The sequence below is a fragment of the Cibotium barometz genome, chromosome 10, assembly GCF_041138505.1.
Source record: "Cibotium barometz isolate CiBa-2024 chromosome 10, ASM4113850v1, whole genome shotgun sequence".
Classification (NCBI taxonomy): Eukaryota; Viridiplantae; Streptophyta; class Polypodiopsida; order Cyatheales; family Cibotiaceae; genus Cibotium; species Cibotium barometz.
Window position 1 is genome coordinate 42142097 of NC_141055.1, and position 51147 is coordinate 42193243.

Sequence of the window (51147 nt, forward strand, 5' to 3'; positions counted from 1 at the left end):
TAGAGCTGGTTTCATCACCTTTCTCCACATATCCAGCGTTTCGTTCTGTTGGTTAGAACCTTCACATGTTGGGGAAGGCTTCCACATGAGCATGCATAAATCAAGCTAAATATGAGAATGCCTTTTTGGGTGTATTTGATGGTCAAACTACAAAAATAGGCACAAATGAAGCTAAATATGCATAGTCTCATCCGCTCCTCAAGCTGGGTAAGTATCATGGATGTAATCAGTACTATGAAAAAACCATCCTTTAGTGTATTTTTCACGGATCAATTTTGGAACAACTATTTGAAATTTTCGCTTGCTCTGCGAAGTTGAGAAGGAAGATTTTGAGAGATTGAGTTAGAGAACTGATACATTTGCAAAAATTTAAAGGAAAAACCAGCAGAGGTATTTGACAAGGAAGATTTTGGGAATTTTAGTTAGGAAACAGATGGATTTGCAAAAATTTGACTGGCAAAGGTAAATTATTTTCTCCTAATACTGGTCGTAACCAAACGTGAATCAACCCACTAGCGCGAAGTCTGAAACCAGCTTAGAATAGGAACCCCAGCTCTCCGTACCTGTGCCTTGGCCTCAGGCTTGGCTTTGAGAGCATGAAGGCGATGCTTGCTCCTCCTGTCTCCACTCTGTTTCAGGGTTCATCTGCCGGAAAATGCATTGGTATTAGATTCTGTGGGAAGCTTTCCCACTCTCTGCCCCTTCCTAGACGTCCCATCACAAGATGTCTCTGCACTTTGGTCGCCCACAACCTCCCCCTTGTGACCGAAGGTCCGACCAGCCACTTGGTAGAGCAAGAGTTTTCTGAGCTCAACATTAGCCATGTATCTGGCAAGGTAAGGTAAGTGTTCGTGGGTCTTCAGTGCTGGATAAGGTAATGCATGAATAAATTTGTTGATTGTTTTAATGCGATGCTTGGCAGGTGGGAGGAATCAGGACAAGGCAGCATGTCAACCCTTTAAAGGCACCATTAATGGTAGTGTACATCTTAGCCTTGGTTTTGTGTTCTTTTGGTTATTGAAGCCATCACAGATGTTCCCTCGCCCTCAATGCATCCTCAAGCCAGATTTCCCCTCTGTATCTGGGGGCAGCAAGGATGGGTGCAGGCATACAAATATGAAAACCTTTTAAGACGTGCACGAGGGTGGGGTTAGGGGGATGGGTGAGCATGGGTGTAGCACATTCGTGCATGCGTCACCACACACCAAACTGCTTCCCTCCCATATCAGGATATGCTAGCCATTACACACATCAGCTCCACCTTTGCGCCGGCAGGGGCATCCACTCTCTCCCTATTTGAGGATATAGCTAGGATGGACAGTCGTGTTAGCCCTTACCCCATACATTCATTGGTGGCTAGAATGGGTGTGTCCATGTGCTTTAGCTTGCATTTGCTTGAAACCGGTTGGGTTACGGGGACATGGACCCTAACACATATCCACTTGTGTTAGGCCCATCATACATCACTTTCCCGGGTTCCATTGTTCATAAGTAAGGGCAGCAAGGATGGCCATGTGAGAGGTTGGGAAGTGTGTAACTGTCCTTGGACTGCATGTGTTTGAAGCTTGTGGGAGTGTTGGCATGGGTTAGCCTGTTACACACCTCTCGCTACTCCTGAGATTGGAGAGGTGAAGATTGTTGGCCTTAGCTCGAAATGGAAGGCCTTTTGTTAAAGTCTCTCGAGCGGCCCTTTCTTAGTGGACTTGTGGTCTTAGCAAACTATAGACTGAGTCTGCCTTGCATCTCCGGAGGTTCGACAGAAACTCAGTACGAAGGGCTTTGTGTGAATATATGCTCGTGTGTGTGTGTGCGTGCGTGTGTGTGTGTGTGTGTGTGTGTGTGGAGTGCACTGTGCGTGTGTGAGAGCATTTCTTGATACAGAGTTCTACACCCACTATTGGGCACTGATGACGTTAGTGGGGATGTCATAGTATCTAGTCCATACTATGCATAATGGAGTTGATAGTTATATAGTCTTGTGGGTTGACTTCCATGAGTATATAACATGCACGTTCTTAAAAGGTGAGTTTGGGCATGTTCCTGGATTCATCTGGGTATATATACTAATTTGTAAGCAAATTTTGTGACTTGCTGGACAGGTGCCAGTATCCCCGCCCAAATGGGAGGATATCTTTCCAGACCCATCACTGCCCATTATGGTGGACATTGGATGTGGTATGTGTCCAAATTTGAAAATCATGAAATTATACACATGCTGTCCGCCCCTTTTCTAACCAGGTTTTGTCTCAATTATGCTCTTCTTCCAGGGAGTGGCAGGTTTCTTATGATGCTGGCTAAGAGAAACACAAAGTTCTGCAATTATTTGGGCCTAGAGATTCGTCATCAGGCAAGGTGGCTTGTTTGAAACAAAGTCAATTTTACATGGAATTGTTGAAATGAAGCTCAATGTCTACTGATATTAGTGCCCACTGCCTCTGTATGCAGCTAGTTTCTCGTGCAAAGCTGTGGACAAATGAGCTCAAGCTCAAAAACCTGTAAGTCAGATTGCGGCTATCTCTGTGATGCATTTACTCTTTTCTTCAGGCTGGATATATTTACTCTGTGCTATCTCTGTGACGCATTTACTCTTTTCCTCAGGCTGGATACACTTGAATTGAATCCTCCCTCCCCCTCCCTTCCTTCCCCTCCTGGGTTGGGGCTTGAGCAGGCAATGTTGCCTGTCTGAGACGTATGGACAGTCACAATGGCTTCCCCTGCCCCCAAAGGGTTATAGTGTAACCAGCCTAACAAGGGTAATGAAGTTGATACAATTGTAAAGATTTTGGGCTTCAAGGTATTTATTTACTTGTATCTTGCACTCTGCCTACATGGGAGGTGTTAGGGGGACAGGATGGGGATAGTCAGTGCCTCATTTCTCTTTTGGCTTATCCATAGACCGACGATGAGAGAGTACCAGATCCCAGCTGAAACTGTTTTCTTGACAGCGACTACTTCCAGAAGCCAGGTCATCATTGATGACACGAACGCCGTGTTCCAAGAATTTATGCGTGTCAGTGTGTGCAAAGGGGAACAAATGCAGGCACGTGCAGCTTCTATAGAGGCCTTGGAGAAACGGATATCTCTTCAAGAAGTCTTGACACTCATCCCCCCCCCCCTCCCCGCCTCTCCTTCGCTAGTCATCACTGAGAACCCTTCCCAAAACCAGGAGGTAGAGCTTCGAGCACAGCGATAGTCCGCATTGCCGCACCTGATGACCAATGAGACAACACGTTGGGAAGAGCAAACAAAATCTGCCTCTATAGTATCTAAATAACTGAAAACATCCAGCACAGGATACCCAGCAGCCATGGAGCTATCCTCAGAACCTCTGCTGATACGATCGGACACCTAACCTTCCTCAGCCTGAATCAGCTGACCCACCAAAATGTCCTCTTGGGACAGTTCTGACTTTCAACAACCCTGATTTCAAATCCTAACACTTTAGCTGACCTCCTCTGATCATCTGTTGACCTAAACTGACCTTAGTTGACTCTCAGCAGATCTGTTGCTGACTGTTATCTGATTCAGCTAACTGCTGCTGCTGACCTCTATCAGATTCTTGTCCTCCAGACTCACAAATTTTCCACCAAGACCACCAACCCTCAAATCCCTTGGTCCAGAACCGTGTTGATCATGTCAGCTGACCTCTGCTGACTGACTGTTGACTCAGTTGATTCAGCTGACTTCACCTCTGTGTCCTCTGAGACATGCAAATCCCTAAACACCCTCGACTCCACAATGATTTATCACTACAATCCTTATCCTCACCTCAACTGACCTCCAACTAACTTGGTTAGACTTCCTTCAGGTTACAAAACTATTTGACTAACTCTGACAAATCTCTGACGGTCAGATTTGACTCCAAGTGACTCCCTCTCAACTCAAAAGGTCTAATTCTACCTTACTACATCCTCAGCTGACTGATCTTGATACTCAACTAATCCTGTCTGACACTGCTGACTCTCAACTGACACCTACTGAGTCAACCCTGGCCCAATAGACTTCAAATCTTCACTCACAATTGATTTTTCTCAACAATTTCAATCAATTAAAACATGTACATCACAACTAAAACACCATAGCACAAAACTCTATCATCCACTTACAAAGGATTCAAACCCCAAGCACTCTGTCTACTGCATATAGATAGAACCAAACCAGTCTCAACAACCCTGAGACCTTGGGCTCAAACAAGAGAAAGAAACATGAAAACTTAGAGAACCTCCACAGCTTCAGGCCTGCTTGATGGACTTTGTAGCTACCTTTGCAAATTTTCTTCTTCCAACAGAAACTGCAGATGAGCAAAGTTTGCAAACAGATATCCTAGGCTTGGCTCTGCAACCTTCAGTTGATTCTCTGACTCACATGCACTTCCTCTGCTTTGGTCTTGCCCTTACTTACTCACAGTGCTTACCCTTCTCAATGGGTGTCTCCTTGTTCTTCTCTTTTCTCCCTCCTTTCTGGCATTTTGCGCATCCCTCTCTTAGCAATCATCTCTTGTCTGTTCACTATGTCAGGGCCTTTGTTGTGGGTGTGCCCGCCTGTGTTTGGTGTCTTTCCATTTTTCCTCACTCTCCGTATTTTTTCCCATTTATTTGGAGCTGTGTTTGGGTTGTCGGCTGAGTTTGTGCTACTTGTGTGATTTGGTGCTGCCCGACTGTACCATATTGCTGGCGGACTACTGAACTGCTGGCCGATTGGGTATTTCTACAAGTCGTGGGCACCAAGGCAGCAGTCGATTGACTTTGGGTTGGCCGACTAGCAGCTAGGGGCCATATAAAATGCCCCCTTGCCCTCACACTTATTCATTGTGTATTCCGGGATTCTATTGGTGTATATAGCAGAGTTACACAAGCTTCTCTCTCTCTCTTTCATATGTGTATTGCTCTCTATAGTAGTTGTCTTCATTTCTACTGTGCATTCTGACATGGTATTAGAGCCCCAGGTGGCTTGAAGCTTGGAGACAGTGGGACGTCAAGGGTTTGCTGATCGTGGTGCTGATTGGAGATTGTTTGGGCTGTACGGGACTTGGAGATCGGGTAGAAGGCGGCTATCACCGTTGGACAGTCACCTTGCATTCTATGTTGGGGTAAAGGCATTATGCCCACCCTTGTAGTGTGTACAAGCCCATAAGTTTTATAGTACATAGTACACTTAGTACTTTTAATGTACTAAGTGCACTATGTGTACTAGAGCAAATATACATGTGTGATAGGGGAGTCACACACTCATACTATGAGTTGACTTATCCCCACATGTCTCTCTCTCTCTCCCTTCCTCTTCTTCTCTGTGTATGTCTCCCACATGAAACCCTAACTCTCTACAGCTGAGCTTCTTAGCTCATTCAACTGGTATCAAAGCCACAGACTCTCGCAAAGAGGTCGAGACCTTCGTCAGTAATTTAATTGTAGCCCTTAATCTTCAGCTTGCAGAGGTGGACACAGTGGCGACCAACGAGGAAAAGAGCCTTGTCGCTAATGCTGGTGGTCTTTCGGTCCCCACGGAGAGCAAGCTTGGTGATGCGATCGAAGCGGGTGAAAATTGAGGGCAGATAGGAGATGATCTCGGCGTGAGCGAGAAGGGAGAGGCGTTGGCGCCCCTGGGCCTCCACCGAGTGCCAACGCTTGCAAACCAGCGAGCACTGGTTGCGGTCAGTGGCCCCCATCTTCTGAAACACAGAGGCGATGCACTCATCTGGAAGCCAGGTAGTGTAGTCCGCAACTGCCAGTTGCCGCCGTTGCTGCACCACCTGCACAAGTACCCATCTTGCTCAACCCCTTCCTCCTCATCCTCATCGTAGTCACGGGCGGACGCGCAGGCAACGCTGGACGCGCCTTGACCCATGGGAAGACCTACGACAGAAACAGGCCACAAACCCAACGATAGAAGGCATCTCGCTTTTTACAGCATCAGCTCCTTCACGAGTCAGCAAATTGAGCAGGTAGTGTACAGGTCCAAATGGCTCAGATTTTGAGCAAAATTAGCAAAATTGGGTGACATTGGTCACATTCCGAGTCAATTTGCAGGAAATTGGGCGTCAAAATTTGGGGCTTTTGATGTAATTGTGCCATTGGGCATTCATACATGTTGTATGATGTGAGCAATCTCACATTTGGGGCAAAATTGCAGGAAATTGGAGTGCAAATCAAAGAGCTTTTGTGCCAATTGCGTTGATTTGCATGCAAGCACTGGCATTTGATGCTTTGGGCAATGTGTTGATGCCTGTCAAGCACTCAATGTGTCAGTAAATCAAGGGGCTTTTATGTATTGGATGTATATGTGGCCAGGGGGAAGCATTGTGAAGACTCTGGATGCCTTCATGTGCGTTAATGTACCATGTATGATCAGAAATTGATCTTGAATCAAGGGGCTTTTCAAGATTTTATGCTTGTTGAGCTCGGCAAAGCAGTAGGGAAGACTTTTATGCCTTGAACCCTCAGAAATCCACTTGCAGTCAAGGGGCTTTTGCTCAATTTCAGTCCGGGACTGTTGTATGCAGTGGTGAGGATTGTCAAGGTCTGATTTTCACTCATTTGGATAGCCAGGAGAACATTTATTGCTGTTGTACTTGTTGGTACAGATTTGGTACAACTTTGTACAAGTTTTGGCATGGCTGTACATTGATTTGAGTGAAGAAAAGGCTCATTTTCAGCTGTTGTACTTGCCGGTACAGATTTGGTACATCATTGGTGAGCACTTAGTACTCTTGTACAATACTTTGGAAGGGGAACAGAGCACATCTAAGGTGCTGTCCTAAATCTGTAGCAACCAGATTTTGGTGATTTTATCACATTCAGTGGGAGTAGAGTTGCATTCGTGCTTCCGCAGTGGGAGATAAACTTTGGGAGAACAACTGTGAGCACTTTGTGTGCTTTGGTGCAGTGTTTGCACATCTTGCAGGGAGTCGGGCATTGACAAAGGTTGCATATTGGTATGGCAACCACAGGTGAGAGCTCTTCATTGCTTCACATCAAGAAGCTTGAAGGCTCACATAATTATGACATTTGGCAAACCCAGTGCTATAATGTGTTACTCCAAAAGAAGCAGCACAAGCCCATCAAAGAAAGGGGTGTAATGCCCGCTTCTCTTACTGCTGAAGAATGGGAAGATATGGATGAGTTGGCAAGATCCACCATCATGTTGTCTGTGTCAGACACTTTACTTTTCAGCATACGTGTGAAGAGAAGACAGCTTGGGGAATGTGGCAAAGATTGCAGGACTTGTATGCCCAGCAAAGTGCCTCAAGCAAAGTGTATTGGCTGAAGAAACTCATAGGTCTTCAAATGAAGGAAGGGGCGTCTATGACAGCCCATCTAAATGAGTTTAATGGTATTGTCAGCCAGGTCATCAATCAAAAGTTGGCAATGGACGATGAGTTCAAAGCCACCTTTCTCTTATGCACTTTGCCAGAGAGTTGGGACACATTCAGGACAGCCACTAGCAATTCAAATGCTATGCTGTCATATGCAGATGTGGAGGGTGCTCTTCTTCAAGAAGAGATGAACAGGAAGAACAATTCTGTTGGAAAGTCCAATGCAATGAATGCACGTGGGAGATCCCAGCAAAGGGGTAAAAGCCAAGAACGGGGAAGGAGCAAGTCCTGCTCCAAAAAGGACTTGGAATGCCATTATTGTGGCAAGAAGGGACATATCAAAAAGCAATGCTACAAATGGAAGAATGATCAAAAGGAAAAGGGCAAAGGCAAAGACAAAGACAAAGATGAAGCCAAAGGGCAAAAGTGGAGTCAAGATTGAAGAAGTCAATGTGTCACATGCAGGTGACAGTGAGGATGAAGTCCTATTCACCTCTTCACTTGATGCCCATTCACTTCTTGCAGGAGATGGTCATGGTATGCACTCGTGGATCATTGATTCAGGTGCCTCCTTTCATGTCACAGGTTGCAGAGACTTGTTTGTCAGGTATACTGCTGGCAATGAAGGAGTAGTTTATTTGGGTGACAACCATGCATGCAAGATTCTTGGCAGAGGTGATGTGAGGCTTGTGTTTTCAGATGGGTCACAGCTTATGCTCCATGATGTCAGGCATGTGCCTGAGATCAAGAAGAACCTGCTTTCTACTGGACAGCTTGATGATGCTGATTATGTTACCACATTTGGTCGTGGAAAGTGGAAGATTAGTAAGGGCTCACTGGTTGTTGCCAGAGGCTCTAAGGTGGACACTCTTTACTTCATGCATGCAGGTGTTTGTCACCATGCTAATGTAAATGCAACCGAGCGGCCGGAAATCTCTATGTGGCATAGCCGGTTGGGACACATGAGTGTCAAGGGAATGGAGCAATTGTCTCGTTTTGGTTACTTGCCTTCTCTAAAGTTTTCAAGTTTTCAGTTTTGTGAGCATTGTATATATGGCAGGCAACTCCAGTGTCCCCACAAGAAAGCTCTTGGACAGAAAGATGCTCAGTTAGAGCTTGTGCATACAGATGTATGTGAGATGCCTCAGCTTTCTTTGGGAGGGGCAAAATAGTTTGTGTCATTTATTGATGATGCCACACGTAAGGTGTGGGTTTATCCTCTTCGTTTGAAGAGTGATACATTCTCAGTGTTTGAGAAGTTTGTTGCTCTTGTTGAGAATCAAACTGGCAAAACACTGAAGGCTTTGGGTTCCGACAATGGTGGAGAGTATATGTCCAAACAGTTTCAGGACTTTTGTGATGCTAAAGGCATCAAGAGGGAGCTCTCTACTCCTTATGATCCTCCACAAAACGGGATAGCAGAGAGGATGAACAGGACCATTCAGGAGAAGGTCCGTTCTATGTTGTCACATGCTGCAGTACCTCATGGTTTTTGGGCTGAAGCTGTTATGACAGCCGTTCACCTTATAAAGAGGTCACCTAACATGAGGCTTGGTGGGAAAGTGCCAGAGGAAGTATGGACAGGGAAGCCTCCGTCATACAAGCACTTGAGAGTGTTTGGTTGCGTTGCGTACGTGCACATACGCAGGGAAATACGCACCAAACTTGATCCTAAGTGTCACAAATGCATATTCCTAGGATATGGTGACAGAGGTGAAATGGGGTATAGACTTTGGGATCCAGTGAATAGAAAGATTATACGCAGCAATGATGTCATTTTTGATGAAACATGCATGTATAAGGAGCCTGGCAGAGTCATCTTTGATGATGATGGACATCATGGACAACAACCAAGGGCTGTAAATCAGCCATTACAGCATCAAAACCAGCCCTTAAATGGTGCTGAAAATGGTCCAAATGGACAGCCAGAGATGGCAGAAGATTTCCCTATGGATATCCCACAGTTAGAGGAGATACCGGGCATGATTTTTCAACCTTATGGAATGGAACAGGAGCCACCAATAGGTGATATGCAGGCTGGACAGCAACCTGCAAATGATGGTCATTGGGTACGGAGGTCCACAAGACCCTCCAGACCCCTTGACAAGTTTGTTCCAGGGGTTGACTACTTGATGCTCACTGATTGTGGGGAGCCCTCTTGTTATAAGGAGGCTTTACAGAGAGCAGACAAGGCTCTTTGGGAGCGTGCTATGAAGTCAGAGATGGATTCTTTGCACAAAAATGGAACATGGAAGTTGGTGCATTTGCCTACAGGCAAGAAGGTTTTGCCATGCAAGTGGGTTTACAGGCTCAAAGTTGCACCTGATGCAAAGCCAAGATACAAAGCTAGGTTAGTGGCTAAGGGCTTCAAGCAGGAATATGGTGTAGACTTTGATGAGATCTTCTCTCCAGTGGTCAAAATGACCACACGTAGAGCTGTATTAGCTTTGGTTGCTCATGATGATCTGGATTTGATTCAGATGGATGTGAAGACTGCTTTTCTTCACGGTGATCTCCATGAGGAGATATATATGCAACAGCCAGAGGGTTATGCAGTGAATGGAAAGGAGAAGCTTGTATGCAAGCTGAAAAAGAGTCTTTACGGGCTCAAACAGGCACCAAGGGAATGGTATTATAAATTTGATACATTCATGAAATCTCAGGATTTCAGGAGAAGTGACATAGATCACTGCTTATACACCAAGAAAGCTTTCGATGGCAGTCTATTGATCCTCATCTTGTAGGTTGATGATATGTTGATTGCCAGGAAATCTCGTAAAGAGATGGATGCATTGAAGAAGAGGCTGCATCAGACCTTTGATATGAAGGATTTGGGTGATGCAAATCACATTTTGGGTATGCGGATACTTCGGGACAGAAATCAGCATGTGTTGTATTTGTCTCAGAAGGAATACATTGGCAAATTTTTGCAGAGGTTCAATATGGATGGGGGGAAGAAGACTAGTACTCCTTTGCCTCCATATGTGAAACTCAGTGCTATGGACAGCCCACAGTCGGATAGTGACAGGGCTGATATGGCCAAGATTCCGTATGCTTCAGCTTGTGGCAGTCTCATGTATGCCATGGTTGCTACCAGGCCGGACATTGCATTTGCAGTGGGAGTGGTTTCTAGATACATGGCCAACCCTGGCAAAAAGCATTGGGAAGCAGTGAAAGGTGTCATGAGATACCTGAAGGGTACACAGTATATGTGCATCTGCTTTGGCAAACAGGATGCATTAGTGCATGGTTACACGGATTCGGATTATGCCGGTCATCCAGATAACCGGAAGTCTAGTACCGGTTATGTGTTTACATTCACAGGAGATGCTGTGTCATGGATATCCAGGATGCAGAAGTGCACTGCCTTATCTACTACTACAGAGGCCGAGTGTATTGCAGCCACAGAGGCTTGCAAGGAGGCATTATGGCTATCTCGGTTAGTGGTTGATTTGGGTTATACAGGGGATATTCCATTGTTGCATTGTGACAGTCAGAGTGCCATCCAGTTGTCAAAGAACCCTGTCTTTCATGCAAAGACGAAGCATGTGGTTGTGAAGTATCACTTCATCAGAGAGGTGATAGAGAACAAGCAAATTCAGCTTGTCAAGATTCATACGGATGACAACCCGGCTGATCTGTTGACAAAGAGTTTGCCTCCAGAGCGGTTTGCTCATTGCAGACACTTGATGGGCATTGGATGAGGCCAGTTTCAGCCTTGATATGGCCTTGTATATTATCATGTACATTGCTGAGTTTTTTCATTTAAGGGCACTTTGCCTTTAAGTGGGAGGTTGTTGTGGTAAAGGCATTATGCCCACCCTTGTAGTGTGTACAAGCCCATAAGTTTTATAGTACATAGTACACTTAGTACTCTTAATGTACTAACTGCACTATGTGTACTAGAGCAAATATACATGTGTGATAGGGGAGTCACACACTCATACTATGAGTTGACTTATCCCCACATGTCTCTCTCTCTCTCCCTTCCTCTTCTTCTCTGTGTATGTCTCCCACATGAAACCCTAACTCTCTACAGCTGAGCTTCTTAGCTCATTCATTCTATTTGCAGTCTCTTCTTCTTTTTTCCCACCCACCCTCCCTTCACAAGACCTTGTGAACCCTTGAGATGGCAGATTTCCTTGAGATGGCTGAGAAGCATGTGAAGATCTCGACACTCTCCACGTTCCTAGTGTTGGGGTAAAGGCGTTATGCCCACCCTTATAGTGTGTACAAGCCCATAAGTTATAGTACATAGTACACTTAGTACTTTTAATGTACTAAGTGCACTATGTGTACTAGTGCAATATACATGTGTGATAGGGGAGTCACACACTTTCTTCTATTGATGAGTTGACTTATCCCCACAACTCTCTCTCTCTCTCTCTCTCTCTCTCTCCCTTGTTCTTCTCTGTGTATGTCTCCCACATGACCTAACTCTAATCCTCCCACACAACTGGTATCAGAGCTTAGTGATCCCTCCCTCTTCCCTCTTCTCCTTGATAGCTGAACGAGCTGCTTGCTTTGCTGCTGTCATACTACAGCTGTGGCAGAGAGCGCTGAGCAGCTTGCATTAGGGTCACAGCAGCCAGGCGGACAAGGAGTCAGGCGCAGCCAATCAAGCGAAGAAGCAGGCTGCGAACCAGAGCCAGGCGTCCAATGAAGGCGAACATACAAGCTGGCTGCTGGGCGTGGAGCTGGTGAAGCGGGAGACTAGGCAGTCGTAGGCCTTTGTCCATACTCAGGCGTAGCCAGGCGCCTACTCGCCTACAGCAACCGAGTAAGATACGCAGGCGCTAGGCTAACACAGCTTGAGCGATTAAGATACGCAGGCGCTAAGCGTGTAGCACTACACGGCGTTAGACAAGTAAAGCGTTGGTGACGTTGCCATACATATCGTCTCTGCCTACTACTGGTTCGAAGAAGAGGGTTGCCGTACCTGCAAGAAGGCTTGCTGCTGCGCAGTTTAGCGAGGAAGCTTCTCTGAAGCAATTGGTCCAGGGAAACGACGTGCGGCTGCAAAAAGTGTTGCTTAAAGCTCTGCTAATTGAGACTCTTGAGGCTCTGCAGAAGAGGGGAAACCAGGAGTTCGTCAGCCAGCAGTTCAAGAAGCTCACGAGTAGCAATGGAGAAGCCCTCCGTCATCCGTACAGCAACAAACACATCAGCTTGATTGGAGCATCCATCTAATTCTGCAGCAGCATCAGCAAACCCCCCTTTCCTGCAAATCAGAGAAAAATCAAAAAATTACAAGGTATTTTCCTCAAATTTTTTTTGGGATTTGCAATTGACAAAGTACAATCAACAATTGAGCAGATACAGGTGTCGAATTGCTCAATTTTTGAGCAAAATTGGCAAAATTGGGTGACATTGGTCACAATCAGGATCAATTTGCAGGAAATTGGTCACAATCAGGATCAATTTGCAGGAAATTGGTCACAATCAGGATCAATTTGCAGGAAATTGAATGTCGAAATTTGGGGCTTTTGATGTAATTGTGCAATTAAGCACTCATACATGCTGTATGATGCGAAAAATCGCACATTTGGGCAAAATTGCAGCAAATTGCAGTGCAAATCAAGGGGCTTTTGTGCCAATTTGGTTGATTTGCATGCAGGCAATCGCATTTGATGCTGTGGATAATGTGTTGATGCCTTACAAGCACTCAATGTGCCTGTAAATCAAGGGGCTTTCATGTATTTGATGTATATGTGGCCAGGGGGAAGCATCGTGAACACTGTGGATGCCTTCATGTGCGTCAATGTACCATGTATGATCAGAAATTGATCTTAAATCAAGGGGCTTTTCAAGTTTGTATGCTTGTTGAGCTTGGCAAAGCAGCAGGCAAGACATTTATGCCTTGAATCCTCAAAAATCAGCTTGCAGTCAAGGGGCTTTTGCCCAATTTCTGTTCGGGACTGTTGTATGCAGTGTACAGGACTGTAAAAGTCTGATTTTCACTCATTTGGACAGCCAGAAGAGCATTTATTGCTACTGTACCTGCTGGTACAGATTTGGCACAGCTTTGTGCATGTTTTGGCATGGCTGTACACTGTTTTGAGTGACCAAAAGGTTCAATTTCAGCTGCTGTACTTGTCGGTACAGGTTTGGTAGATCATTGGTGAGCACTTGGTACTGCTGTACAGTACTTTGGAAGGGCAACAGAGCACATTTAAGGTGCTGTCCAAAATCTGTAGCAACCAGATTTTGGTGATTTCATCACATAAAGTGGGAGAAAAGTTGCATTCTTGCTTCCGCAGTGGGAGATAAACTTTGGGAGAAAAACTGTGAGCACTTTGTGTGCTTTTGGTGCAGTGTTTGCACATTTTTGCAGGGAGTCAGGCATTTACAGGTTGCATTTTGCTATGGCAACCACAGGTGAGAGCTCTTCATTGCTTCACATCAAGAAGCTTGAAGGCTCACATAACTATGATATTTGGCAAACCCAGTGCTACAATGTGTTGCTCCAGAAAAAGTAGCACAAGCCTATAAAAGAAAGGGGTGTGATGCCCGCTTCTCTTACTGCTGAAGAGTGGGAAGGTATGGATGAGCTGGCAAGATCTACTATCATGTTGTTTGTGTCAGACTCATTACTTTTCAGCATTCGTGAAGAGAAGACAGCTTGGGGAATGTGGCAGAGATTGCAGGACTTGTATGCCCAACAAAGTGCCTCAAGCAAAGTGTATTGGTTGAAGAAACTCAAAGGTCTTCAAATGAAGGAAGGGGCGTCTATGACAGCCCATCTAAATGAGTTTAATGGTATTGTCAGCCAGGTCATTAATCAAAAGTTGGCAATGGACGATGAGTTCAAAGCCACTTTTCTGTTATGCACTTTGCCAGAGAGTTGGGACACATTTAGGACAGCCACTAGCAATTCGAATGCTATGCTGTCATATGCAGATGTTGAGGGTGCTCTTCTTCAAGAAGAGATGAACATGAAAAACAACTCTGTTGGAAAGTCCAATGCAATGAATGCACGTGGGAGATCCCAGCAAAGGGGGAAAAGCCAAGAAAGGGGAAGGAGCAAGTCTCGCTCCAAAAAGGATTTGGAATGCCATTATTGTGGCAAGAAGGGACACACTAAAAAGCAATGCTACAAATGGAAAAATGATCAAAAAGAAAAGGGAAAAGGCAAAGACAAAGAGAAAGATGAAGCCAAAGATGTAAAGCCAAAGGGCAAAAGTGGAGTCAAGATTGAAGAAATCAATGTGTCACATGCAGGTGGCAGTGAGGATGAGGTCCTCTTTACGTCTTCACTTGATGCCCATTCACTTCTTACAGGTGGTCATGGTATGCACTCATGGATCATTGATTCAGGTGCCTCCTTTCATGTCACAGGTTGCAGAGACTTGTTTGTCAGGTATACTCCTGGCAATGAAGGAGTGGTTTATTTGGGTGATAACCATGCATGCAAGATTCTTGGCAGAGGTGATGTGAGGCTTGTGTTTTCAGATGGCTCACAGCTTATGCTCCATGATGTCAGGCATGTGCCTGAGATCAAGAAGAATCTGCTTTCTACTGGACAGCTTGATGATGCTGATTATGTTACCACATTTGGTCGTTGAAAGTGGAAGATTAGTAAGGGCTCACTGGTTGTTGCCAGAAGCTCTAAGGTGGACACTCTTTATTTCATGCATGCAGGTGTTTGTCACCATGCTAATGTAAATGCAACCGAGCGGCCGGAAATCTCTATGTGGCATAGCCGGTTGGGACACATGAGTGTCAAGGGAATGGAGCAATTGTCTCGTTTTGGTTACTTGCCTTCTCTAAAGTTTTCAAGTTTTCAGTTTTGTGAGCATTGTATATATGGCAGGCAACTCCAGTGTCCCCACAAGAAAGCTCTTGGACAGAAAGATGCTCAGTTAGAGCTTGTGCATACAGATGTATGTGAGATGCCTCAGCTTTCTTTGGGAGGGGCAAAATAGTTTGTGTCATTTATTGATGATGCCACACGTAAGGTGTGGGTTTATCCTCTTCGTTTGAAGAGTGATACATTCTCAGTGTTTGAGAAGTTTGTTGCTCTTGTTGAGAATCAAACTGGCAAAACACTGAAGGCTTTGGGTTCCGACAATGGTGGAGAGTATATGTCCAAACAGTTTCAGGACTTTTGTGATGCTAAAGGCATCAAGAGGGAGCTCTCTACTCCTTATGATCCTCCACAAAACGGGATAGCAGAGAGGATGAACAGGACCATTCAGGAGAAGGTCCGTTCTATGTTGTCACATGCTGCAGTACCTCATGGTTTTTGGGCTGAAGCTGTTATGACAGCCGTTCACCTTATAAAGAGGTCACCTAACATGAGGCTTGGTGGGAAAGTGCCAGAGGAAGTATGGACAGGGAAGCCTCCGTCATACAAGCACTTGAGAGTGTTTGGTTGCGTTGCGTACGTGCACATACGCAGGGAAATGCGCACCAAACTTGATCCTAAGTCTCACAAATGCATATTCCTAGGATATGGTGACAGAGGTGAAATGGGGTATAGACTTTGGGATCCCATGAATAGAAAGATCATACGCAGCAATGATGTCATTTTTGATGAAACATGCATGTATAAGGAGCCTGCAAGGCAACAAGAGCTTGGCAGAGTCATCTTTGATGATGATGGACATCATGGACAACAACAAAGGGCTGTAAATCAGCCATTACAACAGGAAAACCAGCCCTTAAATGGTGCTGAAAATGGTCCAAATGGACAGCCAGAGATGGCAGAAGATATCCCTATGGATATACCACAGTTAGAGGATATACCGGGCATGATTTTTCAGCCTTATGGCATGGAACAGGAGCCACCAATGGGTGATATGCAGGCTGGACAGCAACCTGCAAATGATGGTCATTGGGTACGAAGGTCCACAAGACCCTCCAGAGCCCCTGACAGGTTTGTTCCAGGGGTTGACTATTTGATGCTCACTGACTGTGGGGAGCCCTCATGTTATAAGGAGGCTTTACAGAGGGAGACAAGGCTCTATGGGAGCGTGCCATGAAGTCAGAGATGGATTCTCTGCATAAAAATGGAACTTGGAAGTTGGTGCATTTACCTGCAGGCAAGAAGGTTTTGCCATGCAACTGGGTATACAGGCTCAAAGTTGCACCAGATGCAAAGCCAAGATACAAAGCGAGGTTAGTGGCTAAGGGCTTCAAGCAGGAATATGGTGTGGACTTTGATGAAATCTTCTCTCCAGTGGGCAAAATGACCACACTTAGAGCTGTGTTAGCTTTGGTTGCACATGATGATCTGGACTTGATTCAGATGGATGTGAAGACTGCTTTTCTTTACGGTGATCTCCATGAGGAGATATATATGCAGCAGCCAGAGGGTTATGCAGTGAGTGGAAAGGAGAAGCTTGTATGCAAGCTGAAAAAGAGTCTTTATGGGCTCAAACAGGCACCAAGAGAATGGTATCATAAATTTGATACATTCATGAAATCACAGAAATTCAGGAGAAGTGACATAGATCACTGCTTATACACCAAGAAAGCTTTGGATGGCAGTCTATTGATCCTCATCTTGTATGTTGATGATATGTTGATTGCCGGGAAATCTCGTAAAGAGATGGATGCCTTGAAGCAGAGGCTGCATCAAACCTTTGATATGAAGGATTTGGGTGATGCAAATCACATTTTGGGTATGCGGATACTTCGGGACAGAAATCAGCATGTGTTGTATTTGTCTCAGAAGGAATACATTGGCAAAGTGTTGCAGAGGTTCAATATGGACGGGGGGAAGAAAGCTAGTACTCCTTTGCCTCCATATGTGAAACTCAGTGCTATGGACAGCCCACAGTCAGATAGAGACAGGGCTGATATGGCCAAGATTCCGTATGCTTCAGCTTGTGGCAGTCTCATGTATGCCATGGTTGCTACTAGGCCGGACATTGCGTTTGCAGTGGGAGTGGTTTCTAGATACATGGCCAACCCTGGCAAGAAGCATTGGGATGCAGTGAAAGGTGTCATGAGATACCTGAAGGGCACACAGGATATGTGCATTTGCTTTGGCAAACAGGATGCATTAGTGCATGGTTACACGGATTCGGATTATGCCGGTCATCCAGATAACCGGAAGTCTACTACCGGTTATGTATTTACATTCACAGGAGGTGTTGTGTCATGGATATCCAGGATGCAGAAGTGCACAGCCTTATCTACTACAGAGGCCGAGTATATTGCAGCCACAGAGGCTTGCAAGGAGGCATTATGGCTATCTCGGTTAGTGGTTGATTTGGGTTATACAGGGGATATACCATTGTTGCATTGTGACAGTCAGAGTGCCATCCAGTTGGCAAAGAACCCTGTCTTTCATGCAAAGACGAAGCATGTGGATGTGAAGTATCACTTCATCAGAGAGGTGATAGAGAACAAGGAAATTGAGCTTGTTAAAATTCATACGGATGACAACCCGGCTGATCTGTTGACAAAGAGTTTGCCTCCGGAGCGGTTTGCTCATTGCAGACACTTGGATGAGGCCAGTTTCAGCCTTGATATGGCCTTGTATATTATCATGTACATGCTGATTTTTTTCTTTTCCTTTACTTAAGGGCACTTTGCCTTTAAGTGAGAGGTTGTTGGGGTAAAGGCGTTATGCCCACCCTTATAGTGTGTACAAGCCCATAAGTTATAGTACATAGTACACTTAGTACTTTTAATGTACTAAGTGCACTATGTGTACTAGTGCAATATACATGTGTGATAGGGGAGTCACACACTCATGCTATAGATGAGTTGACTTATCCCCTCAACTCTCTCTCTCTCTCTCCCTTGTTCTTCTCTGTGTATGTCTCCCACATGACCTAACTCTAATCCTCCCACACACCTAGTGGACCGCCAGTTGGACGGGAACAACTACGGCATATAGAAGGTAATGATGGAATTTGTTTTGGAGTCCTATGACTTGGCTGATTTCATTGTTGTTGGGGTTCCGCGGCTGGAGTTGGATGAAGGGGAGTTACCCTCTATTCGGAAGGAACGGGAGGCACAAGCAGAGATATGGGATTATGTTAATGCCCGAGTCCGTTCTTTCATCTTCCTCAATTGCACACCACAGGTGATCAATCACATAAAGCATATGACGCTGGATAGAGGGATTTAGCAGCATTTGGCTTCTCTCTACAACAGGGTATCACCCATGAAGAGAATCTCCTTGGAAGTTCAGATGCGAGTGATGAATCCTGCAAAGTTGTCGACGATGCGGGAGCACATCAACAAGCTTCAGGCTCTTCAGCAAGAAGTTCTCCAGGCAGGGAAAGAGATATCACAGAGGATATGGCTATAACATTGTTGTCACATTTGCCCTCTCAGTACTCAGTCTTTTACTCCTCTTTGATCACCAGTGGCAGGCTCAACACCATCACATGGAGCTTGTGCCCATGGTCTTGGACCAGGAAGAGCGATTCTCGAACCCTCCACACGGCGGAGGTTCTGAGGCCTTGACTGGCCAAAAGTCGAAAGGCTGTAACAACAACAACAAGGGCAAAGGCAAGTCTTCTGAGGAGAAGCCCGATTCAGACCGAGAGAAATTGAAGGCCGAGAGGACCTGTAATGATTGTGGCGAGAAAGGCCACTTTGGAGGAAGTGTCCCAAGCGGACTGGGAAGAGTGTTGATTCTTCAGTTTCAGCTGTAAAGACTCTAGCCTTTGTGCACTTGGAGATGTTGGACACCGATGCTTCATCTTCTTTAAGCGAGGAGGCAGTTGGCTTCATTGCCAAGGATACTCGGGAATGGATTCTTGATAGTGGTGCTTCCAGGTACATGACTCCTTACCATGACTTTTTTCTGGATCTGAAACGGTAGTCAGGTCGCATTTTCATTGGCGATAATTCCACCATACCGATTCACAGTGAGGGCTGGATGGAGATCATTTCCGATGGTAGAGGGAGGAAGCATTCCTCTCGGGTTCTTTACGTCCCCGCACTTGGTTTTCATCTTTTGTCAGTGCATGAGGTTTGCAAGACTTGCTTCCGGGTGGAGTTTGAGGAGCATTCTGTTGCTTTACGGCACCACAAGATTGGCTAGGTTGTTTGGGAAGGCGGCGTGGAGAATGCTATATACAAACTCTCCGCACTCTCCTCTTTGACAGGCTTTCAGATTGGTGATTTGTGGCACTTTCGGTTTGGCCACTTGAATGTGGATGTGTTGCGGCGAGCTTTTCGGGACCAAATGGTGGTTGGCTTGCCAGATGCTGGCAGCAGGTAAGGACGCTATAGTTCTTGCATTCGTGTTAAGCAGCACAGGGCTTCTTTTCCGAAGTAAGCTTCCAGGCGGGCTTCGAAACCTTTGGAGTTGGTACACATTGACTTGTGTGGGCCTATGCAGACAGCATCCTTGGGAGGTTCATTGTACTTTATGCTACTTTGATTGTAGCAGATTCACATGGGTTTATTTTCTTTCACAGAAGGACCAAGATTTTGCTCGGTTCAAGGAGTGGCATGTGATGGTGGAGAAATAGTTTGGCTTGTAGATAAAGACTCTTCGGGCTGACAAAGGAGAATAATTTTCTTCCAGTGCATTCGTGCGGAACATGGCATCAAGCGGGAGCTGGCCAATACAGGTTCGCCATTAGAGAATGGAGTAGTTGAGCGTAAGAACAGGATTGTGGTGGAGATGGCGAGGGCGATGCTGGAGCATCGTTATCTTCCTCGTCCACTTTGGGAAGAGGCTGTGGCTACGGCTGTCCATATACTCAACTGTTCTCCGACGACTTCAGTACCGAACGTGACTCCCTTTAAGGCATATTTTGGCAGGAAACCAGATGACTCCCATTTCCGTGTGTTTGGGAGTGATGCATATGTTCACATTCCAAAGAAGAAGAGGGGGAAGCTATCCTCGGCTGAGGAGCAGTTTCATGGAGCAGCAAGAGGCAGCCAACTATTGCCTTGTCGTCTACAGAGGCAAAGTATTAGGCTGCTTGTGGTATTGCTTGCGAGGTTGTGTGGCTGCGGAGATTGCTTGGTGAGATTGGGTTTCCACAAAAGGAGCCCATGGTCATCTAGTGCAATAACCAGAGCTGTATCGCTATTGCTCTGAACCCGGTCTTCCATGCCCGGACCAAGCACATAGAGATACAATATCACTTTGTTTGTGAGAAGATCTTGGTTGGTGACATCTTGCTTCTTTATTGTTCGACGGAGGACAATGCAGCGGACCTCTTCATGAAGTCAATACCTCAGGCCATGCTCCGACGGCACTCCATGCTCCAGCTCACTGGGGTTGGTTCCACATCCAAGAGCTGAGAGGGGGTGTTAGCAGTCATCTCCTGTCTCTGTACACACGGTTGGGGTAAAGGCATTATGCCCACCCTTGTAGTGTGTACAAGCCCATAAGTTATAGTACATAGTACACTTAGTACTTTTAATGTACTAAGTGCACTATGTGTACTAGTGCAGTATACATGTGTGATAGGGGAGTCACACACTCAATGCTTGAGTTGACTTATCCCCACAACTGACTCTCTCTCTCTTCTTCCTCTCTGTTGTATGTCTCCCACATGAAACCCTAATTTAATCTCTCATTCAACTGGTATCAGAGCTAGGGAGTGGTAGGGTTTCTACATCGAAAGTCAGCTAGGGTTTGTGCAGTGTGCAGTGACTGTGTGTCCCTGCATTGAACAAGTCGCAAGCAGGTGGACCTTAAGCAGGTCTGGCGCAGGCAAGTAGCTTGCAGGTGTGTGACCAAGCAAGCATGGTTGAAGAGCCGATAGCCTGTGCGAGTGAGCCTGGAGAAGAAGCGCAAGGACACAAACGTGGCGCAGTCTGTGTGAGCGTTAGCCACAAGGCGTAAGGCTACTGGGTGGAGGCGGCGTTGTGTGTCCCCGTGAAGCGTGTCCCCGTGAAGGCGAGCTCGAGCGACTGGGTGGCGCACCAGGAAGGGGGCGAATCTTCAACAAGATCGCCGTCGACCATCAGCTGGGAGGAGTAGCCGTGGGGCAGCGTCCACAGCCGTGAGACGCCGACTCGTGAGAGGAAGGCCCGTCGCATGGTGGTGGTGCGGGTGAGTAGGCGAGGTGGAGAAAGACAACACCTTCAACTGCCCGTCGCCTGTCATTCACCAACAAACGTGTCCCCGTGGGATCTTCTTCCCGACTCGCTGGGGCAGCGCCCGTTGAGGTCTTTGGCGCTAGAGGGAGGTCTTCTTCCCGACTCGCTGAAGCAGCATCTCTCTGTGCCCATGTCTTGGGCTGCTCTCTTTGAGGATACTCACGCCCGAGGAGTCCTTCATCTGCACAAATTTTCTGCAGCAGCATCAGCACGACCCCTCCTTTTTTCTTGCAATCAGAAATCAAAAATTCAGAGGTATATGCTTCAATTTTTTTTTGGGATTTGCAATTGAGCAGGTACAATCATCAATTGAGCAGGTACAGGTGCCAAATTGCTCAAATTTTGAGCAAAATTGGCAAAATTGGGTGACATTGGTCACAATCAGAGTCAATTTGCAAGAAATTGGATGTCAAAATTTGGGGCTTTTGATGTAATTGTGCAATTAAGCATTCATACATGCTGTATGATGTGAGAAATCGCACATTCGGGCAAAATTGCAGCAAATTGCAGTGCAGAACAAAGGGCTTTTGTGCCGATTGGGTTGATTTGCATGCAGGCACTTGCATTTGATGCTTTGGGCAATGTGTTGATGCTTGTCAAGCACTCAATGTGCCTGTAAATCAAGGGGCTTTTATGTACTGGATGTATATGTGGCCAGGGGGAAGCACTGTGAAGACTCTGGATGCCTTCATGTGCGTTAATGTACCATGTATGATCAGAAATTGATCTTAAATCAAGGGGCTTTTCAAGATTTTATGCTTGTTGAGCTTGGCAAAGCAGCAGGCAAGAACTTTATGCTTTGAATCCTCAGAAATCCACTTGCAGTCAAGGGGCTTGTAATATGCGGAAGCTTCGGAGAAGGATCGGTACTTCAAAACTCAGAAAACAGCACTCTTTTCGCGACGGAATTAACGCACAAACTGAAAGACGATGTGCAGAAAAAAGAGAGAGAAGGGGGAGATGGAGAGGACACAGTATTGGGTCCCAATTACCCTCTGTAGGGCCCCCACCACGGATGGTGTATTTGCTTTATTAGAATGATGTAAATCTGAAACAAATACAAAGTACTTGACCTTTTCTTGGCTGGAAAACCTGCCCTTGACCTTCAGTCCTTCACCCCTTTGCTTTAGCAATGTTCTTGGCTGTCCTGGCCCTTGGTTGCTTGGAGCACTTGGTGAATTATGAGATGAGATGAATGAGATCTTGGCTGGGTTTTTATACCCCTCCCTTCATGCAGTCGGCTGGCTTCAGGACAGTCCACGACTGAGTATTTTTAATAAAGTGTTTTCACACTTGTTTAGTTGCTGTCCAGCCTGCGCACATATTCTGGACAGCACCCTGGCTGCTGGGCATGCTGCGCATGGGTGTGGGACTGCCCCCCACACCTGGCCGCCTGCTGTTTAGGGCTTTAACCTCTGTCGGCTGCCTGTCCAGAAGCTCTGGAGCTGGCCGACAGCCCTCACAGCCCTTGCCTTGGCTGGTGGGCAAGGCTTGGGCTCTCCTGGCCCCTTGGGGGTGGTTCTATACCTCCCCCATGCCCATACTAAGTATGCACAATGCAAATCCTTACACTGGGGTAGCCCTATGGGCTGGCCCCATCTCTACATGCAACCTACATGCCTACAGAGGCCTAGCATCCAGTTGCAAACCAGATACTCAACACATCTGACATCATTCCAGAGGGAGACTCACAGCGCGAACTGGCACTGCTTCATGTGCAGGACAATGCACACCTGACCTTGGACTCATGTGCAGGACGATGCACACCTGACCTCGGACGACTGAGATGGATCCCTGGCTGACTCGTCCCGGACTGGGCTCACATGGGACCAGTTCACCATCCCAGGTCCTGCACCTACTGTACAGAAATGTCTACGTGGCATCCAAGTGCGGGATGCACGTGACAGGGCTTTTGCTCAATTTCAGTCTGGGACTGTTGTATGCAGTGGTGGGGACTGTAAAAGTCTGATTTTCACTCATTTGGACAGCCAGGAGAGCATTTATTGCTACTGTACCTGCTGGTATAGATTCATATCTTCCCACTCTTCAGCAGTAAGAGAAGCGGGCATTACACCCCTTTCTTTGATAGGCTTGTGCTGCGTCTTCTGGAGCAACACACTATAGCACTGGGTTTGCCAAATATCATAGTTATGTGAGCCTTCAAGCTTCTTGATGTGAAGCAATGAAGAGCTCTCACCTGTGGTTGCCATAGCAATATGCAATTTGTCAATGCCTGACTCCCTGCAAGTGTGCAAACACTGCACCAAAGCACACAAAGTGCTCACAGTTGTTCTCCCAAAGTTTATCTCCCATTGCGGAAGCACAAATGCAACTCTACTCCCACTGTATGTGATGAAATCACCAAAATCTGGTTGCTGCAGATTTAGGACAGCACCTTAAATGTACTCTGTTCCCCTTCCAAAGTACTGTACAGCAGTACTAAGTGCTCACCAATGATATACCAAACCTGTACTGGCAAGTACAGCAGCTGAAATTGAGATTTTTGCTCACTCAAATCAATGTGTAGCCATGCCAAAACTTGTACAAAGCTGTACCAGATGAGCTAGCAAGATCCACCATCATGTTGTCTGTGTCAGACACTTTACTTTTCAGCATTCGTGAAGAGAAGACAGCTTGGGGAATGTGGCAAAGATTGCAGGACTTGTATGCCCAGCAAAGTGCCTCAAGCAAAGTGTATTGGTTGAAGAAACTCATAGGTCTTCAAATGAAGGAAGGGGCGTCTATGGCAGCCCATCTAAATGAGTTTAATGGTATTGTTAGCCAAGTTATAAATCAAAAGTTGGCAATGGACGATGAGTTCAAAGCCACCTTTCTCTTATGCACTTTGCCAGAGAGTTGGGACACATTCAGGACAGCCACTAGCAGTTCGAATGCTATGCTGTCATATGCAGATGTTGAGGGTGCTCTTCTTCAAGAAGAGATGAACAGGAAAAACAACTCTGTTGGAAAGTCCAATGCAATGAATGCACGTGGGAGATCCCAGCAAAGGGGTAAAAGCCAAGAACGGGGAAGGAGCAAGTCTCGCTCCAAAAAGGACTTGGAATGCCATTATTGTGGCAAGAAGGGACACATCAAAAAGCAATGCTACAAATGGAAGAATGATCAAAAGGAAAAGGGAAAAGGCAAAGACAAAGACAAAGATGAAGCCAAAGATGTAAAGCCAAAGGGCAAAAGTGGAGTCAAGATTGAAGAAGTCAATGTGTCACATGCAGGTGACAGTGAGGATGAAGTCCTATTCACGTCTTCACTTGATGCCCATTCACTTCTTACAGGAGATGGTCATGGTATGCACTCATGGATCATTGATTCAGGTGCCTCCTTTCATGTCACAGGTTGCAGAGACTTGTTTGTCAGGTATACTGCTGGCAATGAAGGAGTAGTTTATTTGGGTGACAACCATGCATGCAAAGTTCTTGGCAGAGGTGATGTGAGGCTTGTGTTTTCAGATGGCTCACAGCTTATGCTCCATGATGTCAGGCCCAGGCATGTGCCTGAGATCAAGAAGAACCTGCTTTCTATTGGACAGCTTGATGATGCTAATTATGCTACCACATTTGGTCGTGGAAAGTGGAAGATTAGTAAGGGCTCACTGGTTGTTGCCAGAGGCTCTAAGGTGGACACTCTTTACTTCATGCATGCAGGTGTTTGTCACCATGCTAATGTAAATGCAACCGAGCGGCCGGAAATCTCTATGTGGCATAGCCGGTCGGGACACATGAGTGTCAAGGGAATGGAGCAATTGTCTCGTTTTGGTTACTTGCCTTCTCTAAAGTTTTCAAGTTTTCAGTTTTGTGAGCATTGTATATATGGCAGGCAACTCCAGTGTCCCCACAAGAAAGCTCTTGGACAGAAAGATGCTCAGTTAGAGCTTGTGCATACAGATGTATGTGAGATGCCTCAGCTTTCTTTGGGAGGGGCAAAATAGTTTGTGTCATTTATTGATGATGCCACACGTAAGGTGTGGGTTTATCCTCTTCGTTTGAAGAGTGATACATTCTCAGTGTTTGAGAAGTTTGTTGCTCTTGTTGAGAATCAAACTGGCAAAACACTAAAGGCTTTGGGTTCCGACAATGGTGGAGAGTATATGTCCAAACAGTTTCAGGACTTTTGTGATGCTAAAGGCATCAAGAGGGAGCTCTCTACTCCTTATGATCCTCCACAAAACGGGACAGCAGAGAGGATGAACAGGACCATTCAGGAGAAGGTCCGTTCTATGTTGTCACATGCTGCATTACCTCATGGTTTTTGGGCTGAAGCTGTTATGACAGCCGTTCACCTTATAAAGAGGTCACCTAACACGAGGCTTGGTGGGAAAGTGCCAGAGGAAGTATGGACAGGGAAGCCTCCGTCATACAAGCACTTGAGAGTGTTTGGTTGCGTTGCGTACGTGCACATACGCAGGGAAATACGCACCAAACTTGATCCTAAGTCTCACAAATGCATATTCCTAGGATATGGTGACAGAGGTGAAATGGGGTATAGACTTTGGGATCCCGTGAATAGAAAGATTATACGCAGCAATGATGTCATTTTTGATGAAACATGCATGTATAAGGAGCCTGCAAGGCAACAGGAGCCTGGCAGAGTCATCTTTAATGATGATGGACATCATGGACAACAACCAAGGGCTGTAAATCAGCCATTACAGCAGCAAAACCAGCCCTTAAATGGTGCTGAAAATGGTCCGAATGGACAGCCAGAGATGGTAGAAGATATCCCTATGGATATCCCACAGTTAGAGGAGATACCGGGCATGATATTTCAACCTTATGGCATGGAACAGGAGCCACCAATAGGTGATATGCAGGCTGGACAACAACCTGCAATTGATGGTCATTGGGTACGGAGGTCCACAAGACCCTCCAGAGCCCCTGACAGGTTTGTTCCAGGGGTTGACTACTTGATGCTTACTGACTGTGGGGAGCCCTCATGTTATAAGGAGGCTTTACAGAGGGCAGACAAGGCTCTTTGGGAGCGTGCCATGAAGTCAGAGATGGATTCTCTGCACAAAAATGGAACATGGAAGTTGGTGCATTTGCCTACAGGCAAGAAGGTTTTGCCATGCAAGTGGGTTTACAGGTTTAAAGTTGCACCTGATGCAGAGCTAAGATACAAAGCCAGGTTAGTGGCTAAGGGCTTCAAGCAGGAATATGGTGTGGACTTTGATGAGATCTTCTCTCCTGTGGTCAAAATGACCACACTTAGAGCTGTATTAGCTTTGGTTGCTCATGATGATCTGGATTTGATTCAGATGGATGTGAAGACTGCTTTTCTTCACGGTGATCTCCATGAGGAGATATATATGCAACAGCCAGAGGGTTATGCAGTGAATGGAAAGGAGAAGCTTGTATGCAAGCTGAAAAAGAGTCTTTACGGGCTCAAACAGGCACCAAGGGAGTGGTATTATAAATTTGATACATTCATGAAATCTCAGGATTTCAGGAGAAGTGACATAGATCACTGCTTATACACCAAGAAAGCTTTCGATGGCAGTCTATTGATCCTCATCTTGTAGGTTGATGATATGTTGATTGCCAGGAAATCTCGTAAAGAGATGGATGCATTGAAGAAGAGGCTGCATCAGACCTTTGATATGAAGGATTTGGGTGATGCAAATCACATTTTGGGTATGCGGATACTTCGGGACAGAAATCAGCATGTGTTGTATTTGTCTCAGAAGGTTCAATATGGACGGGGGGAAGAAGACTAGTACTCCTTTGCCTCCATATGTGAAACTCAGTGCTATGGACAGCTCACAGTCAGATAGTGGCAGGGTTGATATGGCCAAGATTCCATATGCTTCAGCTTGTGGCAGTCTCATGTATGCCATGGTTGCTACTAGGCCGGACATTGCATTTGCAGTGGGAGTGGTTAGTAGATACATGGCCAACCCTGGCAAGAAGCATTGGGAAGCAGTGAAAGGTGTCATGAGATACCTGAAGGGCACACAGGATATGTGCATTTGTTTTGGCAAACAGGATGCATTAGTGCATGGTTACACGGATTCGGATTATGCCGGTCATCCAGATAATCGGAAGTCTACTACCGGTTATGTGTTTACATTCACAGGAGGTGCTGTGTCATGGATATCCAGGATGCAGAAGTGCACTGCCTTATTTACTACAGAGGCCGAGTATATTGCAGCCACAGAGAGGCTTACAAAGAGGCATTATGGCTATCTCGGTTAGTGGTTGATTTGGGTTATACAGGGGATATTCCATTGTTGCATTGTGACAGTCAGAGTGCCATCCAGTTGGCAAAGAACTCTGTCTTCCATGCAAAGACGAAGCATGTGGATGTGAAGTATCACTTCATCAGAGAGGTGATAGAGAACAAGCAAATTCAGCTTATTAAGATTCACACGGATGACAACCCGGCTGATCTGTTGACAAAGAGTTTGCCTCCAGAGCGGTTTGCTCATTGCAGACACTTGATGGGCATTGGATGAGGCCAATTTCAGCCTTGATATGGCCTTGTATATTATCATGTACATGCTGATTTTTCTTTTCCTTCATTTAAGGGCACTTTGCCTTTAAGTGGGAGGTTGTTGGGGTAAAGGCATTATGCCCACCCTTGTAGTGTGTACAAGCCCATAAGTTATAGTACATAGTACACTTCATACTTTTAATGTACTAAGTGCACTATGTGTACTAGTGCAATATACATGTGTGATAGGGGAGTCACACACTCAATGCTTGAGTTGACTTATCCCCACAACTGACTCTCTCTCTTCTTCCTCTCTGTTGTATGTCTCCCACATGAATAACCCTAATTTAATCTCCCATTCACACACTGTCAGGGCCTCTGTTGTGGGTGTGCTCGCCCGTATTGGGTGTCTTCCCATTTTTCCTCACTCTCCGTATTTTTTCCCATTTATTTGGAGCTGTGTTTGGGCTGTCGGCTGCCCCTAGGTGTCTGGACGACTGAGTTTGAGCTGGTCCTGTGATCTGGCGTTGCCTGACTGTACCATATTGCTGGTCGACTACTGAATTGCTGGCCGACTGGGTATTTCTACAGGTCGTGGGCACCAAGGCAGCAGTCGGCTGACTTTGGGCTGGCCAACCAGCAGCCAGGGCCATATAAAATGGCCCCTTGCCCTTACACTTATTCATTGTGTATTCCAGGATTTTATTGGTGTATATAGCACAGTTACACTAGCTTCTCTCTCTCTTTCATCTGTGTATTGCTCTCTACTGCAGTTGTCTTCATTTCCACTGTGCATTCTTACACCCTTTGCAATGAAAACCCTTTTTCCCCAACAAAAAGACACTACTCTTCCTTGCTAAAACGAAACTACCACCCATCGCCTACTTTCCTTTTTCATTCTCTAGATTTCTCCATGTGCTTCTTTATGCACAGCTACCCTTTCTAGCCGTTGCATGGCCTTCATATTTATTCTTTTTATACTACATTATCTACACACTATGTTCTGGACTAGTATATGTATATCATATATTTCTACAACTTGCTTTTTCCTTCTCTAAGCTTGTTTATGTCATGAATCCATTGGGCTCAAAAAACCTCTCACAACGTGGATCATGAGCGATAGCTTGCACTTCTCGGCACAAGGTCAGTACTTGTGAGTTCCTTGACTCATCGTCATGAGAAGGTGAACTTTAGTAAGTATAAGAGTAAACTCGATGCCACAACTCTTCGTTGTTGGATTCATCAGTTTGAAGCCTCCTTTGTTGCTGGTAGGAAGTCAGACATAGAGAAGGTGGTGTTAGCTAGTTGCTACATCGAAGGGGAAGCCATCTCATGGACTCAGTGGCCCAAGTCAATTCTAACTATGGAGTTACTAACTACAGGTGGGACCAGTTTTTCAATGACCTCGAGAAGTGGTATCTACCACCTCATTATCTTGAGCGGCTCGAGGACGAGTTTCGGAGATTGTGCCAAAACGCGCTACCTATCCTACAATTTGCAAACAAAGTCACTCACCTGGCTTTACAGTTGCAAAAGTTGGATGTAGACAAAAGAGGACAATTCCTTTATGGTTTGGACACAAATTCAATGGGATGTGACCCCGCCCGGAGTAGCCAAGGCAGCCAGTGTCTCTGGCAAGGGCCAAGACTAGACCCAATCAGGGTCTACCCTAGGAGCCTCTGGCTCCAAGAACTCGAACAACGGACCTCGCCTTACTCGAGACCAAAAGGCTTTGGTTGGCAAGATGGGTGGTAAGATCAGTCCCAAAGAGCAGGAACAATACAAGGAGGAGGGACAATGCTTCTTTTGTCATACAAAAGGACACTTCTAGGGCTTTCCCTAAGAAGACCCATGCTTAGACCAAATCCCTGGCCTCGAGAACTGTTGTGGTGAGCCAACCTCCCACACCTACTCCCGAGGTTGTCACCAATCCTCTAGGTCCCACACCTCCCTAGGTTGTCGCCGATCCTCTAGCTCCCACACCTTTGGTTGGCGCCATTGTTAGTCGGGAGCTCGAAAATAGGCATAAGGGCAACCATGACCCGGAGTATGAGTGTAACGAATTGCTCAAGACCTTTGGCTGCATAGGTGGCCAGAGAGTTGTTGTCTTGTTTGATAGTGGTAGTACAAACGACGCGGTCACAAAACAGGTTGCTTGGCGAGCCCTGTTCTTGTTGACCTCAATAGATAAGAAAGTGAAGAGTTTTAGCACGGGCATGACAATGAGCATCAAGTTTGAGGCTCGCCAGGCTAAATTAGTCATACAGTGCAGAGAATTTGTGCGGGATTTCATGGTTGCCTCTCTTGTAGGAGTAGACATAATCTTAGGGATCCAATGGTTTCACAAGTTTATCCTACACATTGATTGGGGCCAGCACACATTCTTGATTACCCGAAATGTATCAAAGGGCCTAGTAATCATAAAGTGTGAACCCGGGGTACCTAACTTTCTGGTCATTAACAAGTCGGATCCAATGGTTTCACAGGTTTATCCTACACATTGATTGGGGCCAGCACACATTCTTGATTACCCGAAATGTTTCAAAGGGCCTAGTAATCATAAAGTGTGAACCCAGGGTACCTAACCATCTTAAAGCTAAAAAAGAGATTCGGAAAGGCACACAGTGTGCGGTGATCTACGTTTAGACCACCTAGATCATGACTAGTGTTTTGAATAATCATTGCTGTGACACTCGGCAAAATTTGTAGCAAAAAGCATTGTGGAGGAGTAAAACTAGTTTGAACAGTTTAAGCAAGAACTGGTAAGTATCACGGTGTAGGGCCGAGCTCAAACACGAGTTTAAACTGTAGTTTGGAATGCATCAACAGTTGATGTCATGTGCATGACATGGCTATGCCTGAGAGGAAGCAGATAAAAAGGACTTTGAGGGAATGAGCAGGGGCTGAGGGAATCCCAAGAGGCATATTGTTGATGCAGGATCTGGCCGACAGGGTATTGGAGGTCCATGTGGCGGGTTGGCAGCAGATTGCATATTCAGTGTATTTTTCTGCTGGCCGACAGCAGTCGGCCAGCCTACAGGGGAGTCCCTTTTGATGGGGCAGCCCAGGGCTTGCCAAGATTGTACTACCTTTTTGTACATTATGAATATACAGCGCTCTCTCTCTCTCTTCTCCATCTCTTGCTTGCGTTTTGCATCAGCTTGTTCCAGGAAAGGTGTTTAGGGCTGAAAGAAGACTCCCAAAGCTTCCACATGTGACAGTTGAATACTGAATATAAAAAGATGAAAACCATCCAATGTGAGGTGTCTCAACAGTGAACACTTGACAAAAATCTAAGTAGCCAGAGTGCAAATCTGCAGACAAACCATCTCCCAAACCCGGATTTAAAACTGAGGGTTGAATCACAAGAATTTTCAACTCATGTTTGTGAGGAGAAACACTCAAAGGCTGGTCTGTACAGTGTGAAGTTGGGAAGGAAAACCGAGATGCAAAGTGGAGGGAAAAAGCAGGGGAAATAGGGTTTCCTCAACTCATGAATTCAGAAAGCAAGCTTGCATCCTACCTACAGATTGAAAAACAATTTATGGTGATGGATGGAGCTAAGGATTCACAGGTAATGAGATTGGAAGAGTTAATAAGCATTCTCCTTGGTTTGGTGGACTCGAAGGTCACTCAAGTATATTGTATTGGAGTGATTGTTTTGAGGATTACACTTTCTTGGGAGATGGTTATGTAGCTCAAGCGACATTTTTCAAATTTCCTTTTTGTGAACATCTATGATTGATTGGGTGGTTTTAGTTTTTAAAGAAGGAACATGTTTTGTGCCTAAAGGACATTACTAGGCTGGCTCTTTATAAATGAGACTAGGCATATAATTAATACAAAGTGACTTGTGACTGCTGTTGCTTTTACTTTGTTGGATTTTTAGCGGTCATTGTTAGTACCTTTGTGTCTCTGTAGTTGTGTGCGATTAAAGAGAGATCGAAAAAAATATGAGTTGTTTCGAAACATGTAGTATTGCAAGGGCTTCAAAAGTTCTGTCACGTCGATATTGTCTTATAGACTATTCCATTGGGTTTTTGAGTTTGAATATGCTTCCTTCAACAATGATAACATAGTTTAAACCTAGGCTTTGGGTAGAAGCACAATTTTGTGGCCCTTTATGCGAAAAGGTGGTGTCTTGTGTTAAGAAATCTGCAGCAGGACAATCGTTGTGTGTTGGGGCTGACATTTGTGTATTTTTCATGCTGTGTTTGTGGTGGACACAATCTTGCAGGCATTTCATGGTTGCTAATGCAACAGTGTCATTTGGTTTAATCCTTTCAACTTATCCAGGGCCACTTAGATACGTGACTATACTGGTGAGGATTTTCATCTATGGTATTTTTCATTTGATCAATCCTTCTGTCTTTTGAGACCAAATCTCATGGGGAACCCTCATGTTGGGTTTGGAATAACTCTAGTGTCCCGATCCACATTTTAAAGCAAGACACCATAAAAGGCGGATTGTCCAGATGCAACTAGTTGATGCCATTGTGACCGCCTTAGTGCCAGGAGGACAGGTGGGAAATCAATCCAACATGTTGTGGGGATTGCTTTGTTGTCAGGGCCACCAACCAAAACTGCAAAACATAATCAACTGTGATTGTTGTGAAATCAGGTCTTCTTGCAATCAGATGTGAAAGAGGTGGCAGTGGATATGAAGCGTCAGTTTGATACCAAAGTGGGTGTATCCTTAATTGATGAACTTCAAGCCAATCCTTCAATACATGACGATGAAGGCTGGCTTTTAGAAAATCCTTTGAGAATACGAACGGAGCGTGAGATTCATGCAGTCGCGACAGGTGGGAAAATGTACCGTAATTTATACACGAGACTGTGATCATGTTGTGGACATACTTCACAGAAGTGATTGTTCATGAAAGTGAGATGCATTTACTTTTCCAGAGCAGTAGTTAGCAAAGGAGGGGAGCCCAGTAACATAGTAGGAATAGAGTAGGTTATTCATTCAGCTATACGAGTTATTTTAGGGGCCCATTTTTAGGCAGTCTGGTAACTCTTCATAGCTCTTCAGTTCAGTTATTTTTACACACACTAGTTTGATTTTTGTCATGCAACAACAGCCCTATTTATCAGGGCAGAGCAATTATAATTCACTTCATCAAAGGTCGAGAGTATGCTGTGGATCCCAGAGAGAAAAGAGGAATTGAAAGCTGGCACATGAAATCAAAGTACAAAGATAATTGCCTTCTTACAAGCACATGAAAAAACTCAAAACATGTTTCTGTTACATGGAACCACAAGAGCTACCGAATATGATGGATTTGGGAGATCATTACTAGCTTGGCATCATGGAATGTGGAGAAAGCTAGATGCGCTGAGGTAGCATTCTATGGAGGGTTTACAAGCCTTTTATTTGCAGTCAGTCTCTATCATTTGGAATTACATTGTCCACACCGTGTCTGCTGTCAACACTAGGATTCAAAGTAACTCCTTGATGCTCAAGAGCAGAGCTTTTGGAAAAACGTGAGTCTCTTAAATGTGATTCAGTTGATATTTGATTTCGTTTGGTTGAATGGTCTCCTCTGTGTTGGACAACCCCTGTTTGCTAAGGTCCACAGAAGTGTTCATTAATTAGTGACAAGTAATGTTGGTTGACATATTCATGTGCAAGGAGTCTATGAGAGCATCTACCTCATTCTTGATAACTATCCTTGAAATTATAACAGGTGCACTTCTGATAGCATCCTTGTTATTAAGCCTATTCCTTCAATATATTTGATTGATTAGGCTAGACGTGTCGTGACTCATAAACACTTCACACCTATAGTGTACGTGTACTGATCGAAAGTAACAAAAATAATGATTCAATGACCAGTTAGTGCTTTGCATTCTTAGGCTAGCATCAATGCCACCTTTAAGCAAGCTAGCATATTGTCTTTCTTGATTTAGAGAAATAGAGGCGAGCCACGTCGTGCCTCAAAACACATTAGTGTACTCTCAAATTTTTGCATCTCCCTCGTATTATACATTTAAATGGACATGAGAAACCACATGCACCATCTATATCCTTGAAATGTAGACTTCCCTCTCTAGCAATGTTCTCAAGCATAGGACTCCCTCTAGTTTTTCCTTGTCTAATGGGCTAAAGGCTAGCTGCAGCAGTTCCTTTTTCTTTTAGTAGACTGTTGGCCCTCTTGTCAGTAGAGCTACCTCTTTCATTATGCTCTCCCATTGTAATTTTCTCTTGTATGTGCGAGCCTAAACATTTCATTGATTTTTCTCCAAGTAGTGCAAGTGCATAGAGTTCTTTAATTGTCTTCAAATCCTTCAAGCTCTTTCTCAACATCAGCTCATCAACATAGTTCTATAGATAGTATTTCAGCCGCTTGGGGATGCTTAAATCAATCCATCAATCAATTTGTTGCCTCTTTTTTCATCTCCATACATCCTTTGACCCTTTCTTCCTCTCTCTCTCCATTTTTGACGTCCTATATATTTCAAATTGTATCTCAAATTGAGGAGTTTCAAAGAGAAAGTGTACAAATGTTTGAGCTCTATGCAATTGCAAATTTTGTGGGCACATGTCTAGTATTGGCAAGTCTTGTCGATGATATGACACCCAAGCACAACTTCAAATAACTCTCTCTCTCTCTCTCTCTTTATCACACACACCAAATGTAGTGTGCTAATCCCTTTGATAAGATGGATGTGTCCGCGTTTCAAATTTGGCAGGCACAAATAGTAAGAAGGCAAAAGAGAAAAGAAGATTTCTTGCTTCCCCAAACAACCATAAGCTTGTGGTCAGGACAAGTGCCCAAAGTACATTAAGAGATCTAGACTCTTGGAAGAAGATATTGCTCTTTTATGCTAGCTTTGCATTCACTTTGAAAGTGTGGAGGAGGGAGCTCCTTTGACTGATGAAGCAGCATCTAATTAAACAAGGCTTGATCTTGTGAAGAAGTAGAAGAGGACATTAAGGTAGAGAAAGAAATAGTAAAAAGAACTTGATGTAGGGGAATTTAGAGCTTCTACAATTTTATTGGAACTAAAAGATGGCATAGAAGATGAAATTTACACTAAATTTCCTCTGCCTAAATATTTGTTATTTATATATGATATTTAGTGTAGGTCATTTAACATTGGAGCATTCTAGGTTTCCACCATTGTCACCATGATCTTTCACTACATTGTGTACGAACTTATTTGGTTGTGGATTTTTCTTATCTTTTGTTTATTTTAGTAAAGACTTTTATAAAAAGATAGCAATCTTCTTGCTTTGACTCCACTAATTGAAGGTTTTATTGGGATATTTATTCCATCCTTTGATTTCTTTAGGGCTTGCCTCAAATTTCACCACCGTGGAATCCAAAAAAAATCAAACTTCTTCAAGTCCTTTTGCTTCTCTTCATTTGGCTATTGCAAGTTTTGTAAAGTTTGCACAATACAAAATTATATAGATAAATTAATTTTACTATCATTTTGCAAAGAGAGCAAACATAAAGATCTTGAGTGGAGTTTAAATAATAAGTTTCAAATTTGGGTCTTTTATCCCTCTATTATGACGTTTCAATTAAATTTCAAGAATCACACAAACACAGAGATTTTGTATTTTCTTGATTTTAAAAGTTGTGAATGTCCATGAGGTTGAGACACACACGAACTCCTATAAGCATGCATGCTAAATCTTATTGGAGGCCTATCAAGTTAATTTGATGGGTTTTATATGTTGTAAATTATCAAACTTTGGGAATAGGAGAGGAAACAAATCACCACATGCCATTAACCATGAACAAAGAATTGCACAAGTGCAAAAGCACAATACACATTGGGTGAGGCTCCACATGGAGCCAATAATAGTACAACCAAAGTGCATGATTGCTTTCTTTGCACACATAAAATAATAATACTTGTGATACATATCGTATTATATATTCGATGCTTGACCAAAAATCACTAAGCCAAAAGATAGACAAAATAAATATCCAAAGTTAGCACAACCAAAATATAAGCTTTGCACACGATAAATTCATTGGGGTCCTGGATTCTCATCCATGCAACAACATGGCACTCGATACCTTCACCAAAACTCAAGAAGTCAATCACGTTGATTATTAATTAATCAATCAATCCCAACATGATTACATATGTTGTTAATGTAGAGTGAAAAAACACAATACCAAAAAATAGTGCCATTAGTATTCACATGGAAATCACCCGTAACAATAACCATTCGGCATGGCATTATTACACTATGGAATCATGGCACATATATGTGGAATGAGGTATCCATGACTAAACCAATCAAAGAGTATCCCTGTACAAATAGCTAATAACATCCATCCATCTTGCTTGCTTGGGTTGCAGTTGTGTGCTTATTATTGGTAGAAATTGATGAGGTTTGGATAAGCTAGTGTATGTTTGTTGATCTTGTATGGTAAAGGCAGATATCTTGTACTTTTCATACATGATCTGAAACATGAAATGTGCAGTCTCAGTGAATTGAGTGCAATGGTGACTTAAGATCCAAGAGCATGGACCCCTTTACAAACCCCTCCTATCAAGTTGACTTAAGATCCAAGAGCATGATCCAAGCTACATTTGAGCAGTGAATTACATGAATCCCTTTACAAACCCCTCCTATAACGTTCCATATAAGCACTGCAGTGCCAAACAAAGCATCCCCTTCCTCTACAGATGATGTCAAAGCAGCTTGTTTATCTTCACTCTAGTAGAACCCTCCAATGATGTCAAGCAACTTGTTTATCTTCACTCTAGTAGAACCCTCCACTTTTAAAACCTATTTATCCCAATGGTGCACCCAAGCTGCTCTAGCCATCCATGATGCCAATAGCATCTAGCCGTAAATTACACAACAAAGGCCTCGCATAAGAATTAAGGTGAAAGTTTAAAGATGCTACCTATAAATTGTGCTGCTAGATATTACCAAATTCTTGATGCCACTCTTGTAGTTCTACCAAATATTACCAATTTCTTAATGCCATTTTTGTAGTTCTACTAAATATTGTTTAATTGTGCTACTTTGCTTTGCAATACCTGCTTGGATGCCTAGTGCTTATTACTTGCCTACATTGCTAATATTGCTTGCCTGCATTGCTAATTTTTGCTTCCACTGACGATACCTACTTGGGTGCCTACTTCATGCTTGCACTATAGATGCCTACTTATGCTACTAAATATTAATACCTTGAACTAGAATTTTCTTATGATATATAAATTTTTTGCTTGTATGAATTACTTGCACTATTGAATGCCTATGATCTTTGCCTTCAACTTGTATGCCAACCCATTGTAACATTGCAAACTTGTATGCCAACCCATTGTAACATTGCACATTTGGTAGTTTTATGCATCCATCAACCTAGCAAACCTACCATCATTATACCTCTTTTTCTCACATACCTATGCTCGCTCTCCTTTCTACGTTTAGTCATCAATTTTCATGATATATTGCCCTGCTTTGGTAGTCTTTTCTCATGTTTTTTACAATTGACCCACTTTCCATGTATATTTGGTCTATTTGGTTCATTTGGACACTTTATTCTTCCTACACGCATGTTGCCTTCTTATTCTAGATGATTGCATTATTGTGTAATATTACTTGCATTGTTGAAGAGACCTATGTATTGTTAGCATTCATGGTGCCAGGAGTGGAGCATGTGCAAAGACAATGATGGAGGTTCAAGTCATGGTGAGTGTGTGTGGAGAGAGATCGATAGAGAAAGGGGGAGAGAGATGGCAAACAAGGATGGACCTCCTTTTGGGTTGTTTTGGATCCCCTTCGCTTGTGCGTGGCTACTCATAGAGCTGCTTTGATTGTACCTGATTTTGTTGGGTGCATTTTGATGCCCTACATGCTACCCCTAATGTGTGTTTTGATGCATTGAAGATGGGCATCATTTATGTTTTATTGTCTACCTTGATGATGTGTGGTGTTAGTCTTTGGATGGTTGCGCTTTGATTGCTAATTTGGTTGCCCTCATTATGTAGTACTTTATTAGCTACCTTGATGATGTGTGTTATCTTTGGATGGATGCTCTTTATTGATTTGGTTGCCCTTCTTATGCACTCCTTTTGCCTCCCTTTCATGCTTAGGCTGAGAGGTATATGCCCCACTAGAATTCTAGTAGGATAGCTTGAAGTAGAAAAACCATAGGAGATAGATAAGACATATCTTTAGAAAGAAAACACTGCATTGACAATGATGATGGCAGTAGTAAGAAAACACATCATTAAAGGTGGTAAAAAAAATGCAAAGAGCATATATGAAGCATAGCTAAGGTGGATAAATTGGTTGTGATACCATGTTAGCATTCATGATGCCAAGAATGGAGCATGTGCAAAGATAGTGATGGAGGTTTAAGCCATAGTGAGTGTGTGTGGAGAAGACAACAAGAGAGAAAAGATTACACAACTCAAATGATGCTCAATGACAATGCAACCACCCAAGTATGTGCTTTTATAAACCAAAGCCAACCAAAGAGGGCGCTCACACCACTAACTCCAAAATACCCAGCATATATTACTTGCATCACTGCATTATTGTGTATTGTGAATATTACTTGCATTGTTGATGATTGCATTATTGTGTATTGTGAATGTTATTTGCATTATTGAAGAACTAATTTCCTTCCAAGTTATTACTGATTGCATTATTGTGTATTGTGAATATTACTTGCATTGTTGAAGACCTATTGTCCTTCCTTGCAATATTCCTTACGATATTGATTAATTATTACCTTTAGATGTCATGGCACTGATGACTGTGGATAGCCAATACTACATGTACCTTCAGGAGCCGAGATGGAGAATATTTTGCAAGTTTTTAGAAAGAAGCTTAATTAGCACTTTAGTCACAAGTACTTTTTTTCTCACAAGCCTCTTCATTGTGTTTCTCAGACAATAAAACATTGTAACTAGCTTTTAATGTGCCCCACTAGATGCTCTCCATATATAAGAGTGAAGAATATGTTTCTCTAAGGTTGGATTTCAATCAAAACTATGGCTAGCTTCTAATGAAGTCCTTAAATGCTCCAAAAGCCTCTTAGACAGTAGTATAATTGTGTATTTATATGTAGATTGAGGTAATTGTTTCACAACAAGACAAGGTGTGATATGGGTTAACATTTCTCTGAACATGTAGCATCACCTTTTGGGTCATATATTTTTGCATCCACTTCATGTAATAGATTTTGTGATATCTCTATGTCTACTACCGAATGATACTAAACTTATGACTTACATAATGTTAGTAGTATTTACATAGCCTAGGAAATTAGCTCATTCTAACTTTTGGGCCTCATACATTACTTATGTGGCTGGACACTATAAACATGAGGCTTGTATGTAAGCCATTTTCACTAATGGGAAAAGACATAATCCCATTATGAAAATTAAGTCTAACTTTGTGTTGGTGCAGTTTATGTATAAGTCATTTTGACCAATGAGAAAATACATAATCCATTATCAAAATTAAGTCTAGCCTTGTGCTCTTATGGTGAGGTATTTTTATGTTTGCCTTGTTTCTCTCTTCGATGTATGCTTATGAAGTGTGTGTGTGAGTGTATGAATGACGATGCCTGCTCCCATCTTCTCCTTATCTTTCTCAATCTCCTTATCTTCTCCATTTCCTTCTCTTCCCCATTCTTGCACTCACAACATTGATGTTTAGATAGAGCTTCTTTCCATAACTCTCTCCCTCTTTGCTCCTTACACAAGTGCATAGCTCCTTTATGGTGACACCAAAGTAGGAAAGGTCGAGGACTCTAGCTTTTCCACAAGAGAGGGCTATTCTACCAAGAACAATTAGAAGTGCAAACCGGATATGATCCTTGTATTCCTTCCCTTCTTCCCTCATGCAAGGCACAAAGTTCCCATTTAGGTGAACATCCTTGCATTTGGTGTTTTACATTGCCTGGTTGGAGTGTAAATCCACCAGTTGTTTATGCTTAACTTGTTTGTTTTTCTTTTATTTTGGTTTTTTTGGAGCATTAGGAGGTGAACCTTGGGGCATGAAGAATCAAGCCACAAGTATGTGTTCAATCCTCCTTTTCTGTGATTTTTAGATCTTTTTGTTCAAATTTATTTTCTCAAGCTTTCATGTATAAAAAAAGATTAATTAGACCATTAATTCTTGTTCATTCAATTAGTATGTATTCACTAACTCATTATATAGCATAGGGCCTACTCTGTGACTTTTGTGTTTGCATACAAACCAAAAAACTTACAATTTGTTTTAAAAATTCAAGGGATTAAACTTATGCTTGGTTGAATTATGTCTTCCCTAGTTTAATGATGCATTTTTTAGAGAGAAATTATGTCTTCCTCCCTAGTTGAATGATGCATTTCTCAGAGAGAAATTATGTGTTGAATCATCCAAGAATGATGTGTCATTCCTAGTGATTGAGCATGTCATTCCTAGCATACATTGACTCAGCCAAGAATGACATGTCATTCCTGGTGGTGATTGAGCATGTCATTCTTGGCACACACCTAAGTTTTTGTCCTTTTACAATATGGAAGGGAATAATGGCCTTAAAAAAAGAATAAAGGGAATTAAAAAATCTAATGATGCATTTTCAAGAAAATTTATCAAAAGGTGCTTGTATAGGTACGCATGAAACGGCTCTGACATTGACTTGTCAAACTCAAATCTCTTGGGATTTGGAGTCGTATGTATACGTATATCCACCCTATGTGTCCATCTCTTGTGTACACCCTATGTATTCAACAATTTGTAAGTGTATATGTGTGAACACCCCTTATATGTGTAAGTATGCTTATATGTGTGAACCTACTCTTATGATGAGTAGATAAGATAAGTGTGTGTGAGACCTATGCAATGATGTCATCCACAGATGACATGTGTTGCCGACTTATGGTTTGTGTGAGTCAAAAGATAAAGTTGCTTGCCTACAAAATAATGTTCTTGGTGCATGTTATTACATCAATCATAATCAACATCATTGTCGATCGCGAGTTAGTGGAGTGGTTAAGGTGGTTCTCGAGAGTCCCAAGGTCATGGGTTCGAGCCCCCCTTCTCCAAACGGTGGCATGTAGGGTGTGTTTGTTGTTCTATCTAATTCCAGCCAAACTTTATAAACAAAATAATTAACATCATTCTGTCTCTCTCTCTACAGCTAGTGATAGAGTTTCATCCTCCATAGCAACACTAGCCCCGCTGCCTAACCCTAAACCTTAGATTCCTACATGTGGTATTAGAGGCACCCTTACTGCACATCTACCTATCGCCATCTCTGATTCAACATATTTCTATCAACATCTCGATTTGCCTATGCACATGGCTCTGTTCGATGCCCTCTATCCAGCCTAAAAAATGGTCGATTGGACCTTGCGAGGGCTGGGGTTTCTCTCGCACACGAGGATTCCCAACGGAAAGGGAGGGGTAGGTGAGCCAGATGTTTTTGCATCAGCCGAGCTGAAGTTCCATGGGTTAAGATGTTTTTGCATCAGCCGAACTGAAGTTCCATGGGTTAAGATCTTCAGTTCAGTGGAAGCTCTTGGAGCTTGCAAATCAGCAAGCACCACATTAGAAAAACTCTCTCTCTCTCTCTCTCTCTCTCTCTCTCTCTCTCTCTCTCGCTTTGTTCGAGTCTTAGAACGAGCTTCTGTTCGAGTCTTAGAATGAGCTTGCTCGCTTCTGACCCCGACTCAAAAAAAAAATGGAGCTGGACAAGCTACTGACATCAGGGTCTCACTGAACAGAGCTAGGGCAGAGCTCCCTCTTCCATGTGAGTATCCTATGTGCTCCAACACACTTTCATCAACATCTGGGTCTATTCCATTTGCCCTCTGCTTGTCCGCTTCCTACTTCGCACGTGGGGAGCTTCGCTTGGCCCATTAGTTTTGCGTGCTATCGCCATCAGCCTTTTCCTAGTTGAGTGCTCCTGCCTTATAGTCTCTCGCCGTTGTATGCATTTTAAGATATATAATGTCAATGACCTCTTATATATATATTTTTAGAAAGCTAAAAGAGCGCCTAACGGCAAGCATAGAACATCTTAAGATGGGTCAAGGAAGTTAACCTAGCATGAAATGTTGAGGATCCAAAGCTAGTATACATTAGGAAGGATTTAGCCCCATATGAGGAGAAAGAACTCATTGATATACTCTCGAGAGTATATCAATGAGGAGAAAGAACTCATTGATATACTCTCGAAATTCCAAGATTACTTTGCATGGAAGTACATAGACATGAAAGATGTGCCTCTCAAGGTGGTCAAACATATTATTCCTGTTTTGTGGAAGGAGCCAAGGCCTCAAGAGACAAAGCCTACTAAATGAATCCTAAGTACTCTAGAAATGTTAATAAGGAGGAAATAGATAGGTCCATTGATGCCGGACTCACTTACAAAATAGAACATACAGAATGGGTATCTCCCATTGGTCAGGTCAAGATCTTACCTTAGCCTTGCCAAAGCATGTGTCATTGGGCCTTAACTGGATGTGCTAGCTCGCCCAGTAGCTCGTTTGTCACATCCTTACTCTGTTGTCACTCTGAAATGCTCTTTGCTCTGGGGTGAAGTGAGAGCTCTCTTTGCCTAGATGGAGGCAAATCGAGATTCTCTTTCAAAAAAGGTAGGGGAAGAAGAGGAAGGTAATGCAAGCAAAAAACCTATAACCAATCCTATCTAACATTCATCAAACATGTAAGATTCAATAAAGCACAAGCAAGCAAGAGTAAAGAAGAAAGGGAGCTCACATGTATTCTATTACAAGGGAATGATTGTGTCCTTCTTACTATTAAAAATAACTTATATAATACAAGTGACTACTTTTCACACTAGGTCACCCAAATTTTAAAATGGTTCGACCTTTATTACTAGTCTTAAGCAAGTATGTACACGAAGTTCTTAGACTTTTCCTAATTAACATTAAGCACAAGGTAAGGTTGATATAAATGTTATAGCACCATCTTACAAAAGATACGTGCATATTTAAGAAGTGGGTAAGATAGCAAAGTGCCTCAGGTGAAACCATGTAATGGTTAACATACCCCTCTTCCTAATGGTGGTGACCACGTCCTCTAACATCACCCAAGTCGTGGTGAAGTTACCCTGCAATGACGTGTGGGGCATATTGGTGAGAAGATTTAGGTAGCCTTAGTAATCGACTTGTCAAGGTGGTATGAAAGATGTAGGTAATATAGAAGTCTTCATGATGCGAGGGATCTCTTTGTTTGGGACCCTTCAAAAAAAACGATTTGCAACAGCTTGTGATTGGCAGAATAAGCACCAAGGCTACCATGGAATGATTTGCATGTAGATAGCCATCCAGACCTTGTTAGCTTCTTCGTGTGACATGACATTATACCCTGAGCTCATAGTGTGATGCCTAAAGATTAGGCTTCTTCATGGGTGAATATGCCAGCCAAGGTAAGGTTTTTGTTGGTGTTAAATTAGAGTTGAAGCAGAGGTTACATTTATTGAATCTCATTGGAGATACCTACAAGGTCAATACCTACTACAACATCAAGGGTTCTCTAGGGCGATGGGTTATACCATGGGCTAGGCTTGCGCCTAGCCCATCCAAAAGTGTACATGGAGGGTTGGCGTTGACAAGGTTAGTTGTAAGTGAAATATGCAGGTGATATGCACGTGTGCAAAAGGTGATATGGGCAATGGGCAAAAGGTGTGCCCCTTAGTGTGTACTCCAACTTCAGGATTTCTTCAACTCAACTGCCTTCTTTGACTCTCTTTGCATCTTTCCTTTAAATTTTCTTGACATCCCTTTTCTTGGAGATTTGAATTTTAATGCATGGCAATTGGCTTTGCCCATACCTGTAATGGAGCTAGATGGGCCTTTGTGGCTTGAGGGATTTAGCATAGTGAACATTAGGGATAGAGGTAGAAGACACCACGGAAGTTCCCTACTAATTTTAGGAAGGTCCAGGCGATGGGTTGTACCATGGGCCAGGCTTGTGCCATGGTCCACCCATCCAAAAATGTCATCGATGGTTATCTAAGGAAATGAGGCTTAATGCAAGTTTTTGATGTCTCTACTAGATGTAGAGCCCGTGTTTATATTACATGTGTCGTGCATGGGCATTGGTGGACTTGTTCATATATTACAAGTGACATATGTGGGCATTGATGTGCCCATGTAGAAGCTCCTTCTAGTGACAACTCCAACAAACCCTTCCTTTGACCCTTATTTTTCTTCTTTATTCGACTCATATATGGTTTGAGATAGGAAATTGAGAGTTGATGTGCAATGAATCTGGACTGATAAGGCGTTTGTGAATGGGGTTGGGTTGTCCTTGAGAATGGAAGAATGGAAGCTCTCTCTCTCTCTCTCTCTCTCTCTCTCTCTCTCTCTCTCTCTCTCTCTCTCTCTCTCTCTCTCTCTCTCTCTCTCTCTCTCTCTCTCTTTAATAAATAATTTTAAAAAGTAAAACTATTGATGCACACGTGAGCCTACATTGCCATATAGCACACATGAGCCTACGCCACGTGACATATGTGGTTATTTTTAAAAAAAAAATTAAACGTGGCACAAAAGGAGCCTACATCACCATGTGGCACACATGAGCCTATGTCATCACCTAGTACATGTGAACCTATGTCACCATGTGGCACATGTGAAGGTTTTTAACATTTTTTTACACGTGGCACAAAAGGAGCCTATGTTACCACCATGTAGCACACAAGAGCCTATGTCGTCGCCTAGTACACGTGAACATAATTTTTATTTATTTTTTAACATATGGCACATGTGAGCCTATGTCGTCACATTCATGCCACACATATAAATTTAATCTTTTATTTATTTATTTAATATATTTTTTGACATATGGCACACATGAGCCTACATCACCACATGGCACATCTGAACAAGGTTTTTTTTCTTTTGACACATGGCACCACACATGAGCCTACATTGCCACAAGTGGTACATGTGAACGTAATTTTTAATCAATTTTTTTTCCAAGATTTATTTTTAAATTTTGGACATGGGGCACACACATGAGTCTACATGCATGTGAGACATATCTGAACATAATTTGTTTTGCAAGAATTTTTGTGTATATGTGTGTTACCATGTGTAGATTATGCACTTACAAGCATGGGTGTGTGTGTTGTGTGCACATAAGTGCACATGTACATGTTTTTAATTTTTGGCCATTTTTTGTTTTGTTTTGGGTTTCCAGTTTTTAATCGTCCTTGGGTATATATATACCTATGTTAGTTTTTAGTTTTGTTTTGGATTTCATTCTCAGGTATATATAATTAATAGGAAGTGCTATGTTACATATGTACAATGAGGTTTTAAGGTTTTGGCTTACCATGTGGCCTCACTGAGAGAAGGTGGAGATTGAATTCCCCATCCCCCCAATGACAAAAGCCTTAACGTCACTATCACCACTGACTTTGCTGGCATGCTTGATTAAGCTTTACCTTTCAAATTCCAATTTTTGGCAAGTTGGTGTTGCGAGACAATGTGGCATACACAAGGGTGTTGTGGGATCATGGTGGTCTTTTTTGAGCCTTAGGGTTGCTCAATGATGCCATAGAAGTGTGTGTGCATAGGTTTGGCACCATGGGTGGCTCTTCTTTGATGGGAACATGGATGGGTAAGGCCACTACATATGGACAATACATATGGACAAGGTATTACTTCTTGGTCATTGACATCCACAAACTTCTTTGACTTCTTTGAAGGTGGTGTTGGTACATTAGTCGAGGTGGAATCCACTCCTTTCCATTCTTGCTTAAGCTTTAGGGTTACCATTGTGGACGTATGGATATTTATCTTCACTCTATCTTTGGTCTCGCATTTGATGACATGGTTTGCAAATTCTTGTGGTGCAGGCTTTCCTGACTTTGAAGGGGTTCCCTAACTAGAAGCCTTGGCCTTCTAGGACCTTGGTTGGACGACCCAAAAGAATGTCGGTTTACATAGCTTGAGCTAACTTTGGAACCTAAATGTAGGGGTTCCCTTCGTAGTAGCCTTGGGCTTCTGGTACCTACTAACGGACTGTTGGTTTGCTGAGCTCGAGCTAGCATTCAAGACCACCACCTATTGATTGTCTTTGTCTTTAAAGAGGATTTTGATGTGGTCCATGAGGTTATTGGAAGGATTTCAATTGTAAAAGCCTTGAGCTTCCAACTTCATCTTGATAGGGATCTACTGGGACAAGGGGTCAGATAAAACTCTATTACATGGGGCTCATGCTTGGCAAATCTTCACTTCTTCTAGCTAAATGATGGCTACTAGGTGTTTGCATGTTTATCTTACTTTTCTTAACTATCCAGGGTATTCTTGGGTACCCACTCCTTCTTGTGGGCATCATACTTTCATTGGATATCCAGGGAACTCTTGGGGTACCCACTCCTTCTTATGGGCATCGTACCTTCCTTTTGGATATCAAGGGTAATCTTGGGTACCCACTCCTTCTTGTGGACATTGTACTTTCATTGGGTATCCAGGCCCCAGGGTAGTCTTGGGTACCCACTCCTCCTTGTGGACATTATACTTTCCTTTATTATCTAGGGTACTATTGGGTACCCCCACTCCTTCGTGTGGTGATTTCCTTGAAGGGTTGTTAAGGTTGAGGTTTGGGGAGTGGTCTTCATCTTTACCGATAAGGTTTTGGATCTTCATTATTGGTTTGAGGGGATGGTTGATATAAACGATGAGGAAAGAGGAGTGTTGAGTGTTACGGGTCACCTAAGGTGAGTGTTAGGAGTGTTGAGTGTTAGGGGTTACCTAAGGTGATGGCTTGTAAGTGGAGGATGAGAAACCACTTTGTTGTCTTACCCACTCGAATGGGCACTTATCTTTTATAAGATGGTGTTGGAACATATAAAGTATCCTTAGCCTATGCTTAATGTCAAATAGGGAAAGTCTACGGACTCTATGTATATAGTTGCTTAAGACTAGTAATAGGGGTCAGACCATTTTTTAGTTTGGCAGCCAAGTGTGAAGACTAGTCAATTGAATATAAGTTATTTTTAAGTTATACAATAAAAATCCTTTCCAAGATATGATAAAAGAACAATAGGAATAATATTATAAAAAATAGTAAAAATCAACCCATTCTAGAAAATAGAAAGAAAATAAAATCTAAAAATAAACCATACAAAATAAAGAGCTTAGCAGAATCACCACTTTGGAATTTGAAGGGAAGGAAGCTATGAAACAAAAGTGAACTCCTCTTCTTCCCTCTTCTTGCTTGTTTACGTGCTATTGGATTCTTACATACTAGATGGATGCTTGTTTGAATAAGTTGGATTGTAGGTTTCCTTCTTTTATTAGCTCCTTCTATATGAGAGAGAATCATTGCAAATGATTACCTATTTTTGCCTCCATCTAGGCATAGAGAGATCTCCCTTCACCCCTTTGGAAAATGAGGATTCTAGTGTGACAATAAAGTGAGGATACAATGGACAAGCTAGCATACCTGCATAATCTTAACCTGAACATATTTGGTGATTAGGGAGGACTAGCTCTATCCATCCATCCATTCATTCTAAGCTATTGGGATCACCCAATATTGCTCGGTGTTGATTAGGAGGTCATACTCCAAAAAAACAAACGATTTTGGAGCTATTCGATGTATTTAGTTGTGTGTTTGATTTTTTATTTGAAGTTTACTTGCATTAGGGAATTCTATTTTCATCTATTTTTATGGAAGGACAAAACCTTGGTTCATTGGTGATTTGCATGAAATTGGAGCCTAAGGAATAGGAATGTAATATTCCACTCTGAAACATAAGCATTGAGCGCCATTAGGATGGACTAGAGTGGGATAGTTAATTTTTATTAATGCATTTCATAATTTTCCATACACTCAAAATTCATAAAGGCATTTGATACCACCCCGGCGGGCATCCCTCGTATGCCATTATTAAGTCATACATTTTTCAACCTCAAAATTCATGAAAGCATTCAATACCCCTCCCCCCTCCCCCCCCGCATGCCATTCTTGAGTTATACATGTATATTTATAAACACCTATGTACAATCCTGACATCTTTACTTAATGATTTTGCCTTGCAATACATAGAGTATCCCCAATTTGTAAATCTAGGTGAATTGGTCCATTTATAGCCCTTTTTTTATTCAAAGAGACCAAAACCACTACCTAAAGCTAATGAGGGGGGAAATGATAAAGACATGCCTTCATTAACATACCTAGTATATTGTCCTCTAACTGCTAGATTAATAACTTCTCATCCCACTCCTCAATCACTTGTCGGCAATGTCACTAACAGACAACATACTAACCCTCTTGACCTCGAGGAGTTACTGGCCTAAGAGAAAGTGCAGACCCTATGAATGTGGTAAGTATACTCCCAGATCAAGTTCCTAGGGACTAAATACAAGAACCCAAAGAGGCAGTCATACAAGCCTTGACACAAATATACCATGAAGAGCTCATTAGAATAGGCAATCCTTTGTTGAAGCCAAAGATAATTTGTAAAGCACTCGTGGAAATCACTCCATTCAATTCAAATTCAATTTGAAAACAAGGATAGGTAATATGCATAAGCATCCTTGGATGATTATAGCTCATGGATGACACAAACAAACTATGAAAAGCATACCAGTTAATCCTTTGAAGCCAAAGCTATATGAAAAGCACTTATAGAAATCACTCCATTCATGTGGAAACCCTAAGCTTAGCTTATACAAATAATCTGCAAAAGTAGCCTTGGATGCCATACCCAATTACCAATTAATGCCCACCCATAATGGGTGGAGTTAATGCCCATGACATGAGAATGTATATATAATGGGAAAATGTGGCTGAGCATACCAGGTTAGCCAATCCAATTTAATACATTGACAAAGGCAACAACTATTGTTATAATTTAGAGCATAGAGAAGAATAATTAATCGGACAGTCATCTTAACATGCATTCATGAAGCTAATCATGGTTCTCATCCACCAAATTAAGGAAAGTTGTGAAGGTTGTGATGACATGAACAAATACCCAACATAGGAATTCACTATGTATTATTATTATTGACTGAGATGCTTGCCATCTCACATGCACCAAACCTTTGAAGATATGGTGGAGATAAGATTTTGGACACCTTACTTGTACTTAAGTGGCTCCACTTACACTAAAATCACTACAGATACAAACCAGGTGATTAGGCATTCATGTTATAACCATAGTTCAAGGACAGAATCTACACTAAGGAGATTTTAACCCCATTCTTTTGGGCTAACTAAACACTCTCCATTGTACATTAGAGTGAAAAATAAGTGTCATACAAAGCACTACAACAGTTGTAACATATATGAAAAATTCGGCCACACTCAAACTCAATTAGTTAGGTTAGGAGTTTTGAGCTAGGCTAGAAGTTTTGAGCACCCAAGCATGAATAAGGGCTAGTTGTATATATAACACATTATCTCATAATGAATGGACACAATCCCCCTTTTTTGTGCTATAAATGTGTTCTCTAGTTAACTACTTGCTCTTGCTTCTTGTGTTGTGTGTGTGTGTGTGTGTGTGTGTGTGTGTGTGTGTGTGTGTGTGTGTGTGTGTGAGAGAGAGAGAGAGAGAGAGAAGGTGGAGAATGAAATGGCTATATATTGGATGAGGATACTTTGAGCTACACCTGTGGAGAATGACACGGCTATATATTGGATAAGGGTACTTTGAGCTATCCTATGGTTCTGAGTAATTAGTGAGGGAAAGCTAGTACATCACCTGGCGGCCATGTGGCCATTTGTAAAGTAATTTTTGGTAATACATCTTCTACGAGGAGAGAGAGAGAGAGAGAGAGAGAGAGAGAGAGAGATTAAACTATTGCTTAGCTCATGTTCCTATACATTCTTTGTGTGAGAGAGAGTAGATAGTGAGAGGTGTGATGAGTCCTTGCAATAGAGTGAAGTACCTTCCTTTGTGACCACATAGAGGAAGACATGGCTTGAAGGAGAGAATCTAGCAAGCTTCAATGGCTTCAAGAGACCTAAGCTTGGAAGCAAGGTAAGTACCTCATGACAGTGTTGCTTGTGTGTGCTCTTGTTTGTGAATAGCTAAGTTCTAGAGAGGGCTAAAACAAGCCATAATAGTTGCCTCATAATATTAACAAGAAGTATGCTATATATAGATAACTAAGATCACCCAAAAAGTATATGTGGATAGTGTTATTCTTGGTCATAATCTTTGCCTTACTTTTTGTTGATAACCTAATGAAAGATGATGGCCTCACAAGGCAATGTAGGAGCCTAGTATGCACTCCAACGAAGTGGAAAAACACATCATTGGAGAGGAATTAACCATGAAAACACTCGCATCAACAGCACAAGGATGTATAAGTTGGTATCAAAGCCTAACATCACATTGCCTCCTCGCAACAATGAATTTCTCTGGTTGATAGCTTAGCTGTACACTTGTGTGCAAACTCATCACACTAGTTTATATTATAGTTGCCTACTTGCATAAGGCAACTCATCACACTAGTTGCCCTTCTGGTAGCCACAACATCATTAGAAACTTACACCCAGTGGAAGACTTACACCCAATTTCCCACTCAAATGTAGAAATACACCACATGTGCATGCTTATAGTTCCACATTGCCATTTGCTTATAATTCATTAATGGTCGTCCTCCTGAGGGGACATCTCACAATAATCGCCCACCCACACTCCTTAGCAATGTAAACCCACAACCTTTTTTTTGGGGGGGGGGGTATTGTATACATATGTAACATATCATCTTAGTAGGAAATTTTTTTCCCGAAGTGAGGAGCTTATATATACCACACATATGCAAGGGGAGATTAAACAACTTGTTTAAGGTAATCTATTATGTGAATTTTCAAAGGGTGGAATTTTAATTCAAACTTCAAACATGTATACTCATAAAAGGGTGGTAAGCAATTGTGTAAAATATATATTTTTGGTTAAAAAAATAGGGTAATTTAATACATTCTTGCTTTTATAGAGTAACCCCGAGCTTACAATAACACGGATGGGTCAAATGTCAACATGCAAGGCAATTCCAAGTGCAATGGCCACCCATAGCAATAACACAAATGTATCCATGATGCTTAACACAACATGGGGTTTGCCAAGTAAAATAAGCAAAAAAAAAACACTTCCCATGATAATGCAAAAAAAATAGTTGTTCATTGCTTTTTTTGGGGACTTACTTGCAATTTAAGCAATAACCACATTTGTCTCCTCCCCTCCCCTCAAGGATTTGCGAATACTCCTTTCTTCTCCTTCACAACAAGAAGTAAGGAAAATGAATCTCTTTCCTTGCGATATTGCCTACTTTTAAATTATTTCCCTCAAGAAATGTGCCCTTTTGGCCCATCTCTAATAACACTCATAATTTAACAACAACAAGAATCCTACCTCATCATGAGAATGATAACTCCATAGCTA

At 43.0% G+C, this 51147-nt stretch overlaps 1 protein-coding gene across 2 annotated transcripts; it reads left to right on the forward strand.

The window, feature by feature from the left end:
* The first annotated feature begins 453 nt into the window (after positions 1-453).
* Positions 454-33315, forward strand: LOC147634921 (uncharacterized). Of its 2 annotated transcripts, XM_086804183.1 has the most exons (8): positions 464-836; positions 923-976; positions 2100-2175; positions 2268-2347; positions 2446-2495; positions 32028-32112; positions 32215-32313; positions 32412-33315. In XM_086804183.1, the coding sequence occupies exons 1-8, from the start codon at positions 597-599 to the stop codon at positions 32631-32633; spliced, it is 906 nt and encodes a 301-aa protein (XP_086660309.1). In that variant the 5' UTR covers positions 464-596; the 3' UTR covers positions 32634-33315. The 2 variants fall into 2 exon arrangements, with proteins under 2 accessions (XP_086660310.1, XP_086660309.1); XM_086804184.1 differs by lacking the exon at positions 32215-32313 and having other exon boundaries at positions 454-836.
* The last annotated feature ends 17832 nt before the right edge of the window (positions 33316-51147 follow it).

What these genes read in the sequence shown, in the direction of transcription:
- LOC147634921 (XM_086804183.1), top strand. Translation starts at nt 597, where the DNA reads ATGAAGGCGATGCTTGCTCCTCCTGTCTCCACTCTGTTTCAGGGTTCA. An exon ending in TATGGTGGACATTGGATGTG is followed by an intron (nt 2,176 to 2,267) that starts GTATGTGTCCAA and finishes CTCTTCTTCCAG; the next exon opens with GGAGTGGCAGGTTTCTTATG. An exon ending in TTAGATACGTGACTATACTG is followed by an intron (nt 32,113 to 32,214) that starts GTGAGGATTTTC and finishes GAATAACTCTAG; the next exon opens with TGTCCCGATCCACATTTTAA.